Consider the following 72,089-nt stretch of genomic DNA (forward strand, 5'->3'; position numbering starts at 1 on the left):
TTGTATGGAGTGTAGCCTTGTATAGAATTGAAACATGGACGATAAATAGTTTGGACAAGAAGAGAATAGAAGCTTTCGAAATGTGGTGCTACAGAAGAATGCTGAAGATAAGGTGGGTAGATCACATAACTAATGAGGAGGTATTGAATAGGATTGGGGAGAAGAAGAGTTTGTGGCACAACTTGACTAGAAGAAGGGATTGGTTGGTAGGACATGTTTTGAGGCATCAAGGGATCACAAATTTAGCATTGGAGGGCAGCGTGGAGGGTAAAAATCGTAGAGGGAGACGAAGAGATCAATACACTAAGCAGATTCAGAAGAAGGTAGGTTGCAGTAGGTACTGGGATATGAAGAAGCTTGCACAGGATAGAGTAGCATGGAGAGCTTATAAAATAAATAAAAATAAAATGGAATAAAATATTAATGATTAATTATTCTGTATGTATGATGATTGGTTGTAATTGGTATTTGCTTATCTGGAACGTGGACGTTTAATTATTCGGTATCAGACGCTTGACAATGGCTATTTGGAAAAGGCAATGTAACTCGTAGTTGGCCGTGAAAGAAAACTGAAATAATCGGACTTCGTAATTAAATCGTTTCCAAAGACTGCTGCGGTAGGTACGGACTCATGATCTAATCTCAATATTACAATGATTTGCCAGCCATGCCAATACGTCGTACAGAGGTGATTGTCTACTAAACATAAAAAAGTTACACAGTTAGTTAAATCAGATATATTCAATGAAATAGCCTACAGTTCATAATCCTACTTACTTTTATAAATATAAATTCATTACAGAATCGAGTGCCTAGTGTGGTTGCAACTCGCAGTATTCTTCTATAACATGAAAATATGGCGGTGTGCCAGACAATAAAATAAAATACGTGCTTCTCGCACCACTTCTACCTGAGCTCACCCTTCTCTTAAACAGACATAAGAGTAACGTAATTATTCTTTTGTCTTTATCAGCGACACAGCGCTGCAGTTGTGTGCCATAGGCTTTATTTATTAGTCACTGATTATTTATTTAATTAATATTTCGCGTTTCCGCGGAAACTCACGCTCAGCATGCAAATGTGCCTTTATATTGCCCCCTGAATTGCGAGGCGAAAGGACACACCTGCAGGCGAGCAATTCACCTAAAGGCACAAGAAAATCTAAGTTATCTACAACTATTCACATGACTTACATTACACACATTATACACATTATATACAAAATTTGAATGACGCGGGTGCGCCGTAAAAGTTCTTATGTTGGCAGATAGAGTGCGCGCATGCGCAGAAGCGTCTGTGTGACACCGGCAGTGCCGTTATATCATACAGTTAGATCACGCGGCACAGTAATGCAGTTCATATTGTTCGTGTGCGCGCGTATCTTAGTCGTTGCAGAAAGAAAATATTCAACGAAGATTACATATGAAGACTACATTCTATAACAGGTAACTTAGTTTTAAATTTACAATATTTGTTATATCACAATACAACTCAGATTGTTGAATGTTCTTAGTTACATAGTATTGTTTTGAAATACTTCAAAGAAAAATGTCCGTATGTTTCAGGTGCGTCGACCTATTCACATCGTGTCGTTATTACAGTTCATATTCATGTGCTGCACAATAATTTTTTCACAGGTTAGTATCATCGTTGTATAATAACGCGATTAAAACATAACCGTGTCCATTTCCATTTCCATTATAGTCGTTGTGATGCTGTTCGTTGTGACAAAAAAAAAACATTGTTTATTACAGATTTGACGTGACCCGTTAGTAATTGGTCCACGTGCAGTTCGTTTTTTACATTCCATGGAAGCTTGGTTGCAGAACCTCGGACGGCACATAGCTGGCGTGGATCCTTGGACAGTCCAGGTAAGAGTGTCCGTCACGTTTCGAGAACATTTCATTCCCTGAAGTTCCAACCAAAATTCTTCCACCCGTCGTGTTGTTTTCTGGACAGGCACTTTGTGTCCGTTTAATCCAGTTAACATCTTGAAGTTAGGTACTGTAGTATTGTCACTAGACGATGCACGAATTATGCACTTCACATTTTCAGTTTTTTGCTGAATATAGCTCACCTAAATGTTCGTAGTTATTAATCAAAGAAATGGTTCATCGCGTTTACATAGGTACGATGCATAATGAATGTCATTAACAGTTTCTTTCACATAGGTTTCTGCGTAGTTGCAGAGTTAGTAATGTTCATTAATGTCCGTGAACAATGGTTCACTATGCAATGTCCTTTTGGCACTCGTTTTGTTCAAATTTCTTTTACATAGTAACAGTTACATTATACATCATTGAAAGAGAAGCAAAAAAAATATAAGTAATCATACATACACACGTCACATATTTTCTTAGCATAAATATAATACAGTTGCACATAAACATGTTTTCATCATCATTACATAGCTATAAATTATCTCATTGTGTCACATTTGATTACATGAATTGCAGATATTTACGTCCTCTTTATCGGTTTTGCTGGGATTTTATCGATGTTTATTTTGTGATGTCATCTGAAATTAAGATAGGTTAGACACAACATTCATTACATCAGTTGGCAAGACCAGGCATTTTCACTACTCAATAAATATTCAAAATAGTAAGAGAGAAAATGTTTGATTCCTCGCGTTTTGTGCGTGTGTGTATAGTGTCTGTGTGGCCTTGACTACTGATAGATGCTTTTCGTGTTGAGAGATGTGCGTCTAATCTATTTCTCAAAGTAAAAGTTCGCTTCACAGATGACGTCTGTCGGTTCGTCAGGTGTCACACCAAGTCAGTGATACCCACAGTCACAAATGTTCCGTGAAAAAATTAATATATCATTCACTGCTACGTAAACATAAATTTTATTTTAATATTCCGTCTTCCAGGTGGTGGCGCGCGCTGAAAGAAGAGTTCTTCTGCCTTCAACTGCGTCACTGGAACCGCTGAAATGAAAATTTCTATACTACTTACTATCTGTGTTGTAGCAACAGAGTTTTTTTTTTTTTTTGGAGTTGCTTAGCAATGTTTTGATGGATGTGACTTTGACATTATTCCGCATGAAATGCTCTAAGATCTCGGTGTGCGTATAGCCCAATAATTTTGTTAGTTCTACGATGTTGTAACAAATACGCACCAGGATGCGGTATGTTAACAATTATATAAGGTCCTTCATATAGCAGACGCCACTTAGCGTTGCGTCGTTTGAGTGCTACAGATTTATGATGAGTACGAAGTAGTACAAGCATTCCTACCTCGAATTTTTGTTTTCTTTTTATTATGTTTCTGTGATGTTTGTTTCGTATCTGTGCGTGATGTGTCAGCGTAGTCAAAACTTCTTTTATTTTCTGTTCAGGTGTGATTTCCTTGTCTGACAACTTAGGTAATGGTTCTATCCACTGATCGTTCTGTTTGCAATTGAACATGATCTCGTTAGGTGTGTAATTTGTATCGTAAATATTTAAGTTATTGTGTACGTCTTCGAAAAGACTTAGGTAGGACACCCAATTAGTATGTTTTGATGAAATATAGGTCCTCATGAATCGGTTTAATTCTCGGAAAAGTCTCTCAGTCGCGTTACATTGTGGACTAAACTTTGAAATAGATATACTTCTAATGTTATTGTCCTTCAAGAAATTTCTCCATTTGTACCCAGAGTAGTATGCTGCATTATCTGACAGAATTGCTTTTGGTTTTCCCACGTGCGTCAGGTAATCACTTGAGAATCTTCGTATTATAGCACTTGCAGTGGCGGATTTTAAAGCATAAAGTTTTACATGTTTTGCCAAGATATATTAGACGCCTCCAGAGCTTGCTGGATGCGGTCCACTGATGTCAGTACACAGAATTTCCAGGGGTTTACTGGGTAAAATAGAATGTAAATCTGTCTTTGTGGATAAATTCTGAGGTTCTGATTTTTGACATATGACACATGTTTTCAGTTCCCTGTAAATTTTCCTTCTCATATTGTTAAAATAACAGTATGTGCTGAGCTTTGCTAAACACTTCTTCGTCCCATAATGACCCCAAACTAAGTGTGTGTGCCAAATTAGATTACGTTCAGACTCTTTGGGAATGCATACACACCAGTTAGTAGCATTTGAATGTCGGCGATAAAATAACACATCATTGTGTAACTTGTAATACTTAGTCAAAGGATGATTGTGTTGTTCTACCAGTAATGTTATTATCTTATACCAGTGAGGATCAGATTTTTGTAATTTAGCCATGTTTCTGCACATATCAATATAATATTGGTGATACTGCTCGTCTTGCATTAAGAGAATCCTGTAGTCATTTATATTTTCTAAGTCACTGTTGGTTTCATTCATACCTTGTGGAAGTCTAGACAAAGCGTCACAAGTCATACAAAAATCTAAATTGAAATCTGGATGGCTCAATAAGTTTGCATTCACTAAAGCATGTTTAATTGTATTAAAGTCATTCTGGCACTGTTCCGACCAGATCCAAACTTGATTCTTTCTGAGTAGATTTAGCAGATGTTTACTGTTCAAAAGTGGTTGTGGCAAAAAACGTCTGAAAAATGAACATAGCCCAAGGAATGATTTTAACTAATTTTTAGTTCGAGGACTAGGAAAGTTTCTGATAGCATCTAATTTACTGGGATCAGGACGTATGCCCTGTGAATTAATGATATGTCCTAAATATTTTATCTCACTGCAACCAAACTTTGATTTTCTAAGATTGGCTGTAACTCCAGCTTGTGCAAATTTTTCTAAAATTCTTTGAAGTGTGTCAAGGTGTTCATTCCAAGACTGTGTAGCTATCAGTATATCATCAACATAGTGTGTGACTGTCTCAACTAAATCATCGCCAAGCACGGTATCCAGGGCTGTAATGAATACCCCAGAACTGACATTCAGTCCGAAAGGTAGAACACAAAACTGATAGGTTCGCCCCCCGAACATAAATGCAGTATATTTCCGAGAATCAGGAGTGATACTCACCTGCCAAAATGAATTAGCGAGATCTATTGTGGAAAAATACTTTGCATCTAGAAATTTCTGTAATTGCTCTTCTAAATTTTCGGGTTTTGTGTGAACTGGTAAAATTATTTCATTAATTGCTCGTGCGTCTAACACTAACCTGATGCTTCCATTTGATTTTTTGACAACAAGTAGAGGACTACAGTAAGGTGAGGTGGATGGTTCAATGACCTTCCAGTCTAACATTTGTTTTAATTCTTGCCACACAGCAGGTCGTTGAGATAACGGTACGTTATATGTCTTGTGGTAGAAGATCTTGTGAGGCTTAACTTCAATCTTGTACGCATACGTGTTGATAACACCTATTCGTTTGGCAAAAACTTGTAAACATTTGGATAACACTTCCTGTAGTTTTATACGTTCATGTGCACTGAGAGCTGTAGCTTCATTTATCTTATGATCAAGCAATGTTTTCAAGTCCATTAGCTCTGTATCGAATGAGTGTGTGTGCGTGTCTTGAATGTCATTGTCAAGTACTAACTGAACCTTGTACCCTGTACAGTGTTTGTCATGCTTTAGAGTTCTCCTGTCCAAATCAATAATAATTACACTGCCTTTATCATTTAAAATACATTTACCTTTGGAGAAGTCTATAATGCAGTCCTTCTCGCTCATAATATCTATTCCTAATATGCAATTTGTCACAAGGTTTTGTACAACCAGGAATGGCCATTGTACGGTTCCATTACCTATTTTAATGTTTACAAAAACTTGCTTCGTAACCCTACATGACTTATTACCTAGTGCAGTAGTTATTTTACAGTTTTGGGCAGGAAACTCAGGCACAGGTTCCAATTCACACATCTTTTTATAGAAATTAAAAGACAAAACGCTCACAGCTGCACCTGTATCTAGAATAATAGTAGTTGGAATCCCACCTACTACACCAGTGGTAGATGCTAAAACAATTTCATTTGTGTTTGAACGACATTGTGTACTGTCTTGTAAAAGTTCATCTGATATATTGTTATTGTGGTTGTATCTTATAAATAAAACAGGTAATTTTTGTTTAGAATTATTCGGCATATCATTATTCTGATGATTGAGGTTGTGTGTCAGGTGTCATTTCTATTATATTCACATTCGGATATTGCCTATTGTGATCTCCAAACTTTTGCGGTTGTTGTTGCTGTTGCGCATTATAACTTACCTGTCGGTCATAAGGTATGCTCCAATTTTGTCCTGGTGGCTGCTGTGGTAAAGCAGTGTTTGAATGAAAGTACTGATCGTTACGAGTCCAGCCTTGACGCTGTCTTGGCTCGTAGTTATTATTATTTCTGTTTCTGTTTGTGTTTTTGTTGTTGCCTATGTATCCGTGTTGTTACCGTTGTAGTTATTACCGCGGTGCCTTTTGTATGGATTGCCGCATGAAGTGTTATTACTGTTGTAACTATTGTTTGTATTGGAATACGCGTGTTGATTTTGATTTCCGTATTGAGACGGCATGTGAGTTTGCTGTTTTTGTTGTACCGCGTATCCAACTGTGGGCGCGCCAGAATTGAGTTGGCAAGCCTGCATGTTTTGCATTCCACTAGTGTAAACATTGTGGCTGCTGTTTTGCCGCGCGAAGCGCTGATCTTCAAGTAACATGTCAACCGAATCTAAAGCTGTTAGAAAATAATCTGAATCGTCATCCGGGATATGTAGGAGTTTTTCTTTAATGTTGAAAGGCAATTTGGCCTTCAACGCACGGAGTATATCGCGTGTTGCGACTGGTTCGTCTAAAAAGTGTCCCATGTTCAAGTATTTTTCAAAATATCTGCGTAAGTTGCCATTTTTACTGTTAAAAGTTTCAGGTTCTAGAATTTGTCTTCTGAGTCGCTCCTGGACGGATTGCGACCAGAATTTGTTCAGAAAAGCACGCTCAAACTCACTGTACGTGGTACATACGTCAGCTTGACTGTATGCCCAGACAGCTGCATCGCCTTGGATGTAACCGACAATATATGAAATCTTTTTCCGGTCACTCCAAGTGCGTGGAAATGCGTTACTAAAAGATTTAAGAAAAATCACCGGATGAATGGTTCGTTTTTCTGGGATAAAAATCTGAAATTGCCTGTGTTTCATTAAGCTTTCTTCTTCCTTTGCATTGTGATATGGATTTGTTCCACTGTAATTACTGCAATGTTCAGCTGGCGAGTAATTACGATAATGTTGCTGTGGTTTACCATGATAATAGCTTGTGTTTGTGTTTGCACCTCGTGGTATGTGTTGTAGTCGTGGTGTGTTTTGTTCTTGTCTGTTTGTCGTGTGCGGTATGTGTGTGTCATACTCGAATGTATATTGGTTCCTGAACTGTACATTTTGACTGATATTTTCGTTACATTCAGACTGTGGTCGATCGGTGAATTGTGTCATTGGTCCAGTGACGGATTGTACTGCGTCACTGATCAGCTGTTTGTTATTAGTAATGTATTGCGCTACGGAGTCGTGCACAATTGTTGGTAAATTTTCACGTAGGCATCTATCAAAATGTTTGTCTTTGTTCACTACCCAATCATGAAATTCTTTATTAATGTTTTGAAAATGAGCTGTAGCATCAGATTGTAAGATGTCAGTCAGGTGTTGTTCAACATTGTCAAATTTATTCTGTACGTCAGTAATTCGTTTTTCAAGGTTGTCGTGTACTGAAGGATATGTTTGAATTTGTTCAGCAAGAACTTCACACGTGACATTAAGATTTTTTACTTGTGTCTGTAAAAGTGCTACGTCAGTTGTAGTCTTTTCTTGTGTCGTATTAAGCTGGGAAAATTTAGTACTGAGTTCAGTCATCTGTTTGGTCAGTGTGGCGTCTATAAGTTCCACACGTTTACATAAAGTGTCATTACTCGTCTTGAGTGCTATGAGGTCAGATTTAATTTCGTCATTTTGTGTCTGTAAGGTTGCCATGTTTTCGGCGTTCTGTTTCATTATCATTTGTAACATGTCGGCAATGTTTACCGTTTGCAACGTCTGTGCCCCCGCCGCGTCATTAGACGTGACGTCATGCATTAACTTGGGCTCTGACTGTGGTGGACGGTCTATTGTCAAAATTTCCGTCAACACTTGCGTCAATGTTTGATAAATCGTCACTACCGGTTGCTGTCGTAAAGTCATTTTCTAACATTTGTCTCTCGTCCGAGTCGGATTGTGTCTGAATAGTACGTCTTTGCTGTTCCATTTTTGCGTATTGATTTCTAGTCATTACCATGCCACACGTGATTTATGTTTCAAGAAAATATTTGACACTGATTTTAAAATGAAATGCAGTTGAGCATGAATCGCTCGTAGCAACAATGGCTGTCCCGTTAATTTAAAAATATAAACTGAATTTGAGATTATTGGTAATGGCTGCTGGCCATGTTACATCATATCGTACAGAAGTCGGCCATATTGTACACTCGTGTATTGGTATTGTTGGATACGTTATTGTTTAGGGAAAAGTGCTAAGAATGAAATTTGTTACTGAAAACTGTTATGCGCGAAAGAAACACTACAGAATTTACTGAAAAGCTAATGCACAATGTAACAAATGACAAAATAACAAGTCCGACACGCAGTCGCCAATATAAAATAAATAAAAATAAAATGGAATAAAATATTAATGATTAATTATTCTGTATGTATGATGATTGGTTGTAATTGGTATTTGCTTATCTGGAACGTGGACGTTTAATTATTCGGTATCAGACGCTTGACAATGGCTATTTGGAAAAGGCAATGTAACTCGTAGTTGGCCGTCAAAGAAAACTGAAATAATCGGACTTCGTAATTAAATCGTTTCCAAAGACTGCTGCGGTAGGTACGGACTCATGATCTAATCTCAATATTACAATGATTTGCCAGCCATGCCAATACGTCGTACAGAGGTGATTGTCTACTAAACATAAAAAAGTTACACAGTTAGTTAAATCAGATATATTCAATGAAATAGCCTACAGTTCATAATCCTACTTACTTTTATAAATATAAATTCATTACAGAATCGAGTGCCTAGTGTGGTTGCAACTCGCAGTATTCTTCTATAACATGAAAATATGGCGGTGTGCCAGACAATAAAATAAAATACGTGCTTCTCGCACCACTTCTACCTGAGCTCACCCTTCTCTTAAACAGACATAAGAGTAACGTAATTATTCTTTTGTCTTTATCAGCGACACAGCGCTGCAGTTGTGTGCCATAGGCTTTATTTATTAGTCACTGATTATTTATTTAATTAATATTTCGCGTTTCCGCGGAAACTCACGCTCGGCATGCAAATGTGCCTTTATAAGCTGCATCAAACCAGTCTGAGGACTGAAGACCACAACAACAACAACTGCATTTTTATTTTTTTTGACTTTTAAGATTTCCTGTTTGGAGGCCCTCAGCCGTGAAATAATTGCCTTTTTGAAACTCGTAGTTTTAAAGCTTCCGCTATGTGCCGTTTTGGTTTAATGGTGTTATTAAGTTATAATAAGCTACAACTTTGAGTGAACCCGACCGACACCTTATTTGACCCTTTCCACAATCTTAATCACATGTTCTGCCCTGCGCGTTTAGCGGGCGTCTCAGCTACATTAAAGATAGCACCAATTCTTCCTTTATCCAACATGCACTAGTTGTTTTCCAAATGCAGTCCAGGCATTGGCTAAGAGCCGAAACTTCATCATCACTGAGTGCAGAGCTATACAGCTCGGCGGAGGTTCGAGTCCTCCCTTGGGCATGGGTGTGTGTGTGTGTGTTTGTCCTTAGGATACTTTAGGTTAAGTAGTGTGTAAGCATAGGGACCGATGACCTTAGCAGTCAAGTCCCATAGGATCTCACACACATTTGAAGAGATATACAGGAAATAGCTTGTAATTATTTTACTCTGTAGAGATAAAGACTTTAGCTTAACAGGCGTGGGTTTCAAACTTTTCTTATTGTGAAATGCCACTTCTGCCATCTGCACCCACAGTCCCTCAATTCTGTTAAGCCTACATGGGATGATTCTGTTAAGGGAGTTTTGGAAAATTTGATAGATTAGATACAAAAATTTAGAGTGACATCAAGTGCCGGGTTAAGACTGTTGTTTCTGCGAATGACAAGGCTAAGACCGCTAAAGTTTCCCATGAATGACCCTAGTTTTCACGGAAATATTCTTACTAACGAGACATGGAATACGTCATCGTCTTTGGGGAATAAGGCAACGGCCTTGCCACAGTGGATACACCGATTCCCGTGAGATCACCGAAGTTAAGCGCTGTCGGGTGTGGCCGGCACTTGGATGGGTGACCAGCCCGCTGCCATGCGCTGTTGCCATTTTTTGGGGTGCACTCAAACTCGTGATGTCAATTGAGGAGCTACTCGACCGAACAGTAGCGGCTCCGGTCAAAGAAAACCATCATAACAACCGGGAGAGCGGTGTACTGACCACACGCCCTCCTCTCCGCATCCTCAACTGAGGATGACACGGCGGTCGGATGGTCCCGATGGGCCACTTATGGCCTGAAGACGGAATGCTGCTGCCTGTGCTTTGGGGAATAGTGAAGCATGAAGGCATTGAGGTACACAGCAACAATATTCACTTAGTCCTTAGATTACTACCACAAATATCATGAAACCCCAAGTGAATTGCCGGTCGCGGTGGCCGAGCGTTTCTAGGCGCATCAATCCGGAACCGCGCGAATGCTACCGTCGCAGGTTCTAATCTTGCCTCGGGCATGGATGTATGTGATGTCCTGATGAGTTCTAAGTTCTAGGGGACTGATGACCTAAGATGTTAAGTCCCATAGTGGTCAGATCCATGTGAACCATTTTTGAACCTAGGCGAATTTCACCCATAGTACAGCCTTGCCCTCACCGGTGGGGTGCATGCTTCGAGCAGACATTCGTCTGTATAATGGCGTATCCAGATATGACCATTGACACAGTCGAATGTGTGATTCATGTGACTGATTCAACGTCCAGTCTCGAATATCCCATTAACACTACAATCGTATTGAACAGTTTCGTTTCTTCCACATGGAACACCCAAGCGTCGTCTGCTAGGGAGCCCCATGTTGAACAATATGTGCTGAATGGTGAACTCCGAAAGACTTGTGAGTACACCAGCATTATACTACGTCATCACATATGCCACAGATCGTTGCCTATCACTCTACAGAGCTGGCAAGCCTTCGGTCTCTACGCCGTGTAATGAGGCGTGGGCGTTCATCACCACGTTCATCACCACTTTCCATTGATGGTCTCTACAGTTGCACATGGACAGCAGACCAGCTTTGCCTTTCCCGAAATGATCTTTATCACGCACCAGGCCACAGCAGTCTACCCTTTGCGTAAATCCCTTTTGTTAGTGAATTTCCCCACTAGTGGCCCATTCCGTGCTAGAAAGACTTCCCATTCGTCTCTTCTCCGGTAGTATACTTCCCCTACTGTGTCATCTGGCCACAATTCCAACAGAGGGCATTAAATCTTCTGGTGGGCAGTGGTCATGACTATAGGAATCGGTGATATCTTCCCTTCCAGACTTGGGATCCACAGCTGTGGTACATATTAAGTAAACTGAAGGGAGAGGAGGGGAGGAAGGAAAGGAAAGACTACGAATTAATAATATCATCTTCATCGGGAGTTCGTGCGGAATCAGCGGTGACCAGAGAGAATGAGTGCCAGAGCGGGGCCCGAATCCGCTTACTAGACAGTTAACATCTATGCCATCCTGACAGTGTACATCGTAAATGCACGGACTATAACGGCATACTCCCAGGCCGATTCATCCTGCCCCCCTAACGCCACCTATCCACAGTCCCTTTCCATGCCCTCCATACCCACTAACTTTTAGATTCCCATAGGAAGTCGAACGTAAATGTGCATCGGCACTTACAGCCCATCGAGGCAAATCAGGTACATGGATGCGTGGTGTCTATTCTTTTGAACAGGCCAGAATCTAAAAATTAGCGAGCCTGGAGCGCATGGAGGGACTACGGATAGGTGGTGCTAGGTGGAATTGTGAGTCGACCGTGGAACGTGCAGAGGTAGTCCGAGCATTCGAGGTAAACAACGCGCCCGGGTGGCGCACTGGTTAACTGCCCAGTAAACAGGATTCCCTATTTTCGAATCCCGATTGAGCACAAAAACATGGTCAAATTTGTGTGAATTCCTAAGGGACCAAACTGCATAGGTCATCGGTCCCTAGACTTACACACTTCTTAAACTAAGTTAAACTAACATGCTGAGAACGACACACACACACACACACACACACACACACACACACACACACACACACACACACGCGCGCGCTCGAGGGAGGACTCGAACCTCCGGCGGGAGTGGCCGCGCAGCCCGTGACAGGTCGCTCAAAACCGCGCGGCCACACCGCGCGGACGATTCAGCACACATTTTCACTCGTCGTCACTGATTCTGCTTACAGTACTGATGCAGTTGGTGTCATTTACTGTGTACTGGTTCTTGGTGTACAGCTGTCCCATAGGCACAGAAATAATAATAATAAAAAACAGTATTTCGTGAACCATCTGCGTAAACCTAGGGCATACTAGTTAGACAAGAAGCCGCAGCCATTCATCCCAGGGCATAGCCATCTACACTGAAGTTACATTTGGATACTTTATTTTATGTCTAGTTTTGCTTGAATGCCCTGCAGTATGTGTGAGTGATATTTCGCGCGGCTGGCGTCTGTGCCTCTTTCTTGTAGCGTCATCTTTGACATCGATTTCGCTTTGGCAAACCGCGAGTAGGTTGTTCAAAATTGGTTCAAATGGCTCTGAGCACTATGGGACTTAACTTCTGAGGTCATCAGTCCCCTAGAACTCAGAACTACTTAAACCTAACTAACCTAAGTACATCACACACATCCATGCCCGAGGCAGCATTCGAACCTGCGACCGTAGCGGTCGCGCGGTTCCAGACTGTAGCGCCTAGAACCGCCCGGAGTCGGTTGTTTATCCCGGGTTCGGCTATTTAAGTCTGCAGCGTCGAGGCAGCAGGACAGTTTTTAAAAAGTCACCATTTTATGGCCTGTTTTTATTGTTTGTTCTCTTCTCATTATGTTTTTTAACTCTTCTGTAGCCTATAGAGCGGCATCTTAAGCTGCTGCCAGCCCCCCCCCCCCCCCCCCCTTATTTCAATAAAGGAAAAAATGAAGGCAGAAGGTCTCATTGTGTGATCGGTCAGTTGCCGTTACAACACGGTCGGGAGATTGACCCTCACTTGGTGCGCGTGCACATTGCGCGTCGTATTACTGGATTGCTGCGGCCGGAGACTGCGGAAATGTTTTGCGTTCCGGCACGAGGGGTTGTGTTTGGCTTTTTCCGCCACGTAGTGTACACTCCTGGAAATTGAAATAAGAACACCGTGAATTCATTGTCCCAGGAAGGGGAAACTTTATTGACACATTCCTGGGGTCAGATACATCACATGATCACACTGACAGAACCACAGGCACATAGACACAGGCAACAGAGCATGCACAATGTCGGCACTAGTACAGTGTATATCCACCTTTCGCAGCAATGCAGGCTGCTATTCTCCCATGGAGACGATCGTAGACATGCTGGATGTAGTCCTGTGGAACGGCTTGCCATGCCATTTCCACCTGGCGCCTCAGTTGGACCAGCGTTCGTGCTGGACGTGCAGACCGCGTGAGACGACGCTTCATCCAGTCCCAAACATGCTCAATGGGGGACAGATCCGGAGATCTTGCTGGCCAGGGTAGTTGACTTACACCTTCTAGAGCACGTTGGGTGGCACGGGATACATGCGGACGTGCATTGTCCTGTTGGAACAGCAAGTTCCCTTGCCGGTCTAGGAATGGTAGAACGATGGGTTCGATGACGGTTTGGATGTACCGTGCACTATTCAGTGTCCCCTCGACGATCACCAGTAGTGTACGGCCAGTGTAGGAGATCGCTCCCCACACCATGATGCCGGGTGTTGGCCCTGTGTGCCTCGGTCGTATGCAGTCCTGATTGTGGCGCTCACCTGCACGGCGCCAGACACGCATACGACCATCATTGGCACCAAGGCAGAAGCGACTCTCTTCGCTGAAGACGACACGTCTCCATTTGTCCCTCCATTCACGCCTGTCGCGACACCACTGGAGGCGGGCTGCACGATGTTGGGGCGTGAGCAGAAGACGGCCTAACGGTGTGCGGGACCGTAGCCCAGCTTCATGGAGACGGTTGCGAATGGTCCTCGCCGATACCCCAGGAGCAACAGTGTCCCTAATTTGCTGGGAAGTGGCGGTGCGGTCCCCTACGGCACTGCGTAGGATCCTACGGTCTTGGCGTGCATCCGTGCGTCGCTGCGGTCCGGTCCCAGGTCGACGGGCACGTGCACGTTCCGCCGACCACTGGCGACAACATCGATGTACTGTGGAGACCTCACGCCCCACGTGTTGAGCAATTCGGCGGTACGTCCACCCGGCCTCCCGCATGCCCACTATACGCCCTCGCTCAAAGTCCGTCAACTGCACATACGGTTCACGTCCACGCTGTCGCGGCATGCTACCAGTGTTAAAGACTGCGATGGAGCTCCGTATGCCACGGCAAACTGGCTGACACTGACGGCGGCGGTGCACAAATGCTGCGCAGCTAGCGCCATTCGACGGCCAACACCGCGGTTCCTGGTGTGTCCGCTGCGCCGTGCGTGTGATCATTGCTTGTACAGCCCTCTCGCAGTGTCCGGAGCAAGTATGGTGGGTCTGACACACCGGTGTCAATGTGTTCTTTTTTCCATTTCCAGGAGTGTATATTGAGAAGAAGAGCTCGCCGGAGTGTCGCCTAGTATTAACCGTTCGCCTGAGCATAAGGTGTGTGTTTGATTTAAAAAGGTGCAATTGTGTGCTTGTATATATTTGTTAATGGTTAAATAATGTTGTCTTCAGTGACGAGTCTGATATGTCAGAGTTATATCACACGGGACATGATAACGAGGCTTGGACTTTCCATCTTAGTTTCCTAGCACTTGATGACGGAACTGCAGCTATATGTAAGGATATCTGGTGAACTCCTCATTATTGAGTGATGGTATGTCTAAAATTGTTGTAACTTTGGTGATAAAGTACCAAAATTGCACCTTAACTAACGAGTAACTAAATACTATGTTGTCTCAAGAAACTACATCAGGTTCCATGTAAGTGTAGTTCTGGTGGACTCTATCCCCTCAGCTGTTGCTATTACGTTTCGAGGAACAATCTTATTTACGCGTGTATTGCAGTGTTTAAATGAACTGAGTTAAGAAAAAAATATCTTTGATCAGCCTTCGTGTTTTATTGTTACGTTTTATTCTTTTATGTAGTTTCAATGGGCAGTCGCAAGTGTGCTGTTGTAGTTGATTTATGTTTCAGTTGGGCGGAGCGCAGTGTCCTTAAGTTGAGTGTGGCACCGGGGCTTGACGATTTGGCCGTTGCCAGTGGAACTGTGTCATTAGACCAAGCTCCATGTTCCTGGACTTCTGTCTCGAACTCATCCTGCAGTTGGTGTTCTCTTTGTTCCTGTCTCTGTCAGGTCGTTAAGCTTTGTAGCTCGGCCGGCCGCGGTGGTCTCGCGGTTCTAGGCGCGCAGTCCGGAACCGTGCGACTGCTACGGTCGCAGGTTCGAATCCTGCCTCGGGCATGGATGTGTGTGATGTCCTTATGTTAGTTAGGTTTAAGTAGTTCTAAGTTCTAGGGGACTGATGACCACAGCAGTTGAGTCCCATAGTGCTCAGAGCCATTTTTGTAACTCTTTCCTCCGCCGCCTGGGCGGATGCACCTTTTGCTCAAAACATGAATTTAAACTTGTAAAACTGGGCCACTCTGTAATTAGTACCCGATCAGATTGGTGGAGGCCCCGCCTTATTAATTCTGTTTTCCCTTATTAGCCGTTTTTATCATATTTGTACCTCGTATGCTAATTGTGAAGTTTAATTCTTATAAAGGAGCTTTTAATGTGCGTATGTTATCGGGGAATGTATAGATGCCGAGGCGCTGTTTCTTTATTAATTGTTTGTTATTTAACTAACGCCTTCCTGTACAGGCATCAACTGGATTGTTCCTTAGCCAGAAATTAATGTGTCCGGTGTTTTCGATTCCGAGCGCTCAAGTTTTAGAAGTTGGCTTTTATTATTACTTGTGTACATTATGTTATGCCTTAATGTTACACCTTGGTATGAATTTATATTGCAAAAGGGAAGTCATTGTACGAGATAGTCTTGCGGGTTCAGACTTTGGAAAGTTTTGATTTACATGAACAGAAATTTTCTCAATGTTTTATGCGTTTGTTATGCAGATTTCAACAGGGGTTTCAGAACTTTTTTTATTCTGCTCGTTAAATTTATCGATTTTAGTGTATTTAAATTGTGATAACTAATAAACATTGCTTAACACAAGCTGTGTATGTTTGGTAATTATAGCCCTGCTGCTTCCTGTTGTATTATTGGACGCAAATAACACTTTCCAGTGAGGAAGAAGTAACAATCGGCAAAATGGTATAAAGGGTACACCATACCAATGGAAGAAAGAACAGCATGGTCTGGGCTTTTTGTTTCACTCGTTTAGTTATGGTGGTAGTACAGGTAATGCTCTTAATTTAAAAATTAACGAACATAGATGATATGGACTGGAACTGCTGATAGATCGTGTTAAATGGGGGTGTGACTGTGCTGGGAAGCTCGCCGAGATAGTCAGCGCATTACCAGTCGACACATTGCCAGGGTGGCACACTGGTTGACACAACTGCCCAGTAAACAGAAGATCTCCGGTTCGAGTCCCGGTTCAGCAAACATTTTCACTCGTCGCCGGTGATTCCGCATAAAGTCCCTATGCAGATAATGTCATTATTTCCTTTCCTTTCCACTCTCCTCTCTCCTCCTTCAGTGTACATAAGTAGTCATAATGTTTTGGCTCATCAGTGTATTGAAAATAACTGATAGTGCCAGAAACGTAATTACGGGCTCGATGTATCTCGATGTAGAAATACATTGCAACTGAGGTATTTATGGAGCAGAGAAGATTTTTTTTTCTTTATTGTGATTTTAAAACCTGTGGAACAGGTAGGCTGGCAGCAGCACAATACGCCGCTCTTCAGCCGAAGAGAGTACAATGATATAAACAGAGAAGATACATCACTTGGAAAACCGGCGGGAAAAAACAGTAGACACATGAACATAAAAAACATGAAGCCGGTCACACTCGATGACAATCCACACTACGAACTGTTGACACGACGCACAAACACTGAAGAAGACGATGGCACTGGTGAACGATGGAGTGCGACGGTGAACACTGAACACTGAACACTAAACATGACGGCACACACGAAACACTGATGGTGGTGATCTCCGGCGCGCGAATGTCCACTTAGTGTGTGCGAGTCCGGGGACTTGCCAAGAGGGGAACAGGGGTGTGGTGGGGGAGAGGGGAGAAAAAGGATGCCAATTGCTGAGGAGAAGGGGGCAGGAGGAGAGGGACAGGGGAGGGGAAGCCCGGGGGAGGAGGGGGGAGAAATGGAGGAGAGAGGGAAAAGGGAGAGAAGGGAGGGAGGGTGCCCAGAGGAGCAAGCACAGGAGGAGGGCGGGAGGATCAAAGTTGGTAGGAGGGGTAGATGGAGGGGAGGAGGGCATCATCAGGGAGGGGGAGCTGGCGGAAGCCATCTTGGGAGAGGGTAAGGAGGGTGGAGAGATGGAGACCGGGTGGGACGTGCGAATACAGGCGCGGCAGCGGGCGGAGGTGGGAGAGGATCGGGGAGACGAGCGGGTGAGGAGGATCGAGTTTGCGGGAGGTGTACAGGATCCGTATCCTTTCAAGGAAAAGGAGGAGGTGGGGGAAGGGGATGAGACCGTACAGGATCTGCGTTGGGGGAGGGGAGACGGATGCGATAGGCGAGGCGGAGAGCATGACGTTCAAAGATTTGGAGGGATTTATAAAAGGTAGGGGGGGCGGAGATCCAAGCCGGATGGGCATAACAAAGGATAGGGCGGATGAGGGATTTATAGGTGTGGAGGATGGTGGAGGGGCCCAGACCCCACGTACGGCCGGAGAGGAGCTTGAGGAGACTGAGTCGGGAGCGTGCATTGGCTTGGATTGTCTGGAGGTGGGGAGTCCAGGAGAGACGGCGGTCGAGGGTGACGCCAAGGTACTTAAGGGTGAGAGTGAGAGCGATAGGACGGCCACAGATGGTGAGATAGAAATCAAGGAGGCGGAAGGAAGGGGTGGTTTTGCCTACAATGATCGCCTGGGTTTTGGAGGGATTGACCTTGAGCAACCACTGGTTGCACCAAGCGGTGAACCGGTCAAGATGGGATTGGAGAAGGTGTTGGGAGAGCTGTAGGGTGGGGGCAAGGGCAAGGAAGGCGGTGTCATCGGCAAACTGGAGAAGGTGGACGGGGGCTGACGGCGGCGGCATGTCCGCCGTGTACAAAAGGTACAGAAGGGGGGAGAGGACGGAGCCTTGGGGCACACCGGCAGAGGGGAAAAAGGTGTAGGAATCTGTGTTATGGATGGTGACATAGGAAGGACGGCGGGAGAGAAAGGAGCCGATCAGACGTAGTTAATGGAAAGGGCGAAGGTTTGGAGCTTGAAGAGGAGACCGGAATGCAATACGCGGTCATAAGCACGTTCGAGGTCCAGGGAGAGGAAGACTGCGGAGCGACGGGAATTAAGCTGTTCGGAAAGGAGATGAGTGAGGTGAAGGAGAAGGTCGTCGGAAGAGAACGACGGCCGAAAGCCACACTGGGTAACTGGAAGGAGGCGGTGCTGGCGGAGATGCTGGTCGATGCGTCGGGTGAGGATAGATTCCAGGACCTTGCTGAAGACGGAGGTAAGGCTGATGGGACGGTAGGAGGAGACGGCGGACGGCGGTTTGCCAGGTTTAAGGAACATGAGGATACGGGAGGTTTTCCACAGGTCCAGAGAAGATTCCAGCAACTGGTCAAAATATAAGAGGGTGGATATTTCTACGTTTGATCCCTCCTTACTCCATGCCCTGCATCTCCCCTGCCATACTTATTAAGGAAGACCACTACACTGAAACTACTCAAGCAGTCATAGAATGCATTACCTCTCTGCAATTTTTCAGCGATATCCTGTCAGTAACCTATCTCTATGTTGTGTACATAGTTCTGCGTAGTCAGCGCGTACACAACTTTCCCAATAGAGCGCGCCCCGCTAATCACAACAACGCAGGCGGAGCGCTCGTCCGTCTCCGCACTACGAGATGGCGCTGTCTTAGAAACGGACCAAATTCTGCTTCCGCCGATCCGCGTATTAATATGTAACACAGCCAATGAGATTGCTGCTAACGTAGAACCTTTTCTCCTCGCGGATCACACTCGCGCAGTGATACCTGAACGCTCGAGGTATTATAACGAGTGTACAGACCTCCGATTAGTCAGTCTGCATTAGTCAGCATTTGTCTGTAGTCAAGTTTCAGTCTGCGCCTAATAAGGTTACCATATTCCTGTACATAGGCATGAAGATAAATGACTAGACACTTTGTCACGTATCAGAGATATGTGAGAATAAGATTAACGTACCAAGTCCAAAGGAACTTCAGATTGCCAATTGTAAACAGCATCCAGAATCAAGTTACGTAAAATCTATGTTTTTTATTATTTTAAAAAATGTGCGTGAAAACTAATCAAGTTCTATTTAAAGTAGGTCACCGTCAATCTGCTACTCTAAGCGTGCAAGTGGCATTTCTATCGTCTGACCTAACGGCAGAAGATAAACACGCCACGATAAGACCACGAGACATATTGCTGACAATCGCCTTCTTCGTTAGAGCGGCAAATCAAATAATCTGATGGTGTGTGTACCGAAGGTCTTACAGTACGCACACCACACTCTATGTAGCCTTTGAGCAGCTCATATTCCCGCAAAGAATTATATACAGCCGGCCGCTGTGGTCTAGCGGTTCTAGGCGCATCAGTCGGGAGGCGCGCGGCTGCTACGGTCGCAGGTTCGAATCCTGCCTCGGGTATGGTTGTGTGTGATGTCGTTCGGTTAGTTAGGTTTAAGTAGTTCTAAGTCTAGGGGACTGATGACCTCAGATGTTAAGTCCCATAGTGCTACGAGCCATTTGAACCTCTTGAATTATATACAGATACATGACAATTTTAATTTATCGGATCTAGTGCACTGTTGTCGCTGTTCACCGTAAAACATTTCACAAACGCGATTTTCGGTTTTAGAAACGGAACTACCTTACGTTAGACAATTAATGATGCATCTCGATGGTATCAAGGGTATTCAGTTCATCGAGTCATGGAATGTCGTATTTGAGTGATATTTGTCCATGCCTAGTGACGCCATCCAGTATTTTCCTATTTCTCTCCCTCTTTCTTATCGCTAAAGCAGCTGCATTGTTACACTATCGGTTGTTCAGAAAATTGACATAGCACTACGCTCACTTATAAGTAGATATATACGCAGGCAAATGAAGTATCTTTTCACAAAAATATGTATGTGTGGAAATAAGTAATACCAACAGCTGTACCTTTTATAAAATATGTTAATTAAACCACCAGTTTTGACACTACATTAGTGTTATCTTCAGGCCTGTATGCAAACTGACTGGTGATATTCAGCCCTTGGTGCATTGGGACAGGTACCATGTATATTCACTGGTCTCATGGATTTCAGTTTACACGATGTGTGCAGTCCACCCACCTAACAACAACTGATTATTATTGCAGTTACGGAAATTAGACATAGTTTTAAATGCATGGTCGAAATCACGAGCGTGAAGGTTGTTCACGTAAGTTTATTATGGCACATGGAAACGCATTGTCTATTCGTTTATAAAGGAAGACAGAAGTCTAAACAACATATTTGATTCTTTTAAATTCTAGTGCCGACCATGAATTCTGTCTTCATGTACTTAATGTCCAAAATCACGAGAAATTCCCAGTAAGGTAAGAAGAATTGAAGCTACAAGAGGTGAGTGAGTGACCCATTACAGTATGAAACATTAATATTTAAATTTATGGAATGAAGTTTTCCATACCAGGCTCGTCTTGATCATCTAAATATTCATTTTAAATCTTTCTGTGACATATTTGTTTTGTATCTCGCCTGGACGGGGTTCTGCACCTGTAAACTGAAAGGTAGGTCGAATGTAGGAAGCGAGTAGGAGCAGGAAAAGGTGAAGTACTTCGGTACTGCTTGTACATGTTACAAGTTTCCTATATTCAAAATTATGTATGATTACATAATGGTTACTTAACTTTAGCTGAGATGAGCACGTATAGGTATCAACGCTAACAGCTACTAGTGGTTGGAAAAACTATAATTGAAGTAACAACGGCAGATTCTGTAATGGCTAGCCCCCTATGAAGTGGAAGCTAAGTTGCTTGGTCGTCTGCCCTTGATCAAATGGGCAGAATCTGGAGCGGCGCTCGTAGAGCTGCACAGCGCCGGCTAGAGGGCGCTGTCGTTGGAATCGTTGTCGTAGTGCCAACCTAAGAACTTGAATCTACACTGTGGTATCGTAGCTATCGATACCACAATTTGGATGTCCAGAGACACATCACAGATCTTGTCGTCAAATTGACATTTATCCAAACCTAAATGGATAGCGCTTTGATGTCCCAAAGTATTCTTTCTTTTTGTTGGTTTACATTCTAGTGAAATATGTATCAGGACACTTCTAGGAAGTTCTTATATTGTACAGAATCATTGAAAGAATCCATTCCTTCCAATCTCTCTAATGGCTCAGTTTCGTGAAAAAGCAGGAGACACAGGCAGAAAGTCGATGTGCAATAAATGTAGGTTAATTCTTACAAAGAAGAAAACAGCAACCAGCCACTAGTGGCTGGTTGCTGTTTTCTTCTTTATATGAACTAACCTACATTAATTGTACACAGCCACGGTCTCACCATGTCAGTTTTAGACACAATAGCGATGTGCAATAGTCAGAATACGAAAGAATATTATAGCCTGACGAGACTACTACCATACCTCTTGCTGAACCCTTAGGTTATTAATCGATTATGTTGCTGTACCTTAGTCTCAATAGCTCCAGTCAGTATTACAAGGACAGTGAGTCTATGCTCACAATGTACTGAATGTTTCACTGCGCTTGTGAATGAATGTGACTGCTGACGAACAGAAAATTACGTTGCTCGGTCGTATTCTGCCAGAAGGCCTAAACGTTCTGCACATGTGGCTGCATAGGACTTCGGCTGAAAAAATGATATAATCAATTTTTCTAGGTGTTTAGTTCTCTTGCAGCTAGCCTCTGACATGGGTTTCCAGTGAGCTCCACACAACAAGAGTGGCAGGGTATCACCTGTGGCGGCCGCCACGTTCTGCACACAGCACGGCTGACATCGGTCACGTGTCCCGTGAGCACACTCTCACTGGGGCCCGGTGTCCGTGTTACTGCCACCCATCGATCGACACACGGAAGTGTCGCGTGCAGAGGCAAGCACACAGGTTCCTACTCTGTGGATAGTTCGAGAAATTTACTTGTACGTCAGCTGCGTGCTAAGTAAAACATTTCTCCAGCTTCCTTACAAGCTTTCTGATTTAAAAATATCTTGACTTTCAATCCACGCCTGCACGTAATCTTTTTTCCTACTTTTCGTCAGTCGATAGTCAAAGTTTGTAGGCTGAAGTAAAACAGTCACTGTAAAGTTAAATAACTGTATCTACGTTAAAGTGAGCTCAGCTCTTAAAAAAAGATAAAACGCACTCAATACTAATGCACTTTCGATTGTTTCACAGTAATTAGCATAACTCATTACTAGTCAAAACGTACTGGTCCCTACTAAGTATACTGTCAATAATATGTAATAACCGTTCTACTGCCATAAGTGAACTCTTTTGAGACAGAAGACCGTCTGTTGACAACAGCCTACCACCAGTGAGGGGCAGACACGGTCAGATATTGAGGATACACAGTTTTATAGTGAAAAACTGCCCTTAACTAGGATGAACTAATTAGTTATACTTATCCTCAATCAAACCACCGAGAAGTGAACATTTTGTTTTGCCACACTTTAAAGATTCGCAATTTGAGTATTTAGTAGAGCATTTAGTTTCACAAATCAGTGTCTTAAAGTGCAGGTTTAACGATCCAATAGACAGTGTAAGATAGCACGCCTATGGCAATCCTGCTACATCTTACACTTAAAAGGTGCAAGTGTTAGTGCAGGTTGCCTGAATGACAGGAGAAATGACGTCATAAAGGACCTAAAATAAATATCAACAACATGGCAGCAGTGGAAAAGTTAAAAATCATAGATGCCATGAAACTTAGAAATTAAAGATGGCAACCGGTTGGGAAAATTAAAAATTAATGCTGATGATTACGTGGGTAGATCACATAACTAATGAGGTAAAGAATAGAATTGGGGAGAAGAAGAGTTTGTGGCACAACTTGACAAGAAGAAGGGATCGGTTGGTAGGACATGTTCTGAGGCATCAAGGGATCACAAATTTACCATTGGAGGGCAGCGTGGAGGGTAAAAATCGTAGAGGGAGACCAAGAGATGAATACAATAAGCAGATTCAGAAGGATGTTGGTTGCAGTAAGTACTAGGAGATGAACAAGCTTCTACAGGATAGGGTAGCATGGAGAGCTGCATCAAACCAGTCTCAGGACTGAAGACCACAACAACAACACAACAAAGATGACAAATTACAGGAAATTTAAAAGAAATTCAACAGGGATGTGGCAGGTAAAAATTGTCTGCAACCTATGATGATAGTGATGAAACTGATGGATATAGTTCTATAGCCGATGACAATGCAACACATACTTTTTGCCAAAGCCCACAACATTCAAAATTAACCACAGCAATTTCTCACGGCGCTATTTATAAAAAAAGTAAACTATAAGCAAATGCACCCCTCCCCTCTCCTATAATCGTCCATGGTTGGCCTATTAACAGAAAACTGTTGTATACCACTTGCTCTCAGCACCATGCATCCAGACTTGATCTCTATTGCATAACATTTGCCCCTTAGACCGACAATTCTATAATAGGTACACCATTCAGTTAATAATTCATTAACCCAACCTCTTTCTTATTTATCAAAAGGCTGTCGTGATTGGTATTCGCAGGGAAACCTGATGTATCTAACATTGTACGGACATCATTCCCGGTATCCTCAAAGCTGATTTGAGGTGTAATATGTTGATTAAGCCATCGATATCTGTATAGGACAATTTTACATATTTACTGGAAACTTGCTTAATGTGTATTCATAACGATAGGCGAAAATAATCGTTTTCGAAGTGCCCATATTCCCTTTCATATTGCAATGGGTTTATCAAGGAACACATCAAACCTTTCCTGTTCAATAGTAATTAAATTTTCGTTAAAAGTAGCACTGCTTTCAATATCTGGTTTGTTACTTAATACAGTTGCATCATATCTGTCTTCTCACAAAATCGCTAGTCTTACGTCATGCATGTATCACACGTGGGTTTTGCTCAGAAACACTATTTTATTATTTATCAGCTTGGGAACTGAAAAGGACCTTGTAAATATCTTTGCTTGTATTCATGCTTTTTTTGTGCATTAATTTCAATGTGTGGCTTCATGCAAGGAGATGACCTAATTGATAAAATTCGAGGGATCGTTCTAAATACGAATTTATGTTGTAAAAATTGTTTGATAGTTCTTTAACGAACAACGTAGTTCTTCTTATCATATGAGGTGAAAATCAGTTTCTTCAGTTTCTTAATATCAGATGATGGTGAAATTTGTTTTGAATATAAAGACAAATTGGAATGAAAATTATGAATACACCGTCTGGTACTCGTATGTTTTAAACATGAATATTTTCAACAATCTCTGCACAACGCTATACAAAATTGGTCACCAAAATGTACTACAGAGTCACCCAGTTCCTTAGGCCATTAACAAAAGATATATAACGTAAGACTTGCCAATTTTGTGATTGTAGCTGGTCATGAATCTGTTATTGGCAAGTTCATGCCTGCAAGAATAATAAGCCACATCACCTTTAATGCTTCTTTCAACATACTGGAACTGAGATGGAAAACGTGGTCCAAGTAGGCTGTTCTGTGTCTATTATTCGCTCAGTTGGTCCATTTCAACTGTGGGTCACTTTTCAAAAAATGTTCAAATGTGTGTGAAATCTTGCGGGACTTAACTTCTAAGGTCATCAGTCCCTAAGCTTACAGACTACTTAACCTAAATTATCCTAAGGACAAACACACACACCCATGCCCGAGGGAGGACTCGAACCTCCGCCGGGACCAGCCGCACAATCCATGACTGGTCATTTTTAAGCACATATTTTGAATTGTACGATGTTTTTAGAGTCAATGTCTTTATATTTATCACGCATTCACTATCCAAGCAAATATGTGCTTGAGGGTGATACATGGCTGAAATCGACCAATTGCAAGGATAATAAACAGAATACTACATACTTGGCCCACGCTTCCGTTCTTAAAACTTGTTGAGGCTGTGAATACCCTCCAAAATAAAACAAAACCGAAAAATACTGAAATTGTTCCATATCGATAATAAGCTGAAATTTTAATTCAGTTACTTTCAGCGAAGTATCCCACGCCAAGCCAGCCAAAGTAATGTAATGTGAAGGATCCAGTTCATATACCTTAAGGAAAAGGCGCTGAAAGTATTCTAACCCATCAGCAAAGAGTAGCACGTCAGTTTTTAACTGTTTCTCGTAATGGAGCTTTTTTGTGTGTAGCAATACAAACCGAAAAATGAAGTCATGTTCAGAGTAAACAAAACACCCTGAACGAGTAGAGGTAAAACGTTCATATTCACAGGGCATGTACATTAGTACATTCTGCAGAAATAAGTAGCCTATCAGTCACCTCCGTTCAGCATGTGCCCCGTTGCCTAGTAGGCATAGGGCCGGTCATGAGCCCTGATAACCTGTTCCATGCGTGATGGCATCCACGTGTATTAGGCTCAAATGCAGCCCTGTGATATTGCCATCCATGCTGCATTCACCTGGCTCCAAAGTTAATCTATGGTGATTGGCTTAGGCTCACAATGCTGTACCTGTCGTTTCATCGTACAAGACACATTTTAGATTGGCAACAGATCTGGCCACCTGACGAGCCAGGCCAAAAGAATGATATCGTATGATACGAAGAAAACGAGTGTTCTTGCAGCAACATTTGGTCGTGCATTGTCTTGTTGAAAAATGGTGTATGAGGTGTTCTGCAGAAAGAGTATGGCTACGGCTCGCAGGATGTCATTCACGTAGGTCACAATCATCACAGTGCCCTGGACACACTCCAGCTGTGATTTGTGGTTGTACCCAGTAGCACCCCTCACCATAAGGCCTTCAGGTGGCGCTGTGTGTCTTGTGCGAATGCAGTCACTGTGACGCCGCTTCCCCTGTCACGCAACCTAAATGCGGCCATCATTTTCAAACAAACAGAACCTGGGTTCGTCCGAAAACACTAGCTGATGACATTTCTGTCCCAGTGAGATCATTTCATACATCACTTCCATGTAGCATGTTTCCACACATTCGTCAAAGGTATCTGGAGAAGTGGAAGACGCGCACTTAACCCATGCTGTAACAAACGGAGGATTGTCACCCCTGGTATTTTGCGATGTGTTCCACTGTTCCACTTTTGGGTCAAGGAGGACGCAGATCTCTCCTGCTGTACCATTTGCATGAGGTATCGAACTTGTCTGTGTGGTGCGCCCCGACCCATCTCGTCGTATTCTACCACTTTCTGAAAAACCATTCTGCACACGCCAGTTGCACTGCCGAAACACTTCGTCCCACACGAGCAGCAATTTCCCTGGGTGGAAGCACCATATTGTCTCATGCCAATAAGACGCCGGCCGCGGTGGTCTCGCGGTTCTAGGCGCGCAGTCCGGAACCGTGCGACTGCTACGGTCGCAGGTTCGAATCCTGCCTCGGGCATGGATGTGTGTGATGTCCTTAGGTTAGTTAGGTTTAAGTAGTTCTAAGTTGTAGGGGACTGATAACCACAGCAGTTGAGTCCCATAGTGCTCAGAGCCATTTGAACCAATAAGACGCCCTCTTTCAAATTTCCTGATTTGGCAGTACGCTTCTTGCATACGTCTGCGAGACCTCCAGCATGTCCAGTCAAGTCACAATGATCCATTATCTTCGGTTTATAGCCACAGTGAGTGGCGCAGGCACATTTTATCGGTATGTAGTGCTGCGCTGCGATATCGATGTTGACCTTGAACCGGCGAGCCGATAAGGTTCAAATGTTAATTATTTTTGCCGAACATACTAATGTACATGTCCTGTGAATATGCACGTTATATATATCTAGTCCCTCAAGATTCTGTGTTTTTTCTTAACATGAGCATGCCTTGTGACTCCGTCGACTTTCCCGGCGTAAAAAGTGTAGAAAGTCTCTTCGGGTTTGCTGCTGGATACTAAAATTACTTTTAGTATGCGGCAGTAAACCCGAAGAGACTTTCATGAGATTATCTTCTCATCTTTCTTGTCTTCCACAATCATTCATTTACAGTGTGGTGACAAAAGTCATAAGATGCCTCCTAATATCGTGACGGGCCTCCTTTTTCCGGCCTATAGCAACAACTCGACGTTGCGTAGACTCAAAAAGTCTGTGAAAATCCGCTGCAGAAGTATTGATCCATGCTGTTTCTATAGCCGCCCATAACTACGAAAGTGTTTCCAGTGCAGGATTTTACGCACGAACAGACCTCCCGATTGTGTCCCACAAATCGATGCGATTTATGTCGGGCTATCTAGATTGCCAAATCATTCGGTTGTAAGGTCCAGCACACCGATCGCGAACAGTTGTGGTCCGGTGACATGACACATTGTCGTCCATAAAATATCCATCATTGTTTGGGAACATGAAGCCCGTGAATGGCTGCAAATGGTCTCCATGTAGGCATACATAACCATACATTGAAGACTGCTACGGTCGCAGGTTCGAATCCTGCCTCGGGCATGGGTGTGTGTGATGTCCTTAGGTTAGTTAGGTTTAAGTAGTTCTAAGTTCTCGGGGACTTATGACCTAAGATGTTGAGTCCCATAGTGCTCAGAGCCATTTGAACCATTTGAACCATACATTGAACTGGACTAGAGGACGCAATCTATTCCACGTGAACACGGTCCACATCACTATGAAACCACCACCACCTTGCACAGTGCCTGGCTGACAACTTGGACCCTTGGCTTCGTGGGATCTGCACCACGTTCGTACCCTACCAACAGTTCTTACTAACTGAAACAAGGAACTCATTTGGCCAGACCATGATTTTCCAATCGTCAGGTGTCCAACAGATATGATTACAAGCGCAGGAGAGGCACTGCAAGTAAATGTTGTGATTAGAAAAGGTAGTTGGGTCGGTCGTTTGATGCCATTAACGCCGAATTTCACCGCACTGTCCTAACGGATATGTTCTTCGTACGTGCCACATTGATTTCTGCTGCTATTTCACGCAGTGTTGCTTCTCTCTTAGCACTGCCAACTCTAGGCAAACGCCGCTGATCTCGATCGTTATGTGGAGGACATCGGGCACAGCAGTGTCCGTGGTGAGGGGTTATAACTATAGATTGATGTTCTCCGCACATTCTTGACACTGTGGATCTCAGAATATTGCATCTTCCAACGATTTCTGAAACAGAGTGCCCCGTGTGTCTAGCTTCAACTTCCATTTCGCATTCGAAGTCTGTTAATTCCCGTTGTGCAGCCTCGATCACGCGGCAATCTTTTCACATTTATCACCTGAGTAAGAATGGCAGCTCGGTCAATGCAGTGCCGTTTTATACGTTATGTTAATGATATTATAGCTAACTGTATATCTGCACATCGCTATCCCATTATTTTCGTCACATCAGTGTATAATCTGAATACCGGACGCCGTAGGCGTTTACAGAGGTATCTTCTTCAGTCTGTTTTTCGAAAATGTGAAAATTCAGGTTTATGGGAAATTCTATATTGCCGAAGTTGTTCGCATTTTGAATATATTCAGATTCACAACATGTAGTCTTGTTCGTATAACTCACCAAAATTGACCATTTAAAGCAGTCACGGTCCTTTGATTTAACGCTTATTACTGTGTGCCTATTTCCTATCAATTTGATCAGTTTTGTGAGTAGTATTGCATAAAACCACTTACTTTATTAGCAGTAGCATGCAGTTGAAGTATTTCCATCAGTGTCCACCTCTAAGCCCTCTCTTGAAACGCCTCAAGTTTCTTTAATACACTGTCAACAACGTTAGTGTGGAAGTCATCACTAAGTTCAGCTGGCGTAAAATTTGTGTTGTCATTGACATACGTTTCTTTTTCTTTGACTGACTTGGGCCTGAGAAACTAGCGGGCTAGCGAAGAACTGATTCTAAGAGATTGGCTAATAAGATGATCTCCTTTCTCGAAAATGTTAAAACAGGCATCCAAGATATGTGTGGCTCCTTAAACCCAATAATATTGTCTATCATGCTAGTACGTACTTGACATTTAAATGCAGACTTGACAGCAATCCATTCAAGATAATACAGTTTAATGTGTTTTGCTGCTGATTCACTTATCTTTGCTTGTACAATAATAATGCTAGTTTGGTACAGCTGCTCGCAGGCTCTCAGCTGTTCGGTTACGGTAGTAGATGATCGCTCGGTTGTAAGTTTGACTATCAGTCCTTCTCAAGCTAACTGGATATTCCACAAAGTTGAATGAGAAAAAGCATACCTTAAGAGAGACAACGCTGAAGCATTAATAGATATTGCTAAGTCTGAATAGACTGGAAACAGGAACATGCATAACGAACTCCTGCGGAAGAAAAGAGGAGACTGGAGGAGGCTCTGTATGCAATCTGCATAAGCTTCTGGAAGAAGCAGAAGAAGCAGTAAATGGAAGATGAAAGATTTTTCATGTAATATGTATGCCAGGCTTATATTTTTTTGCAGAGTAGTTGCATGGTTCGAATTTTCCTGACGACCAGGTACTTTGACCTCTGTTCCGATCGGGTACTATAGACGCCATCTTGTGCAGATTCTGTTACACTGAATGAAAAAGAAACAAGCCCGAGTGGCAGCACATAATCAGTAGGTGAAGAACCGTAAGTTTGTGCCTTAATTTTTTTTTTTTTTTTTTTTTTTTTTTTTGGACTGATGCATAAATGTTTATGCACAACAATTCGCTGCTCCCACTTTTGTAACTCCCTTTCAGCTGTGTCAGCAATTTCTGGCATCTGTTCAAATGCTTTGATGCAATTTCTCAGCGTATCATACTTCACCAACTCAACAATTCCAGGAATGTTTAGGGTTGTTAATCTTGTGATTGTATCTGCAAATCCATGTCGTATAATTTCGAAATATTGCTCGAATGGCGTATTGGCGATGTGCTTGATCTATTATTCAGACAATATCTTGTGCATTGGAGCCTTACAGTGCATTTAGCATTAGCTCCGTGACATCCATTTCCTATCTTTCAAAGCTTCGCGGCAAATTTTCTCGTTACCAGACGTAAAATACAACACACTGAAACCGGTATGTCAACATTAACAGCGTTACTACGACATGTAAGGTCCCCAAATACCTTAATGCAACGCAATCAGAGTTTCTCGCACTTTCCCTGGAAACTATCTAGGAAAATTGTGTAACTTCCCACTGAGAATTTGTTTCCCCGTTTTACGAAATGAATTCCAGGGAAATTATCTGTATCAGCCTCTGCCATGCCTCTACTAGCATTCTCTCCGGAGACCCAACAGTGAAAAGTTTTTTGATCGCAATAATCTGCTGCTGTTGGTGGAGATTTTTAAGCTGAATTAATACGTACAAAGGTTGTTTAAGGTGTTACACTAGTTTCATCAACATGTTCACTTTGTTTCTGTTCGTGCAATACCTTAAAACGTTAACAAGTAATTCGGATTATGTGAGGAGACGCCACAAATTAAAAATTTCTTCAGAGTTTCGCTTTCGCTATGTATGTGACATACAATAAAATATAACAGTAATAGTAGTTGCCTGAGGCGAAGGATCTTAAGGAATATTTTTTTTTATTTGAACTACTGTAGTGAGGACCGATGACCGATGACCGTAGCAGTCTGGTCCCTTTAATCCCCCATACCAACCAACCAACCTACTGTAGTGATTTCCGTTGTTGTTACTGATGACGATGAAATGCAGGCAGAATATTAGATATTTTAGATGCTTAAGTAATTTTGGTAAATAACTATGATGTGTGTGTGTGTGTGTGTGTGTGTGTGTGTGTTCTTAATTTTTTTTTATAATCTGCGCTGTGTTAAATTATTGTGGATAATTTTGCATGTGGTAGGCTTTGGCAAAAAAATATATACTGCACTTTCATTCACTGTAAAATTTTACCGACGACCGTCATTTTGCATTGTGACCGACTGAAAAAGTTTTCCTGCGAGCTTCATCTTGTATCTTTTTAAATTTCCCGCGATCTGTCATCTTTTTATTTTTTAAATTTTCCAGGCATCCGTCGTGGTCGTTGGTGACGTCTTTCCTCCTGGCAGGCACGCACTAACCCTTGAGCAAAGTAATTTAAGAGCAAATTGGATCATGGTCCTCATAGATACAGTACTTGTAGAAATTAGTGAAATGAATTTAGAAAGAAGAAGTATTATGGCCGGGAGACTATGTGGTAATAAAAAAATTTTACGTTCACCTCTGTTACTATTAAATAAAACGTTTCGGCTGATTCTGTTTTAGAAGCTACACAAGACCAACACCAACTACCATTCTACTTCTCTACTTGTCCATAAGACAGCTTTGTCATAGCAAACATAAAAAATTGTATGTAACTACTAAAAATATATAAATGCGGATAGATGTTTATTTTGATTTGAATACTTGCAAACAGTGTCAGAACAGGGATGAATGATATACACTCCTGGAAATGGAAAGAAGAACACATTGACACCTGTGTGTCAGACCCACCATACTTGCTCCGGACACTGCGAGAGGGCTGTACAAGCAATGATCACACGCACGGCACAGCGGACACACCAGGAACCGCGGTGTTGGCCGTCGAATGGCGCTAGCTGCGCAGCATTTGTGCACCGCCGCCGTCAGTGTCAGCCAGTTTGCCGTGGCATACGGAGCTCCATCGCAGTCTTTAACACTGGTAGCATGCCGCGACAGCGTGGACGTGAACCGTATGTGCAGTTGACGGACTTTGAGCGAGGGCGTATAGTGGGCATGCGGGAGGCCGGGTGGACGTACCGCCGAATTGCTCAACACGTGGGGCGTGAGGTCTCCACAGTACATCGATGTTGTCGCCAGTGGTCGGCGGAAGGTGCACGTGCCCGTCGACCTGGGACCGGACCGCAGCGACGCACGGATGCACGCCAAGACCGTAGGATCCTACGCAGTGCCGTAGGGGACCGCACCGCCACTTCCCAGCAAATTAGGGACACTGTTGCTCCTGGGGTATCGGCGAGGACCATTCGCAACCGTCTCCATGAAGCTGGGCTACGGTCCCGCACACCGTTAGGCCGTCTTCCGCTCACGCCCCAACATCGTGCAGCCCGCCTCCAGTGGTGTCGCGACAGGCGTGAATGGAGGGACGAATGGAGACGTGTCGTCTTCAGCGATGAGAGTCGCTTCTGCCTTGGTGCCAATGATGGTCGTATGCGTGTTTGGCGCCGTGCAGGTGAGCGCCACAATCAGGACTGCATACGACCGAGGCACACAGGGCCAACACCCGGCATCATGGTGTGGGGAGCGATCTCCTACACTGGCCGTACACCACTGGTGAGCGTCGAGGGGACACCGAATAGTGCGCGGTACATCCAAACCGTCATCGAACCCATCGTTCTACCATTCCTAGACCGGCAAGGGAACTTGCTGTTCCAACAGGACAATGCACGTCCGCATGTATCCCGTGCCACCCAACGTGCTCTAGAAGGTGTAAGTCAACTACCCTGGCCAGCAAGATCTCCGGATCTGTCCCCCATTGAGCATGTTTGGGACTGGATGAAGCGTCGTCTCACGCGGTCTGCACGTCCAGCACGAACGCTGGTCCAACTGAGGCGCCAGGTGGAAATGGCATGGCAAGCCGTTCCACAGGACTACATCCAGCATCTCTACGATCGTCTCCATGGGAGAATAGCAGCCTGCATTGCTGCGAAAGGTGGATATACACAGTACTAGTGCCGACATTGTGCATGCTCTGTTGCCTGTGTCTATGTGCCTGTGGTTCTGTCAGTGTGATCATGTGATGTATCTGACCCCAGGAATGTGTCAATAAAGTTTCCCCTTCCTGGAACGATGAATTCACGGTGTTCTTATTTCAATTTCCAGGAGTGTAGTTGTCACAGCGCATCTGACATTATAATGTCGACAGAAGGATCGAGACGCAAGAAAACATATGTGATTTATACTCTACTTATAACAAACACTCTCGTGAAATATTTCAATAAATCAGGAGACACGTGAAGAGATCATCATGGAATCACAAATATTACTAAATGTAGTTACAGGCAGTGAATTCTAACATAGAGCACATTCACAGCAGGCTCAGATAAAATAATTGGAAGTATGATTCATAATGGGAATTCTAGACCGACAAATGAAGAAATGTCGAGAGACATTCGAAATTTCCATAGAATGAAATTACTAGGCTAGAAACAGAAGGTGACAATAATTCCATTCAAGAGAACTTATATGTACAGAAGGAACGATTCAGTCTAGAAGACCAGTTGTACGTATAAACAAATAGACGAAAAAGCTGCGGGTGATTCAAGATGCGTTCAGAAGAAAACTAGAAATGACGGTATTAGTTTAGCTACTTCAGCTTTAAAACCGTTACGAAGTGAAACTCAAGCGAAAGGTTGTCATTACACACAGAATTTTTTTTCTTTATTGATTTTCAATTCCCCCCGAAGGGGGCGGGCTGGCAGCAGCTTACTACGCTGCTCTACAGCCTACAGACTTTTTTTAAATAAAGGAAGAAGAAAGAAACAAGGTAAAACAGGCGATAAAATGGTGAGTTATAGTGTAAAATGGCGTAAAAATGCGGAAAGTTAAAACAGAAAGCAAAAGGGGTTGGCAATGTAGATAAAATACACAGGAATCAGACAAGTAACATAGTAGACACACAATTAAAAAACACGGCGACAGTCTGGTTTCTGTTCGCAAGAGATAAAAGGCACACCCAGCGATAGTATGATGGCCTTTCGCAACAAGTCCCAAAAAACACAACACGGAACACTCACTGTAAAACACGCACTGTAGAACACCCACTGGAGAACACTGCACGATAGTGGCAGCACAAAGATGACACTCCCGAGCCAAAGGCAGATGGGGGGGGGGGGGGGGGGTGTACACACAGAAGAAATGAGTGGGTCTAGAAGAAGACACAATGCTCTACCAGGTCTGATAACAACACTAAACACGAGCAACGCAAATGCTGTGTTGCGACGTTTCTACCTGTCACAGGGAACTGCAACTCCATTCATTTACGTGCCTCCCGAAGATGTGAAGATGTACGGAGTTACATGGACAGCCGATCGTGTCTTCTGAGTGCTTCTGCTTATTTGGCAAGCGCTATGAAGCAGCATTCGTCACTTGTAAGATGCAATTATGCCTAATAGATGGCGTTACGGAGACAGTGGATTCATTGTGCTAGACCCATAAAATTCGGCTCAAGGATAAACAGAAATCAAAAACTCCAGCATTGATAAGTATGGAAACTTGCTGATACAAAGCTGAAGGCATTGGACCGTTGCTTTATGTAGTAAGCACGATTATAGAACATTGTAATTGAATAGAATTAATGAAAATCACAGCGACGTGGTTAACTGAAAAAGAGGTTACCGGTAATATTAATTTCAAGTACAGCACCAGCAAACTGAAACCTATGTACTAAGGAAATATTAGAAGAAGCCGTTTTAACCACATGACTGCTGTCCTGTAAATTAAGCAAAATTTTAAGGAGACGGTGAGAAATCCAGTCATTAACTGACAGATACAATCTAGGCAAGTATAAATAGAGTACGGTACCACATAAACGAAGAACCAGGAGTAACGTACGTTTTGAGACAACCAGAATCAGGCACAAGAAATAGCAGGAAATTTGTTTTGACATGTTATAATATAAGGGAGATTAGAGGCGGCAGAGCGGACCTTGTGCGCTAACAAGGAAACGAATTACTGTTCAGACAGATTGCATGGTACTAAATCTTGGTTCAAATGGCTCTGAGCACTATGCGACTTAACTTCTGAGGTCATCAGTCGCCTAGAACTTAGAACTAATTAAATCTAACTAACCTAAGGACATCACACACATCCATGCCCGAGGCAGGATTCGAAACTGCGACCGTAGTGGTCGCTCGGTTCCAGACTGTAGCGCCTAGAACCGCACGGCCACTCCGGCCGGCTACTAAATCTTGGTTACTCCTAAGACGAGTATGTACTTGTCGGATAAGTTCAAGGGACAGTTTTCACATTTTAAATCGCTGTAAAAAAAATCGTCTCTAAGGAAATAAACATCCAAGTGTCGTAAGTTCTTCATAGACGTGGAAATACCTTATAATTATTACATCATCAGTAACTCCTCATAGCTCTTTCAGAGAAGTGTATGTGAAACTACCGTCTTGCAAAAGATTGTCCATTAGACAGCAACTAATTTTTAATTTTGCCAGCATATAATTACTGTTCTAACATACATGTTATTCAACTGCATGTGTCAATTAAGAAATGGTGTGCAGCACTATAGGTCAGACAGTAACCTTTTCTCCTCCGACATACACCAAGATTAAACCAGCATCTGTCTCTCCTGCAATCCCTTCAGTTTCAACAAAGTCCTTTCAGTGACGCTTTGAAGTTAGAACATGTGTGTGCACAGAGTTTGCATGTGCATTGTATATTGAACCGGGGACCTAGAAACGACGGAGAAGTTTCGTCCCACCGTATATCTCAGTGGTTCACAACCCCACAACAGGCCGCAGCAGTCCACCCACCTCAACGCCTTCCACACCGAAAAATGGTTCAAATGGCTCTAAGCACTATGGGACTTACCTGAGGTCATCAGTCCCCTAGAACTTACAACTACTTAAACCAAACTAACCTAAGGACATTATACACATCCATTCGCGAGGCAGGAATCGAACCTGCAGCCGTAGCAGTCGCGCGGTTCCGAACTGAACCGCCTAGAGCCGCTCGGCCACAACGGCCGGCCCCCACACCGAACCCAGGGTAATTGTACCGTTCGGCCCCCAGTGGACTCCGCCCGGGAACATTTCATACCAGACGAGTGTAACTCCAAATGTTTGCGTGGTAGAGTAATTATGGTGTGTGCATACGTGGAGACAGTGTTCGCGCAGCAATCGCCGACATAGTCTAACTGAGCAGAATAAGGGGAACGAGCCTGCATTCGCCGAGGCAGATGGAAAACCCCTTAAAAACCATCTATAGGATGGCCGGCGCACCAGACCTCGATACTAATCCGCCGGGCGGATTCGTGCCAGGGGCCGGCACGCCTTCCCGTTCGGGAACCAGCGCGTTAGACCGTGCGGCTAGCCGGGCGGGCTCACACTCACACACACACACACACACACACACACACACACACACACACACACACACACTTTACTTTAACCTCCGTTACGTTTTCACCCTTGGCAGCATATAGGCCGTATTGATTACATGTGAGTGGTTAGTATTTTCTTGCCAGACCGAGACGAAAACCCCGTCAGTCCCCTTTCATTGGTACTTTTGATATGATCTGAGAATTTTGCTAACATGAGTCTGAGTTTTAGAGCAGAGCTCGCGAATTTTAGAAGGTGCGGCGTACGGCATTGAATTGTCCAACGGGCTCAAAACGTCGTATTCACACTCCAATGTCTTCCTTCTCTCATGCCACGGTATTTCCCACGCTTCTACTGCAAACCATTGTATCCGACATTTAATGATCAGTCAAACTATAGAGAAGCTCTAGACTATCTGTTCAAGGTCTCTGGGCATTGCTGTGAGTCGCAAAGAACAGCGTATATTGCGACGAGCGGATCTGTTTCATTTACCTGGGACATAATACATTTTAAACAGGAGCTGAGAGCGGTGATTTTACAGGTCGCTGGGGCACACTAAAGTTTAAAGCCGCTTTGCACTCTGCAACAGGGCAAACTTTAATTGCCACGTACCGACATGGTCGATTTAAACTTACCGGGGCTGCATTTCCAGGCGGAACGAGCCAACTTTAAGCGCCGCTCCCGAGACTAACGGTAAGCTAGCGGGGCGGCCACCAGCCAACCGCCGAGCGCCCAGCTACCGCCTGCTGCTCGTTATCCGGCCACACAGAGCATTACTCCCTCCACACGATCTCTGTAAAGACAAGGACTTTATGGTTAGGTAATATATTCGGAGAAACAGGCGAAGGACCACAGAAGGGCGCGGCATCGCGACTGTAAGGATTTTATTGAAACTGACGACTGCGGAGGGGCAACTACGCACTTATAACGGTACTGTACATTTTGTAGTGCAGGATTTCCTGTGGAACGGTACTTGGTTGGGGATTGTGGAAGCAGGGCTTGTGACGATTTTTTTTTATTAATATGAGATTACAATGCCACTGTGCGAACATAAATGAAAAGCAAACACTTTTGCACGCTCTTAAAATTCAATACACACGATATAAAAACTTTAAAGAAGAACAAATACTCGCGCTATAGTAATCAAGTAATATAAGCTTCAAATGCGGCACTATAAACGTACAGTTTTACTTAACCCATCATAAATGAATAAATACGCTCCAAAAGATTATGGCTTTGGCCCACAGAGACTAGCGTTACAAGGGGCACGGAAATAACTGTGAACAACAACGCTAGCTTATCAGAAAATGTAACACCCTGCTATAACCAACACCTTAACCACACACTGAACGTAGAACAGACGCTGAACATACAACACATACTGAACATACAACACATGTGAACAACCCAATGGCCGGCCAGAGTGGCCGAGCGGTTCTAGACGCTACAGTCTGGAACCGCGCGATCGCTGCGGTTGCAGGTTAGAATCCTGCCTCGGACATGGATGTGTGTGAGGTCCTTAGGTTAGGTTTAAGTAGTTCTAAGTTCTAGGGCACTGATGACCTCAGAAGTTAAGTCCCATAGTGCTCAGAGCCATTTGAACCATTTTTGAACAACCTAATGTACACTGATGCAACAAACTAACATCCAGTCAAGCGAAAACTGATGATTAAAAGACTATCTCTAATACATAACAAGAAACACCACAGGCTAACTGGGAATTTTCGATTAAATTTATAGCTACAATACAATCAGAGTACACCACGGTCTCGCTGTCTTTTCAGTTCAATACCGGTTTATAGCTACAGTTCAACCAGAAACGTCACCACACGGCCACTTTGTGTCCTGACTTTTCGCATCCTTGTCCTTCACTACTACCAGCACAAGTGTAGTTGCGGGCACACTGAGCGGCCAAATCCAAGGCTTCTTCGTCGCTGTCCGCTGCGAACACAGCGCTGGCACTGGTAGATGCGGCTGCCTCCGTTCCCGTACTGCCGCCTCCAAGAACAACTGCCCTTAGCTGCCCAGGCTCCATTGTTTGGTGACTAAATTTCTGAGCCAGCGACTCCGGGAGGCAAAGAAGACACGTCGGCACGCCATGCATGGTGCGACGGTATACGGACATTCGCCACGCCAGACTTTTGCCACGATTTTATCTGCTCCGAAGGGTTTGGTCCCTTGTCTCCCCCTCCTCCTCCTCCTCCTCCTCCTCGCTTACTGAGCCTTTACGCTGGTTTACTTAACATAGAACCAGAATCTCTTTGGATTTTCCGCCACATTTCTAGAGATAGTTTCATTGTGGAAACTATTAAATGCATCTCCCATTGAAATCTGCACCAAATTTCGAGCCTCAGTAAAACTTCGCCAATTTTGGAGATTTTGCGTTAGTCTAAATTATATGTGCCTTTTTCGGTGCTCCTGCAGCAGCTTTCTGTCGTGTTTTGTGTGCCATTAGAGATGAGTTCCGTTTCTTATTAATTTATTTGGTATGAATACCTCGAGTGCTGTTGATACTATTTCTTTAAACTTAAGCTATATATGGTCTTCACTTACATAGTTTGGAAGAATCAGAGGCTGTCTATTACAAAGTAGTCAAACGAATTTTTAGCTGTTTTTATAAATAGATATTTTTCGTGTTTAGTTTAGGTGAATTTTTTTGTTACGGAATTGAGCCTCGCTATGACTGTGTGTTCACTAATCTCCGTATTCGTCGTGATGCCCAGGATTATTTGTGACTAAGAGATTGGTTCAGATGACTCTGAGCACTGTGGGACTTAACAACTAGGGTCATCAGTCCCCTAGAACTTAGAACTACTTAAACCTAACTACCCTAAGGACATCACACACATCCATGCCCGAGGCATGATTCGAACTTGCGACCGTAGCGGTCGCGCGGTTCCATACTGAAGCGCCTAGAACCGCTCGGCCACACCGGTCGGCTTGTGCCTAAGAGGTCAAGTGTGTTTTCGTAACCATTTACAATTTGAATGGCCTCGTGCCCTAATTGTTCAAAATAATTATAAAAAAGGCATTTAGAACAATTACGGAAGTTGTTTTCTATCTACAATAGGGTCTGAAAATTTATTTTTGTCAACATACAGAATGTAGATGGAAGTCACTGCCAACTACACTCCTGGAAATGGAAAAAAGATCACATTGACACCGGTGTGTCAGACCCACCATACTTGCTCCGGACAATGCGAGAGAGCTGTACAAGCAATGATCACACGCACGGCACAGCGGACACACCAGGAACCGCGGTGTTGGCCGTCGAATGGCGCTAGCTGCGCAGCATTTGTGCACCGCCGCCGTCAGTGTCAGCCAGTTTGCCGTGGCATACGGAGCTCCATCGCAGTCTTTAACACTGGTAGCATGCCGTGACAGCGTGGACGTGAACCGTATGTGCAGTTGACGGACTTTGAGCGAGGGCGTATAGTGGGCATGCGGGAGGCCGGGTGGACGTACCGCCGAATTGCTCAACACGTGGGGCGTGAGGTCTCCACAGTACATCGATGTTGTCGCCAGTGGTCGGCGGAAGGTGCACGTGCCCGTCGACCTGGGACCGGACCGCAGCGACGCACGGATGCACGCCAAGATCGTAGGATCCTACACAGTGCCGTAGGGGACCGCACCGCCACTTCCCAGCAAATTAGGGACACTGTTGCTCCTGGGGTATCGGCGAGGACCATTCGCAACCGTCTCCATGAAGCTGGGCTACGGTCCCGCACACCGTTAGGCCGTCTTCCGCTCACGCCCCAACATCGTGCAGCCCGCCTCCAGTGGTGTCGCGACAGGCGTGAATGGAGGGACGAATGGAGACGTGTCGTCTTCAGCGATGAGGGTCGCTTCTGCCTTGGTGCCAATGATGGTCGTATGCGTGTTTGGCGCCGTGCAGGTGAGCGCCACAATCAGGACTGCATACGACCGAGGCACACAGGGCCAACACCCGGCATCATGGTGTGGGGAGCGATCTCCTACACTGGCCGTACACCACTGGTGAGCGTCGAGGGGACACTGAATAGTGCACGGTACATCCAAACCGTCATCGAACCCATCGTTCTACCATTCCTAGACCGGCAAGGGAACTTGCTGTTCCAACAGGACAATGCACGTCCGCATGTATCCCGTGCCACCCAACGTGCTCTAGAAGGTGTAAGTCAACTACCCTGGCCAGCAAGATCTCCGGATCTGTCCCCCATTGAGCATGTTTGGGACTGGATGAAGCGTCGTCTCACGCGGTCTGCACGTCCAGCACGAACGCTGGTCCAACTGAGGCGCCAGGTGGAAATGGCATGGCAAGCCGTTCCACAGGACTACATCCAGCATCTCTACGATCGTCTCTATGGGAGAATAGCAGCCTGCATTGCTGCGAAAGGTGGATATACACTGTACTAGTGCCGACATTGTGCATGCTCTGTTGCCTGTGTCTATGTGCCTGTGGTTCTGTCAGTGTGATCATGTGATGTATCTGACCCCAGGAATGTGTCAATAAAGTTTCCCCTTCCTGGGACAATGAATTCACGGTGTTCTTATTTCAATTTCCAGGAGTGTATAATTGTATGTTATGGTACCTATTTGTGATGAGACTCAAGTTTTCTTTGAACTGTTCAACAACTGTTTCATCTGAGACCGGGGGTCGGTAAAAGGAGCCAGTTATTAATTTATTCCGGTTGTCGAATATAATCTCTGCCCATACTAAGTCACAGGAACTATCTGCTTCAATGTCGCTTGTGAGCTGGAGCACACATTACATTATTTTTCCTTAAGTTTTGCTTCTTGTTTCTGTTGTAGTGCAGACCATTAGAATTACGGCTTTTCCCTCCAAAACCTAGGATGCTTTCTCTGTGACCCTGTAAATACCACAGCTAAACAATGTAGTACAACAACGTACGTTACAAGCATAGAATTCTGTATTACTTCATTTTCTTATTTCTAACATTTTAAAATTGTACGTCGACTTTAGATGACATGTCAATAATAGATGTTCTCATCAATATTTAGTGAACGTATTTGCAGTCATGTATTGAACATTGTCCCGCTACACTTTATTAACTAATGTTTCGTCGCAAGAGATATCGCATTTTAGAGAGTAAATTAATATGGAGTATGTCGTTCTTCTTTTCAGACATTCACACACCCATTTCTTCTTTCCTTATTGTCTTTTGGGCATGCAGTTGTAGTAATTAAAGTAGGCACAAATGCAGTGACCAAAAAGAAATGATTAGCGTATATTCGCATTCTCTTTACAGTGTTCCTTCCTTGTTGCTCACATGGCTATGGACTGTTTCTATCGCAATCAGTAAGCGTGAAGGGAAGCTACCGTGCAGACAGATGGATCTATATTTATACTTTGCACAACTAACTACATACTGACATAATCATCGGTATTGGTTTCGTTTCCCAAAAGTTACAAATATTTCCATTTCGGAAAAGAAGCTGTGTATTTGGGCAAGATTTCGAAGAATAAGGTCCCTTGCGTACTGGTTGAATCGAGTAAGATGTAGAGACCGCGGTTTGAAAGCGGACATGAGTAGTACGAGGAAGGGCGTCCATTACCTGAGGGATCGCTACCTAGCGAAGGGGCAAGTGTGGCAAATGTCCGGCGTGGCAAATGTCCGGCATTCTGGTCCGACACCGGCTGCGGGATCTTGTCCCCCGCTGCTGCTCGTCGGACCCGGAGCTGCTTTAGGTAGTTGCTACTATCAAGTCGTACTGCCGCCGTCACAGCAAGTATCAGCATAGCGCTGTCCCAGCCGATGTCTTGACACGAGGGCCCAGTCTGGAGACTAAAGCGCCTGAATCTTGCTGGCGCGACCAGCTGGGCGAGCCGGAATACAAAAGTTGTGCGAGGTTTCAATGTCACAGCACGAGGTTAGAGGGATAACAGGACATAGAACCATTCTAGTACTGGAACTTCCTGGCAGATTAAAACTTTGTGCCGGCCTGAGACTCGAAATCGGAACCTTTGCCTTTCGCGCGCAAGTGCTCTACCAACTGAGCTACCCAAGCACGACTCACGCCCGTCCTCACAGCTTTATTTCTGCCATTACCTCGTCTCATACCTTCCAAACTTCACAGAAGCTCTCCTGCGAAGTGGAATGAGCATATAAAATTAATTGTTGGTAAGGCGGGTACCAGGCTGAGATTCATTGGGAGAGTCCTTAGAAAATGGAGTTCATCAGCAATGGAGGTAGCTTAAAAAACACTCGTTCGACCTATACTTGAGTATTGCTCATCAGTGTGGGATCCGTACCAGATCGGGTTGACGGAGGAGATAGAGAAGATCCAAAGAAGAGCGGCGCGTTTCGTCACAGGGTTATTTGGTAACCGTGATAGCGTTACGGAGATGTTTAGCAAACTCAAGTGGCAGACTCCGCAAGAGAGGCGCTCTGCATCGCGGTGTAGCTTGCCCGCCAGGTTTCGAGAGGGTGCGTTTCTGGATGAGGTATCGAATATATTGCTTCCCCCTACTTATACCTCCCGAGGAGATCACGAATGTGAAATTAGAGAGATTCGAGCGCGCACGGAGGCTTTCAGACAGTCGTTCTTCCCGCGAACCGTACGCGACTGGAACAGAAAAGGGAGGTAATGACAGTGGCACGTAAAGTCCCCTCTGCCATACACCGTTGGGTGGCTTGCGGAGTATAAATGTAGATGTAGATGAACCTGGAGAAGTAGCACTCCTGAAAGAAAGGATATTGCGGAGACATGGCTTAGCCACAGCCTGGGGGATGTTTCCAGAATGAGATTTTCACTCTGCAGCGGAGTGTACGCTGATATGAATCTTCGTGGCAGATTAAAACTGTGTTGGACGGAGACTCGAATATCCTTTCTTTCAAGAGTGCTAGTTCTGCAGGTTCGCAGGAGAGCTTCAGTAAAGTTTGGAAGGTAGGAGACAAGGTACTGGCAGAAGTAAAGCTGTGAGGACGGGGTGTGAGTCGTGCTTGGGTAGCTCAGTTGGTAGAGCACTTGCCCGCGAAAGGCAAAGGTCCCGAGTTCGAGTCTCGGTCCGACACAGAGTTTCATTCTGCCAGGAGGTTTCATATCAGCGCACACTCCGCTGCAGAGTGAAAATCTCATTCTGGATACTTTCTAGTACTGTCACGATAATATACGAACGTCATATCGAATTGCGTAATGCACCAATGACGTCTCGCCTCCTTCAGCGTTTGATTTCCACTTCAGATAACGGTTCTTTCTACTGCACTTGATTTCATCACGCTTACACGCAGAAAACTGTGGTTATTCAGAGGGACAAGTACCATTAGACAGTGAATTTAAAGAATCACCAGCACAACTTGGTGATAATACATTTTCGCACAAAACATATGGGCAAAGGTCACTCAGACTAGAGTGGCTGCATAAAATTTACGGTCTTGACCCTGTTCGTGTATAACAGATTTTCGTCTATAAATATTCATGCTAGGGGCAGTTAAATGGCTCACATTCAAAACACAGATACATTATGCTTGAATGATGATTTATTTTCACAGATTTTGAGCGGCAGGTAGCATCTAGATAGTTCACTACCAATCTTTCGACGTCAGCTATTCATTAGAACAACTGAATGTGGATGGGAGCTATGGAAAGGTATATGGTGCCCCGTGTCTAATATTCTACCATATTTCACATTCAGATTGTAAGAGAGTGAGTTCATAACAGTTGGAAACGTTTGTTGACCTTAGCGTTGTTTACAGCAAAGTAAGCTGTGGTCGGTCGTGGGCGTAAGTCACTGGTCAGACTTGATGCGTTAGACGCGCCGGTCGAGGGTTTTTCGTAGTAATTTATGCTACCATTAAAAGTGGGTGTGTGTGGGGGGGGCGGATTACGCTACACGTGCAGCCACGGAACACGCTATATCGCGGCTGAACTGCCGCGCACGCTATCCCGGGCGGAAGTGACACGTGCGAGTATGTGAGAGTGCGCCGCGTGTGTGTTCGTGTGTGGAGTGACCCTGCCGAGCCGGGCGCAGCCCAGCAACAGGTACGGCGTCGCCGGCTACTGTGTGTTATCGTAAACATAATCACCTTCATGAATGTTCCACCCGTAGCGGTATCGGCCATTAGGCGGCAAGAATGGCGCCGCTTTATTTGTGTAGTTCGCGTTAACGATCTCCTATAAAACAGCAGCGGCAGCAGAGGCGGGGTCCCCGCGCTACGCGCTGCGCTGCGGTCCGGCTAACGGCTTCATTCGGACACGGCACGGCACGCATGCCATCCGCCCCCATTGAGCTCGCTTTCGCCGTGCGCTGTGCCTGCGCTGATGATGTCCAGTCCGGCGTAAGAGCCGTTACCCGACCTGTTGTTGTTCTAGCGGCCTCTTTTACGGTACGCGTTATCCTTATCCCACCGCTCATATCGGGATTACGCTTCTCAGCAATTGTCACCAGGGGGCAGGGCTCGTAAACTCTGCCTCATCATGCCACTACTTTTGCGAAGGTCCCCAGGGACCCTTCCATCACAAGTTAGCGTCGACGCTCAGTAAGTGGAAACTGTAACCATGTTACTGAAGCCAATCAACGTAAAACGTATTCTGAAGCAGACATACACGTCTGTATCCCGTCTACATTACTAAACGACTGCCGGCCAAAGTGGCCGAGCGGTTGTAGGCGCTACAGTCTGGAACCGCGCGACCGCTACGGTCGCAGGTTCGAATCCTGCCTCGGCCATGGATGTGTGTGATGTCCTTAGGTTAGTTAGGTTTAAGTAGTTCTAAGTTCCAGGGGACAGATGACCTCAGAAGTGAAGTCCCATAGTGCTCAGAGCCATTTCGGAGCCACTTAATAAAGTTATTGAATGAAATTAAAAATTTAAGATGCTGCGACAATCTACTCATTAAGAGGTTGGACCTTATGATAAAGTTTTGACAGAATAAGACAAGTGTTGCAACTAGAAGCTGTACCTATGTCTACAGATAGCACAATCTACAGCTGGCGCAAATCACTCTAACTGTAGGGGTGAACAAAAATACGGACACACCAAAAACTCTGCACATTTCCGTGCCTAATATCTCTCTTCTACTCTCTAACTCCGTCTTCAGGCCACGAGTGGCCTACCGGGACCATCCGACCGCCGTGTCATCCTCAGTGGAGGATGCGGATAGGAGGGGCGTGGGGTCAGCGCACCGCTCTCCCGGTCGTTATGATGGTATTCTTGACCGAAGCCGCTACTATTCGGTCGAGTAGCTCCTCAATTGGCATCGTGCGGCTGAGTGCAACCCGAAAAATGGCAGCAGCGCATGGTGGCCTGGATGGTCACACATCCAAGTGCTGACCACGCCCGACAGCGCTTAACTTCGGTGATCTCAAGGGAACCAGTGTATCCGCTGCGGCAAGGCCGATGTCATCCCGTGCCTAATATGGTGTATGTTAAATGTGGACATTCAAAACAGCTTCCAGTCGCACCGGAATCCAGGTCTTGTATAGTTTTCACGAGAATCATACACAATTCTTGCGAGTTCAGGTAGCGATTATGGAGGTGGACAGTAGTTACGCGGACTTCTCTCCATTGTAGACTACAAAGGCTCTATAATATTGAGATCTGGTAACTCTGGTGGCCAGAAAAAAAGGCGACAATTCATCCTTGTGCTCACATCTGGGACGATGCAAGCTGCGTGAGTAGGGGACCTATTGTCTTCCCCACTGGGGAACAAACATTGTACCATGGGATACAACTGATAACCCAAAATGGTCATGTGATACTTGACAGTAATGCGTTCTTGCAGAGTAACGATGGGAACCATGAAATACCACGATATGGCTGTCCGAACGCTTGCCATAGTCACTCTTGAGAAGTAAACTCGCCCAGAAGTTGGAAATGTTCACAACTCTCTGCAGAAGTTAGCTGGGAATCTCACGTTATTGGTTTAAATAATCGTGTGTGAGGAACACAGATCACTTTTGTGGGCACTGGAGGGTTCTACAGAGCAAACACAATTGCTATTCTCTTATCCAGACCTCAATTAAAACAGATTTATTTCACGGGAGGCAGCGCCTCGGGCTCTGCGCCCCATGACCTGCCACCAACAGAACTTAACAAACTTAACATGAACCACCTCCCTTCCCGCCGCCCACTTTATTTAGTTTGGTCGACCCCCTAGACTGGGCTAATCCTGGTAACTTCCTTGTAATATATTCTCTTTATATGACCTAATTTCCTGTTCAATCATTTAACGTCAGCTCTGGACGCACACCTGTTGAGTCCTGACCGCTCCACCACCTGTACATTGCCGTCAGCAGTGGGATGCAACAACCTGTACAGGTTAGTTTTGTGCGGTATCAAACCATTATTAGGACTGAAAACCATACGATCAACAATAGGTATCTTTCTCTGGTTAACACTAATTGTAGAGTATTTCTGGATAGTCTTTGTGGCATTTTTAGTCTGAATTTTGCTCGTGTGCTGTTGTGCTATTCAGCTAACCGTCCAGCAGGAGTTACCTTAGAGCCTATGCGCCATGGTAGAGCTGGCCGGAGTGGCTGAGCGGTTCTAGATGCTACAGTCTGGAACTGCGCGAGCGCTACGGTCGCAGGTTCGAATCCTGCCTCGGGCATGGATGTGTGTGATGTCCTTAGGTTAGTTAGGTTTAAGTAGTTGTAAGTTCTAGGGGACCGATGACCTCAGAAATTAAGTCCCATAGTGCTCAGAGCCATTTGAACCATTTTTTGTCTGCGTAAACGAATGGACGTAAAATAAATACATCAGCTGTTGAAGGAGAACGGAGATACTCGCTGGACTTATCGATGTCTTGAACAGCGAACTAGTGGTTCAGGAACACTACAGAAGGCTGTACGACCTGAAACTCGCACTAGTGTAAATTATTCCTTAACTCAAATGAATCTTTATCCCATTTTCGGTTTAAAATTGAACATAGTTAAAGTGTTAATGTCAGTAAGCGCATGCGTAATATCTGTATTCTCTATGTTGCATAGACCAGCATTACTCTGAAGTAACGTACTTCATCACGTAGATTTCGAGGTCGAGATTAGTTTCGCAAATTTCATTTGAATGGAAAAGGAGATTTTTTTTTTCGAAGCTTCTCATCATGACTGAAAAAGATACATATCGGAAAGTTACAAACTTGAGACAGTCCTTAAAACGAAGATATAAGTATATGCACTTTACACACAGATTCATAAAAGCAGAAGCTTCCGGTGTGCAATTTGCGTTTATTTTATGACATAGACCGCCAGTCACGTTAAGATTTATGACCACTGGGGAAACACTCCAGTTGTTGGACGTTGCAATAATAATTGCAAACAAAGATATTATTTATAATAAGTATCATCCATTATTGTAGATTATACTTCTATTGAATAAATAAGAAAACCGCACAATCATTTAGAAAACTAAAAGTGACGAAAAAGAAAAAACTGGAAGGAGGTGGACGTTAACATATTACCTTCCTACTCACAGCTCACTATACAATCCACTACACTACAAACTTTACACGGCAATCATCCCTCCGTACATAATTACACTATCTATGGACTGTGTCTACAAGTGTCATTATTAGATGTTCAACTATGAAAAACTGTATCAAAACAACGCGTTTTTGATGCACCGTCACTGTCTAGCAGTACTGAAACGCTATACTTCCAGAGCACACAAGTTATAGCACAAAATATCAAATAATAGAAAAACTTCAAACGAAGAGATAAGTATTTAAACCTTACACACAGCAGCCGACGTGTGGATTCCTGTTATTTTGTTACAAAAAACTATAGCTAAAACAACACGTTTTTGGGAGATCCCCAATTTTCTGGTGCTTTCGAACAGCTAATACTCACACCACGTACTCTATGCTAGAGAAACCCATCAGTTATCAAGTTTAATCGATACAATATGGCAGTTCCTAAGCTGAGTTTGTGACGTAAAAACGATGTCACATCTCATTGGCCAGTATCTCTCCACGAAGCAAAAGTCTGTAATGTCAGATTTTTCATTTCACGCTCCGCGTTATAGCGTAACGTGGAAGTCCACGCTGTGACGTCGCCAGCTCGTCGCCTATGTGCGTTTCCATGACCCATGAAAGGACGGGTGTAGCCCTGCGTGAGAAGACTCTCGAACAGTTGTTGGAGTGCAGAGTACCATCTTGTTGCTCTCTTGTGCTCCAGCTCTGATAATATACACTCCTGGAAATTGAAATAAGAACACCGTGAATTCATTGTCCCAGGAAGGGGAAACTTTATTGACACATTCCTGGGGTCAGATACATCACATGATCACACTGACAGAACCACAGGCACATAGACACAGGCAACAGAGCATGCACAATGTCGGCACTAGTACAGTGTATATCCACCTTTCGCAGCAATGCAGGCTGCTATTCTCCCATGGAGACGATCGTAGAGATGCTGGATGTAGTCCTGGGGAACGGCTTGCCATGCCATTTCCACCTGGCGCCTCAGTTGGACCAGCGTTCGTGCTGGACGTGCAGACCGCGTGAGGCGACGCTTCATCCAGTCCCAAACATGCTCAATGGGGGACAGATCCGGAGATCTTGCTGGCCAGGGTAGTTGACTTACACCTTCTAGAGCACGTTCGGTGGCACGGGATACATGCGGACGTGCATTGTCCTGTTGGAAGAGCAAGTTCCCTTGCCGGTCTAGGAATGGTAGAACGATGGGTTCGATGACGGTTTGGATGTACCGTGCACTATTCAGTGTCCCCTCGACGATCACCAGTGGTGTACGGCCAGTGTAGGGGATCGCTCCCCACACCACGATGCCGGGTGTTGGCCCTGTGTGCCTCGGTCGTATGCAGTCCTGATTGTGGCGCTCACCTGCACGGCGCCAAACACGCATACGACCATCATTGGCACCAAGGCAGAAGCGACTCTCATCGCTGAAGACGACACGTCTCCATTCGTCCCTCCATTCACGCCTGTCGCGACACCACTGGAGGCAGGCTGCACGATGTTGGGGCGTGAGCGGAAGACGGCCCAACGGTGTGTGGGACCGTAGCCCAGCTTCATGGAGACGGTTGCGAATGGTCCTCGCCGATACCCCAGGAGCAACAGTGTCCCTAATTTGCTGGGAAGTGGCGGTGCGGTCCCCTACGGCACTGTGTAGGATCCTACGGTCTTGGCGTGCATCCGTGCGTCGCTGCGGTCCGGTCCCAGGTCGACGGGCACGTGCACCTTCCGCCGACCACTGGCGACAACATCGATGTACTGTGGAGACCTCACGCTCCACGTGTTGAGCAATTCGGCGGTACGTCCACCCGGCCTCCCGCGTGCCCACTATACGCCCTCGCTCAAAGTCCGTCAACTGCACATACGGTTCACGTCCACGCTGTCGCGGCATGCTACCAGTGTTAAAGACTGCGATGGAGCTCCGTATGCCACGGCAAACTGGCTGACACTGACGGCGGCGGTGCACAAATGCTGCGCAGCTAGCGCCATTCGACGGCCAACACCGCGGTTCCTGGTGTGTCCGCTGTGCCGTGCGTGTGATCATTGCTTGTACAGCCCTCTCGCAGTGTCCGGAGCAAGTATGGTGGGTCTGACACACCGGTGTCAATGTGTTCTTTTTTCCATTTCCAGGAGTGTAGCTTAGCCCATCTGCCCCGGCTCTGTTCCTCTCGACCGTCCCCCAGCTAATTCAATCGTGAACTGTTTCCTCTCTCGTCCTATTCCTCTATACAGTACGATCATCTAGACCGGCAAAGGTTCTCACCCTCCGACCTGGACGAGACCTTATTACACTGTATAGTCACATTACACTGAAGCGCCAAAGAAACTGGTATAGGCATGCGTATTCACATACAGAGATATGTAAACAGGCAGAACGCGGTGCTGCGATCGGCAAAGCCAATATTAGACAACAAGCGTCTGGGTCAGTTCTTAGATCGGTTACAATGCCATGTCACCAAGCTTTAAGTGCGTTAGAACCTGATGATATAGTCGGCGCACGGGTGACGGGACACAGCATCTCCGAGGTAGCTATGAAGTGGGGATTTCGCCGTACGATCATTTCACGAGTATATTGTGAATATTAGGAATCCGGTAAAACATCAAATCTCCGATGTCGCTGCGGATGGAAAAAGATCCTGCAAGACCGGGACCAGCGATGACTGAAGAGAATGGTTCAAAGTAACAAAAGTGCAACCCTTCCCCAAAATGCTGAAGATTTCAGTGATGGGTCATCAACAAGTGTCAGCGTGAGAACCGTTTAAAGGAACATAATCGATTTCCTCTTTCGGAGCAGTAAGTGCACTCGTGTATCCTTGATGACTGCACGACACAAAGCTTTACGCATCGCCTGGGCACATTAACACCGAATTTGGACTGTCTGGTCGGACGAGACTCCTTTCAATTTGTATTGAGCGGATGGACGTGTATGGGTACGGTGACAGCCTCATGAATCCATGGACTCTGCCTGTTCAGTGGCACTATGGGAGTTAATATCTGAGGTCATCAGTCCCCTAGACTTAGAACTACTTACCTAACTAACCTAAGGAAACCACACACATCGATGTCCGAGGCAGAATTCGAACCTGCGACCCTAGCGGTCGCGCGGTTCCGGACTGAAGCGCCTAGAACCGCTCGGCCAAAGCGGCTGGCAGGAACTTGTCTGTCAGCAGGGGATTGTTCAGGCTGATCGAGTCTCTGTAATGGTGTAGGGCGTGTGCAGTTGAAGTGATATGGCGCCCCGGATACGTCTAGATACGATTCTGACAGGTGACACGCACGTATGCATCCTTTCATGTGCATCGTGCATTCCGACGGACTAGGACAATTCCAGAATTGCTACAGACTGGTTCCAGGAACACTCCTTTGAGTTTAAACACTTCCGTTGGCCACCAACTACCCAGACGTGAACGCTATTGAGCATATTTGGGATACCTTGCAACGTGGTGTTCGGAAGAGATCTCCACCCCCTCGTTGCCTTAGAGATTTATGGTCAGCCATGCAGGATTCATTGTTTCATTCAGTTCCCTCCAGCACTACTTCAGTCATTAGTCGAATCTTTGGCAAGTCGTGTTGTGGAACTTCTGCGTGCTCGTGGGGGCCTTACACGATATAAGGATGGTGTAGCAGTTTCTTTGGATCTTCAGAGTACAAAAACTAGTTCACTGACAGAGAAAAATCGGAACATCAAGAATGAGATGTCCGACTTAAGCAAAAGTTGGTAGGCGTTTTTGTATTTCTGAAAAATGATGTCTATTGAAATTTCGCACCAGTCGGATAGGAGTGACGCTAGTGGCGCCACTATGAGTACGTAATTCAGGTTTGTTGTAAATACACGCTGTAACGGTCGTGAGCGTTAGTTACCTTTGAGGTTGGACATGGTGAGTTAATGTTAGTCAAGAATGGCTTTAAGGCGACAAAGACGCCATTATCAACACCTCACTGAGTCTGAACGAGATCAGGAAAATATAAGGTCACTAGAAGACCGGGCTGTGGACGACCACGTGGCCACCATCGAGACGGAAGGCCATCGTGTTCGGTGTATGAGTCTCATGCATTGTACTGCAACTGCAACAGCAATTTGGGCACCAGCTGGCATCTCAGTGATACAAAGAACTGTTAAGAATCTGTTACTTGCAAGGACAGCTGCGAGCCATGTAGCGTGTATTGCACTGACCCCAAACAACCTCTATGTATGACAACAGTGGTGTCAAGCAAGAGCTCATTGGAGGGCAGGGTGAGGTCTGTTGTGTTCGCTAATGAAAGCTGGTTCTGTCTCGTTGACAGTGGAGGCCATGTGTTGGTTTTAAGCACGTCAGCTGAGATCCTGCGCGACCAACCTGTCTGTGCGCTAGACAGACTGGACATACAGCTCGGATTATGATCTGGGGTACGGTATGGTATGACAGCAGGAGCACTCTCGTGGCTATCACTTTCACCCTGATTGCAAATTTGTTCGTCAGTCTGGTGATTCTAAATGTTGTGCTACCACTCATGAATAGCATTCCAAGGGTGCTTCACGACAGGATAAAGGTCGGCCACATATGGCTGTTGAACACTACGTGTTCTACAGAGTGTCGGCATGTTGCCTTTACTCGCGCGATCACCAGATCTATCTCGAATCGAGCACATACGGGACATCATCGGACGATAACTCCAATGTCATCCACAAACAAAATTAAACAACATTAACCGTACCGTATGGACCGACCAAGCGCAACAGGCATGGATCTGCATCCCACAAATTAACTTCCTTCACGTACAAAAGTGTACAATACAATGCATCTATGTTTTGATACATACACTCACAGTTCTGGTGCTTACCCCGGTTATTTATGTACCAGCATTTCATATTTGTAATGGATCATCTCGCGCCAACATTAACCGGTGATCTTGCAATGATAATCACTAGAATGTTACCTAGACAAACGAATTCCGGAAATTTCGTTACTCTACATTAGTTACTTTTTGTTGTTACGATTGTTTCAATCAGCTTATGCTATATTACGTAGCTCATTATGTGCAATGGTAAAGTGGCTGCATCAGAAAACTGATTGTCAGCACGCGTTCCGATCACTTGTATAATTGGCAACCGTTTATCACCTGTAGGATGACTGGAATTCCTACCGACATCGATCATCGATGACTTGAGTGCCCCCCTCTCAAGAGACAATATGCAGCAAGTGGCTTATGGTATTTTTGACGAACCTGTGGAGCCTGTTGGACTATGAACGTCGATGTCAGGGCAATTATACTATTTTCGGGAACCAGATTCATTTACCTGTATGTTGAAACCTTTTCGATGGAATGAAACACTCCATCATATCCGCAATATAAACGCTCCGAATTATTGTAATTGCTTGCCGTGTATTTTATACTACTCACACCTGAACAATATCTTACAGTTGTTAGGGTCTTTAGTAGGAACACGCGTTTGATGCAGTTATCCACGCTTGTTAATCTGTGCAAGTCTCTTCGTATCTCCATAACTACTACAACATATGTCATTTTCTTTTCAGTCACCCTTTGGTCTCTCTTAAACATTTCGATTCCTTCCCGTGCATATCCTCGATTACGAAATTGAATATTGCGTGATGCCTTAGGATGTGTCCTGCGAACCGATACCCATTTTAGTCAAACTACGCCCTAAATTCCTTTTTTCCCCAGTAATTTACAAACTTTGATGACAAAAAATGGTTAAAATGGCTCTGAGCACTATGGGACTTAACATATGAGATCATCAGTCCCCTAGAACTTAGAACTACTTAAACCTAACTAACCTAACGGACATCACACACATCCATGCCCGAGGCTGGATTAGAACCTGCGACCATAGCAGCAGCGAGGCTCCAGACTGAAGCGCCTAGAACCGCTCGTCCATTCCGGCCGGCTTCATGACAAAAGAAGAATCTTCAAGTTATATCATTATTTTATAAATGAGCCCAGAAACAAATTTAATAATTTCGCCTTAGAATGTGCAATTAATAATATTAATTTTAAGTATACCAGAAATTTCGTAGTTTCAAATATTTTTAAAAGAACAGTAATTTTAAATGTACGTACACGAATACTAACAAATTTATATCTTTCTATACAATTTAGCCTGAAATACAATTCGTTGTGTACAAAATCATATGAAATTCTTTTGGTGAAACAGCCGAGATAATATACCTATACGAGACTCGGGATTAATACTGGTATCAGCTACTTCCATTCAAAATAGGTAATTCTAGAGGAAAGTGTCCCATTACAAAGTCAAAATACTATATGAATATAGGCTCAGTAATCTGCGCACCCTGAATTACGCTGCCTCAAGACGTATACTCAGTTTCCAAGTTTAATACTTAATGTGTTAAGCCTTGATAAACAAATGATGACAATATTTCAATTTCTTCTCAAATTTTGTCAATAATGATATGAAATATTAAGAACCAAATTTTTGTTGCCCGTAGAAGCTGTTAAATGTGGAACCAGCCACTGGGACCCGCCCACTAGGTTATCGTTGTAGGCGTTTGGTAACAGATACTTCTATAGTGCCACATTACATAAACAAGAACTTAAGTGAAAACGAGACTTCCTGGCAGATTAAAACTGTGTGCCCGACCGAGATTCGAACTCAGGACCTTTGCCTTTCGCGGGAAAGTGCTCTACCATCTTTTTTTTCTTTTTTTAAATTTTTATGTTTTCTTTGTTTTTAGACCGCTTTTTATTTTTTTATATTTTTGTTTTTTATTTTTGTGCTCTACCAATTTTCCTTTTTTACTTTTTTAGATGCAGGCAAGGAGAAAACAAATAAAAACCTCTTGTGTATGAAAATAAAAGACGACGTTCTTCATAAAATAACACAATATCCTTTGAAAACGTAAAACAGAAAAGGTAGCTATACTGCCGCAACGGCCTTCGTTTTTTATTTTTTTATTTTACTTTTTTTTATTTTTATTGTTAACATAAATGAGTATAGAGTCTCACCATCAGCAGCAATCCAAATTTTTTGTATGTTTTTTTTTTGGGGGGGGGGGGAACACAGGATAAAGAAAACAAATAGGCTGCGGATAAAGAGCTATGCGTGATAAGCATAAACATGTGTAAGGAAAAAAAACTTAGAAGAGGAGGAGAAAAGAGAAGTGAAATAAAATAGGAATACTTTCCGCGCCTTGCTCCACTTTGGCGCGCCATCAGAACAAAATGCATTCTATCATTGACCATTAAAGGGGAATTGGCCCGATAGTGTCGATGTCGGCGAAGGGTGTGGTGATGTACTTGGAGCCGTGTCCAAAAGTCCGCCGGATCGACGATGTCGTCCCGGAAGAGGTAGTTGACAGACATGCCACTGATCCATGTGATGGCGTGCCACTTAGCCGATGGACAGTAGGTCGTGTCGGGATATATCCTAATGGTAGGAGATACGTGATGTGGTGGTACTCGGAGGTAAAAAGCCACAATCTTCTGTACGAGGGTCCAGACGGCTGCTGCCGGCCCACACTCAAAACGATGTAAATCTGTATCTTCGACTGAGTCAACCAGTGCGATGTGGTGCAGTTTCTGTTTTGTAGTATACTTGCCGTTGACGAGAAGGTACCACATAGAGGTGGTGTCAGTGGTGTGATATGGTTGGTGGATCGTTTTCCAAACGGTGAGCCATGAAACCTGGGGGTGACGTGTTTCGACGGGGTTGCGGGGTGGGGGATTTCGGAGAAGGCAATAGATGTCGCGGGTGGTCGTCTTCCTGGTCCTCTGTAGCTCGGTGCATATGTAGCTGTACTCCAAAAAGAAACGGCCAATATGTGACATCGGAGGTGGGATGTGTGCCAGAGACGTCGGTGGGCGTCTCGAAACAGGTGCGAGCTCGGTGGTCAACATTCCAGTAAAATTAGCATTTTGGCTTTACCATAACCGGAGCATAGTATTGGCGTAAAGTGCCGTAGTCCTGGCTCTCACATTAACCAGATCGAGGCCACCGTCCCGCTTCGGTAAGGTGAGAGCTTCATACTGGACTTTGAAGATGTGTCCAGAACAAATAAAATAGGCGAAAGCCGCCTGATATCTGGCCGCCATTGTCGCAGTGATGGGCAGAATCTGCGCTATATCGGGTATCCGGGCTGCCAGATGGGTATTGACGAAGGTGACTCTCTGGCACATATTCCGCGGGCGTAGTTTGTGATTTTGTATGTTAGCCCAGATGCGTTGCAGAAGCGCCCGAAAATTGATCGCCGAGGTGCGGCGAATGTCTCGCGTGTACACTAATCCGAGACAACGAAGGGTGTCCACCAGTTGAAATGGGACTACGCTGTCTGCGGGAAGGCCGCGGCCGATCTTCATGGCGCATGATTTTGCCACGTTCATAGCGTTCCCTGCCCCTGCACTGTAACGGGTAATCTACTGGATCACGGCTTGTACGGCGGCCGCTGAACGTACGACGAGGGCCAAGTCGTCCGCGTAAGCTCGGCAGCGGAAAATATGATCCCGGAGTGGAATACCTGTCAAACGTCGCCGTAATCCGCAAATGAGTTTGTTCCATCGCAATGGCATAAAGCACCGTCGACAAAGGGCAACCCTGCCGTACTGAGCGTTCAATCCGTATAGGTTCTGTAAGTCTGCCGTTGACGATAAGTCTGGACGTTGCTCCACGAAGGAGCCGCATAGTCACTTGCGTGAACGTCGGAGGAATTGCCATGCGGTCATCACTGCATGGAGGAATGCATGATTGACGCGGTCAAACGCTTGTTTGAAGTCGTTGGAGATTAAAGCGCCTGGGAGTCGCGAGTGTGTTGCCACAGCGATCACATCTCGATATTCACTGAGGGCTGTCTGTATATTACGATCGCCGCCTAAGGATGTTTGTTCGTGGGAAACAATGTCTCGTAAGACATGTTTGAGTCTCACTGCTAGAAGGCGTGTGAAAATCTTGAAGTCGGAATTGAGTAACGTGATCGGCCGATAACTGTCGAGTCGTGTTCCTCCTGCTGGTTTCGGGACTGGTACAAGTAAGCCTTCCATGAACATTGGTGGCGGGTTCGCCGCGCCGGACAAAACTTCCCAGTACATGTCCCTCCATCGTGGCAACATTAAATCTTGGAAGGTTCTGTAAAATTCGAGAGGTAAACCATCCGGGCCAGGAGATCGATTCAGAGACCCTTTGGCTACAGCGCCTTGGACGTCGTCGGTGGTCACTTCAGAAGTCAGGAGGGTTGCACCTGCTGCGTTTAGAGTGCCAAGTGTCTCCTGGGCAACCTCAGCAATGGCCTCTGCACCGGTAGGTACTTCTTGGTTCAAATGGCTCTGAGCACTATGGGACTTAACATCTGTGGTCATCAGTCCCCTAGAACTTAGAACTACTTAAACCTAACTAACCTAAGGACATCACACACATCCATGCCCGAGGCAGGATTCGAACCTGCGACCGTAGCGGTCGCGCCGTTCCAGACTGAAGCGCCTAGAACCGCATGGCCACTGCGGCCGGCGGTACTTCTTGATAGAAAAGTCAATAGTGCGTTGTGAATGCATCCGCAATGGTAGCTAGCGAAGTCAGCTGTCTTCCATCAGGTAGGTCTAAAGTTGTCATTAAAGCCTGTCGGCGTCGACGAACATTTTGAACAATATGATGCATAGAAGGTTCTTCACCTTTAATCCTATCTTGGCTGCGTGCTCGTACAATGCCTCCGTCTAGACGGCATCTGGTATAGGTTAAAATCTTTGCCTTGATGCGTTGAGCTTCTTTTAGACGATCCGGGGATGGAGGACGATCCATGAGTTCATGTAGACCGCGGTAGTAGAAATCAGTTGTGCGGTGATTCCACCTGGCTTTGGCTTTGCCATAGTGTGTCAATGTGCGTCGGATGGCCGGTTTGGCGCACAGCAACCACCACTGCAGTGTGGTCTCGTAACGCATAATGCGTTGAACACAGGTGTGTCACGTGTCGGTGACCTGTTGTCGACATTCAGGGTCCCGCAGTAACGTGACATCGAGTTTCCAAGGTACTGCACTGCGCCATATAGATTGTCGACGTAGGTTCATGGTACAGATGTAGGTGTCATGATCCGAAAAGCCAGACGGCCAACGTTCCGCGTCGACAAGAACTGATTTTAGAGCGTCAGAGATGTATATTCTATCAAGTCGGCTGGCGGAGTGGCTCGTGATGTGTGTATACCCCGGGCGGTCGCCGTGTACCACTCGCCAAGTGTCGAGGAGATGAAGGCGGCGGACGAGGAAGCTGAGTTCCGGACATGTGGTGAAATGGGGGCATTGGTCTGTGCGCTCGAGAACGCAGTTGAAATCTCCATCTACGATGAGATGATCGTATCGGCCGAGGAATAAAGGCGTGATATCTTCTGCGTAGAACTGGGAGCGATCCCTCCGTTTATCAGTGGCCGATGGGGCGTAGAGATTGATTCCTTCAACTGTTATGGCCACCCCTCGCGCCGTTGGGAGGTATGTGACATCGGAAACTGCAATCCCTTCTCATAGGAGGATGGCTGCGCCTGTGTGTTCCAAAGCTGCAGGGCCGGCGTACGTCTCATATCCATAACACCCAGTCGAAGTCGCTGTCCTCAGTTCTTGTAACAGGGCGATGTCGATGTCCGCTGCTCGTAGCGTGTCACGGAGCAGTTGAAGTTTAACGTGGGAGCCGATATTATTAGTATTGATAGTAGCTATTCGGTACGCCTGATGGGAGATCCGTGCTGCCGATAGGTTCGGAGCTGGTGAAGATTGTCGTGGTGGATGCTGGATGTCCATAGAAGTCGCAGGAGTCGACGTAGAAACTTCCCCCATTTTTATGTTGACCTAACGGAGGAACAGATCTCATTTCCGCATCAGATGGCGGTGGGAAATCCGTGTCATCCGCCCATGAAAAATGTCCGACAGGTTTGACATCGGCGAGAGGTGGCAGCGCTGGCCGAGTCGGCTCAATTGCGTCGGTGACAACAGGCGTGCTATGTTCCATGGCTTCTGAGTGCGGGGCTTGCGCACGATCTCTGTTGGACGGTTCACCGTCTTGTGGATGACGCGGCAGAGGAGAAAGTGTTATCGTGTTCTCCGTCAGAGTGGTGCGCCATCTCATCGTCCTGCGGAGGTGGCTCAATGGTCGATTCTGACGTCTTGCGGCGTTTTTTTTTTTTTCGTCGTTTGGGCGACTTCTGCTTTCGGCAATGAGTTTCGGTGTCTGAGGAAGGAAGAGAGTCACGTCGTTCCGGTAAAAAGCCGCGGGTGCTATGATGCGGTCGTCATTCTCCAGAACACTCTCATTGGTATCCTTGTGGTCTTCTAGCATGGGTGTGTCCGGCTGTTGGACATGTTCACGGGCGGCATCGCTGGTGTGAAGGTGCTGGGACTCCTCCGGGTGTATCGGACCAGAGAGACGCTCATGAACGGCGTCTTGTGAGGGCTGGACGTGCAGTGCCGCCGCATAGGTGACTGGAAGGGTGGTTGTGGTTCTGTCGGTGTTCGTATCGTCGTGCCTTAGTTGTGTGATGCGGCGTTGCAGGCGTTCATTACGGACGTAGCCTTCTTTGCCACAACCGGAACATGTTCGAGGTTGTCCGTCGTAAATGACCACCGCACGGCAGCCTCCGATAGAAATGTACGATGGAACGTGCCGTTTGAGATCGATTCTGACTTGTCTCACACCATTAAGCACCGGATACGTCGTAAACTGTGCCCATGTCTCGGCTACGTGGCTCTTGACTTTTCCGAACGGGCTTTGCGCCGCGATGACTTCATCTTCATTCACCTCGAAAGGCAGTTCGAATACACGGATCGTCCGAAGGCCGAGTCCTGCATGGTCGACATCCACAGGCCCAACGTTTCCGTCTGAGTGCCGAAATTTTAGTCCATGTCGCGTCCTTTGAATAATCTCGTTGCAGGTAGCGTCGGAAGTCATCTTAACATAAACGACGCTGCTAATGATCGATAGGTGTATGCCGATGAGTTCGTCACGGGGGATCTTCACGTCTTCGCGTAGGAAGCGCTCGACGGCCAGTGCTTTGGGTCGTGCGTATTCATTTGAGAAGGTGAACTTAAGAGTGTTCTTCCTGTAAGAGTTGGCCATTAGAGGTTGTTCGACTGAGAAGCGCTGTGACGAGGAAGTGAACAAAACACTCTGCGCGCGCAGCGGCGTGGACGGCCGAGCGCGGTGCGCACTGCTGCCCTGACCATCTGAGCTACCGAAGCACGACTCACGCCCGGCCCTCACAGCTTTACTTCTGCCAGTATCGCGTCTCCTACCTTCCAAACTTTACAGAAGCTCTCCTGCGAACCATGCAGAACTTCCTGAAAGAAAGGATACTGTGGAGACATGGCCTAGCCACAGCCTGGGGGATGTTCCAGATTACTGGAATCTCGGTCGGGCACACAGTTTTAATCTGCCAGGAAGTTTCATATCAGCGCATACTCCGCTGCAGAATGAAAATCTCATTCTAAGAACTTAAGTGTTCCCCTCTGGACTATCTATCGACCACGTTTCACTTTCATATAGAGCAACACGCCTTACAATTACATTGAGAAAAACACTTTATACCCTTAAATTTAAATTCGACAATACCAATTTCTTGCTGTTGAGGCTCTGCTTATTATACCCTCTCTCCTGTGCCCACCGACAGTTATTTTGCTGCCCAGGTATCAAAACGTTCAGTGGCTCAATCAGTAATCTTATTCCGTCAGGGTCGAATAATTACATTGACGACACTACACTATGCTTGTTTCATTTCGATTGACGTTAATCATATACCCCTTTTCGAGACACTACCCATTCCGTCCAAGTGATGGCTACATTACCATGTCTGATAGAATTATAATGTCGTCGGAAAACCTTCACTTTTGGCTTCCTCTCCTTGAATTTTATTTCCGTTTTCAAATATTCCCTTGTCTCCCCTTACTGCTTGCTCTATGTACAGACTGTATAACATTGGGGACAGGTTGTAAGTGTGTCTGATTTCTTCTCAGCTTTTGTCTCCCTTTCATATTTCTCGGCTCTCATAACTGCGGTCTGGTTTCTACAGAAGTTCTAACAAAGTTTCGTTCAATTTTTTTCTCTCCTCGTTATCCACAGAGTTTCAAAGACTATATTCATTAACATTTTCAAATCTTACATTTCTCTATGTTCCTTCAAGACATTATGTCTCATTATTTGGCAACGTATTAAATAGAAGGTTCAGTAATATTAACACCAGTCAGCATCTACCTTCTTTGTTACTGGGCTTGTAACATTCTTCTTGAACTAGGAGGATGTTTCGCCTGTTCCGTATAATCCCTACCTCAGATGGAACAGGCTTTATATTTCAATTGGCTCAACCAATCTCAGTAATTCAAGGGAGTGTCGTCTACACTAGGCGCTATATTTCCACTTACTCCGATTTCGTTTTTATACCTTTCTTCTTTTCATTACAACGTAGGGGAGGCGCGAGCCCATTCGCCATAGGGGCACAATGGTCAGTTGCTAGTCTGTGTTATCAAAAGTATCTGGATACCCCCAAAATATACGTTATTCATATTAGGTGCATTGTGCTGCCACCTAATATCAGGTATTCCATATCAGTGACTCACGGACTTCGAACGTGGTCTGGTGACTGGCTGTCACTTGTGTCATACGTCTGTACGCGAGGTTTCCACACTCCTAAACATCCCCATGTCCACTGTTTCCGATGTGATAGTTAAGTGGAAACGTGAGGGGACACGTACAGCACAAAAGCGTACAGAACGACATCGTCTGTTGACTGACAGACCGCCGACACTTGAAGAGGGTCGTAATGTTAATAGGCAGACGACTACCCAGACCATCACACGGGAATTCCAATCTGCATCAAGACCCACTGCAAGTACTATCACAGTTAGACGGGAGGTGAGAGTCCGCAGCTCGTGGTCGTGTGGTAGCGTTCTCGCTTCCCGCGCCCGGGTTCCCGGGTTCGATTCCCGGCGGGGCCAGGGATTTTCTCTGCCTCGTGATGACTGGGTGTTGTGTGCTGTCCTTAGGTTAGTTAGATTTAAATAGTTCTAAGTTCTAGGCGACTGATGACCATAGATGTTAAGTCCCATAGTGCTCAGAGCCATTTCAACCATTTTGAACGGGAAGTGAGAAAACTGGGATTTCATGGTCGAGGGGCTGCTCATTAGCCACACATCACGCCGGTAAATGCCCAACGACGCCTCGCTTGGTGTAAGCAGAGTAAACATTGGACTGTTGAACAGTGAAAAAACGTTGTGTGGAGTGACTAATCACGGTACACAATGTGGCGATCCGATGGCAGGGTGTGGGTATGGCGAATGCCTGGTGAACGTCATATGCCAGCGTGTTTTGTGCCAACAGTAAACTTCGGAGGCGGTAGTGTTATGGTGTGGTCGTGTTTGTCACGGAGGGGGCTTGCAGTCATTGTTGTTGTGCGTGGCACTATCACAGCACAGGCCTACACTGATGGTTTAAGCACCTTCTTGCCCTCCAGTTGAAGAACAGTTCGGGTATGACAATCGCATCTTTCAACACGATCGAGCACCTGTTCTAATTCACGGCCTGTGGCGGAGTGGTTAAACGACAATAGCATCCTTGTAATGGACTGGCCTGCACAGAGTCATGACCTGAATCCTTCACCTACAGATCACCTTTGGGATGTTTTGGAATGCCGACGTCTTGCCAGGCCTCAATGAACGACATCGGTATCTCTCCTCAGTGCAGCACTCCGTGAAGAATGAGCTGCCGTTCCACAAGAAACCTTCGATCACCTGATTAAACGTGTTCCTGCGAGAGTGGTAGCTGTCATCAAGGCTAAGGGTGGGCCAACACCATACTGAATTCCAGCATTACCGCTGCAGGATGCCACGAACTTGTAAGTCATTTTCAGCCAGGTGTCCGGATCCTTTTGATCACATAGTGTATTCCACTGTCCGGTCAGATTAATTTCACCACCTGCAAAAGCATAAATAACCACGTTTTCTAGGGCGATCCTCTTCGAGACGTACAGGTAAACTGTCAATTACTTTCTGGAAGACACCGACAAGGACGTGGAACCACGCCGATTCCAGTCCCGTGGCAAGCTGCGCTACGTGTCTCGGTAGAGCATCCATGGAGTGGTTAGTCCGACCAGGGTGGTCCCACAGATTCTCGACTGTGTTTTAATTCAGCGGCTTTGGTGGCCAGGGATATACGGTAAACCCATTCTTCTGGTCTTCGAACCACGCAGGTAAGCTGCAAGCTATGCGACACGTTGTGGTGTCCTGCTGGTAGATCCCGTAGTGACGAGAAAAACAAACTGCATGTCGGGGTGGACGCGGAGCCCAAGTAAAGTTGCGTACTTGTGAGTTCCAGATTGTCGAGATGACTCAGGAGATACCTCGAAAATATTCCCCAGATCATAGCGCGCCCTCCTCCTGTCTGGGCGTTTCCGATGATCGCTGCTGGTGTTTACTTTCAAACGTTACACGCCGTACACGCCGACGACCATCTGTCGAATGGAGAATAAAACGTGATTCATCTGAAAAGACTAGATGTCACCATTCAGTTGTCGTCCAGTTGAAGTAATGGCTTACAAATTCCAGCTCTCGTCATCGATGACCAGCAGTCGACATGAGTGTAAGAACCAGCCTCCTGCTATGGAAGCCCTTATGCTGCAACATTCGATGAACGACACTGTTGATAACCCTCGGTTCATGTGGGTGATCAGTTGCTCAACAGTGGCCCCCCTATTCACCTGTAAACATTTACGCAGCTGTCGTTCACCGCTGTCATCTACGTCTCGTGATACACCATAGTTAACTCGGCGCCAGTTTTCGATAGCGCCGTTTTGCCAAGCAAACAGTTTACGAATATAGCCGTTTTGGAACTGATTACACCCTTGGCCCGGCCCAAAATCCAGTGTTAGATAAATCGCTCTGTTCCCGCACTACAACGAATGCGCCGTTTTCCGAGTCTCTACGACACGCTATGGGGTGTTCGGAAATTCCCGTTACAAACTTCTATGAGTTATAAACGTAAGTGAATAAATAACATTTTGAATAGGAACCTATGTCCGAAAACTGTACAGATGATTAACTCGTCCACTTCTGCTTGAGGAACTGAATTAGGCGTGACGCGGTACAGTTATTACGTAACAATTCGCAACGAAATGCAACGAAACATCCATTCATCACTTTGTATTGACTCTGAAAATTTGCGTGTTTACATTATTCGAAAACAAAAAAGTGCGCAGCATACTTTACGTACAGAGCAGTACTAATACATTTCTACATCAGGTGGTCGTCTGACATAGTACACTCATCGTGTCTACCCTATTGCATACCAGGACAAGAGACTCTGAGACCTTTCTCTTTCCTTCAGGTGTCATAGGACAGAAACGGTACGTTTGCGGACATGGGTTCCTATTCAAAATATTATGTACTTATTCCCCTCCACAAGTCCTAGAAGTTCGTAACGGGAATTTTCGAATACCTTGTACACGCACTTTGTGAGTGGTTATTGGACGTTAACGTCGAATATAGGCGGTGGTCACATCAATGTGACTGAACCGTGTATTTCGTTAAAATGCCTTTAGAATACGACACCGACCAGTGAGGTTTGTAACAACGGTTCCTTCGTGTTTCCACAGACGCGTCAGTGCAGTTATCTTGTCGAGCGAGACTGAACGTAAACTTTGGTTACTCAAGATATTTTATTGTGTACTCCAAGATACCACCCTTACTAAAGAAGCATGTATAAAAATTATAGTATATAAATTAATAATTATTTTTACACTGTATATGGCGACAAAAGTTTTAAAAAATTTCTTAAACGAACTAAAATAATTCCAATATGGCGATAGACACAATGACCCTTACATAGGGGCATGTTGGCCCACACCGTTTATCAACCTCGCTGTCGTTATGTAAGTAAGCACTATTATTAACTTTAATAGATTCAACGTTTTCAAAGTCTAGTATATCATATCCAGCAGGCCGGAGTGGCCGTGCGGTTCCAGGCGCTACAGTCTGGAGCCGATCGACCGCTCCGGTCGCAGGTTCGAATCCTGCCTCGCGCATGGATATGTATGATGTCCTTAGGTTAGTTAGGTTTAAGTAGTTCTAAGTTCTAGGCCACTGATGACCTCAGAAGTTAAGTTGGTTGGTTGTTTGGGACAAGAGACCAAACAGCGAGGTTATTGGTCTCATAGGATTAGGGAAGGATGGGGAAGGAAGTCGGCCGTGCCCTTTCAAAGGAACCATCCCGGCATTTGCCTGGAGCGATTTAGGGAAATCACGGAAAACCTAAATCGGGATGGCCGGACGCGGGATTGAACCGTCGTCCTTCCGAATGCGAGTCCAGTAGAAGTTAAGTAGCATAGTGCTCAGAGCCATTTGAACCATATCATATGCAAAGCAGGAAAATATGCTTGAAAAATACCTTACTAAAATTAGGGACATATACCGGTACTTCGGCCTTTCACAAAAAGAAGTAGGCGGTTTCCCTACACCTAGGTGACTGTCAGCGTAAAATACCCTAGTTTTGAACCGACTTTGGATTGGCGAGACCTGATTGCTTCCCATGCTTTCTGAAACGGCATCCGGCACCCTCCGCTCGAAGTCCTCACCCAAATAATTCGGCACATGGTATTAGCTTCAACAAGCACAATACACCGTTGTTTTCTGACTACCTGAACAATATTTTCAAGATTGGATATGACCACTGGATCCATTTGGAAGTTAAGTGAAATGGAAACCATTGCAGTCCAAAGACTTGACAGAATAGTCTCTCGAAGGGAATTACGTCAAATATGACGGAAAACCTCTGCTGAGAAAAGTCCGCTCATCACAATAGCTTCAGCTGATATTGCAATTCAGAATAGCGCGCCTCCATTTCTCATATGCCCTGCTATTAGAGTCTGGTCTCAAAATCAAATGTGTGTGAAATCTTATGGGACTTAACTGCTAATGTAATCAGTCCCTAAGCTGACACACTACTTAACCTAAATTATCCTAAGGCCAAACACACACACCCATGCCCGAGGGAAGACTCGAACCTCCGCCGGGACAAGCCGCAATTTCCATGACTGCAGCGCCCTAGAGCGCTCGGGTAAATCCGCGCGGTGAAGTCTGGTCTCATTTCATCAGAGACTGTCAAGCTTGGAGCAAATTTAATGCCCATTACTCAAGTGGATAACGGAAACTAGCTTCTTGAAAACACATGTATCACATGTTCGATATTCCGCAGGCCATTCTTGATTCGTACTAATCGACAGCCATAGGTACCATTTATCCGATGAAGACTTAGATCTCTGCAAGGAGAATCGTATCGCACTTTTGTCTCTATGCTGTTAATTTTTGGAACACACCCTACGACCATCTTAGAGACAGAATTGATGACGCTTTTGCAGGACCTGACCATCATTTTGCAGGACAATGATCAAGCACGTACAGTGGCAGCTGTTACTGAGTTGTTTGTCTGATGGGGCTGCTAAGTGCTATATCACTTACTGCACTCCCCTGACTTAAGCCCTCATGAGTTCAACTCGATTTCTAAATTGAAGGAAACATTTCACGGCATTCGCTTCAGAACTGCTACTAATTCGTCGGGCAATAGACCGCGCCGCTCGAACTATCGACACAACTGGCACTGCTAAGAGTAACCTGCGACTTCCACATCGCTGGCAACGGGTTATACACGATGCCTGTGACTACTCTGAAGGTCAGTAAGGCTTTGAAACACGTATCTATATTGTACGAACTGTAAATAAATAGTTGCCACTATTAAAGTACCGACCCTCATACATATTTTAAGTAAGAAACTTTTCTTCGGTAAAGCTTTTCTTCTACTGCAAATCAGCCTCTTACTCATCCTATGTACATCAGTCATTTTGCTGTCCCACTAGTCTACTACTTTTATGCATCATTTTATAACCTACTTCCCTCAGCATCGCCTCATTTAATCCTGCTATCTTCCATTAAACTGAAATTACTTGTGTTGATATTCTTCTTGTAACAATTTTGAACATACAGTGCACCCCGTTCATCTAATTTCCCAAGTCCTTTGCCGTCTCTGACAAAATTACAATGCAATCAGTAAACCTCAAAGTCTTTATTCCAACTACCTGAACTTTCATTTCGTCTCCAAATTCCTCTGTGGTTTCTTTTACTACTTGTCCAACATACAGATTAAATAACATCTGAGAAAGCCGATAGTCTTGTCTTATGATCATCTCAACTACTATTTCCCTTTCGTGGCTTTCAACACTTAAAACTTGAGTCTGATTTCTGCACAGATTGTAAGTAACCTTTTGCTCCTTGTATTTTATCCCTGCTGACACCAAAATTTCAAAAAGCTGTTATTGGTAAACTTTTTCTGTGAATCTACAAGTGCGATAACCGTATGTTTCCATTTCTTTAACCAAATTTATAAGACTAATAATATGCTTATTATTCCATCGCGTGTTCCTGCATTACCCATTAACCCAAACTGATACTCCTCGGAGTCGGCTGTTGCAAATGTTTCGTCTTCTGCCTATAATTCACACAAGGATTTTTCAGCGACAGACACTGTGGTCTTGTACTTATCGAAAATTCGTGATTCATGTTGAACAAAAAACCAGGTTTACCACGAAAATACCACTTAATAACCATCTTTCGTGCGGACACCGCACATTACTTCTCTTGGAACTCTTTCGTATAATGATTCTAGGTAATAGAATTTACGAGTAGTACTTAACGTATCAGATAATACATGTCTGTTTTGTTTCAATAGTTTTCTCATTATCATTACTATTATTACTATTATCTGCGACTAAATGTGATTAAATTCGCCGGTGACCATTCAAATAACAATAGCATGATGGTGATATGCAGCGAACGCAAAATAAGTATGAAGTGTACTGCACACTTGGAGGTGGAAATGATTGCAAAAAGTAGATACCAATAACGCCATCTACATTCTGTATATAAGAAACGACTAAGCAGCGGATTTCTCAGTCAGGAATCACATTTTAAAGTTCCTTACGAAAGGTTTTTTGCTATGCCTCGTGTTAGAAGGAGACACGTTTACCGGCATTCGTTGTAAGGGAACTTATTTCCAGCAGGACGTGGATCGTGTGACTACATCAGGAGCACCACGGACTGTCGTCACGAAGGCCATTGTTGCGGCTTCCCTTGATGTGGCAACAGAGAGAGGGACGACGGCACAGAGGTGTTGCAAAGTCGTCTTTCCAGATATTACGGTTCCGCGTACAGCATCTCTACGGATGTAGCCGTGTGTAGACGTCCAAGGAGAATAAACGCTGCCGAATTACATCGTCATACGGGCGCAGCACCTAGTGTGTCGTTAGAAGGTTCCATTCACACACAACAATGTATGATCGAATGTTGTCCGTGGCGCCTTGAGCAGCCCACGTGCAGAAGGTCTTCGACTGATACCCTGGCCAGGACGTTCTGCAGATATCTCATCCACTAAAAACGGATAGCTACGGGCGAGACACTGACACGCGTGGAACGAGGTATCCGGTGTTCATCGTCCCAGCTCAGCTAGACGCGATGCACCTCTCAGTTAGAAGCGTTGTTGCTGGCAGAGATGACATCTCCGTGTACAGCATCGCACCAAGTGTACCCTACAAAATTAATCTTGTGTTCCTCCTACTGTACTACAAATGCACAACAAGTAAAATTTCATTACTTGCTATCCCTCCTGGTATTATAATTTCGATGGGCAGGGTGTAGTTGTTCTAGTGCATGTCTGACAGCCCAGTAGTACCATATTGCATATCGAAGTGTTCTTTATACTTCAGTCTTGAACGCATATTCGAAACACATTTGATCGTCAAAATAACGCAGAATACAATCCACGATTAGTCCACGTATGTCTCTCGAAAGCGGTATCGTGTTTTAAACCCACGGCCACGCAAGATACGGTGTTGGCTCACGGCCTCTGCGAGTTCTGCGTTGTATGGTGGTCAGTGTGTGCTCACGTCGCACCGGTGGGGTGGGGCAGCTGAGGCGGTGGCGGCTCGATGCCGCGGCTTATCGTGACTGATGCCGGCTTCGCAGAGCCACACGTCTAGCTTGTGTGCCAGCACCCTCCATTTGTTTCACGCTGGCACCGGTCAACTTACAGTGTACAGCTCACGCCACCAAACAACACTGGCTGGAACGGATAGGGCGAGAGCTTACGGAAATCCTTACATTCATTCTGCAGGTCTTCTCAGTAAAACGCGGCTGTGTACTTCCCTTCTATGGCCTTTCAGATACTCTTGCTGAATACATGGAGAGACATACAAATCCCTATATGTGGGAAAACGCTAGAGATATTGCATATTCAGATAAGCGGTAGACTCAATAACTTCTACAGTTTGAGAGAGTTGTATGATAGCAACGCACCTACATCAGCTGCATTCATTTAGTACATAATGCTCAAATTCTGCAGTCGGTTGCAGGCCCTCAACTCGTATTTGGTCTCTCGTAGTCCCTAGAAATCTTTCCAAGAAAATGCCAGGATGATTTATGGCTGACATGGCGGTAGAAATCACATACTTAAGCTGTGAAATATTTTGTACTGGAAAACAAAGGCTATTCTCTTACCACTTCAATTCCGCTCTGTTTCCTTTATTGTTTTAACCTACGTGTTATCGATTTCAGAGTAACTATAACTCCACCTTCGGGCCGTTTAGCACTGTCGTAGAGCCCTATTTTTACCACACTAGATGATGCGGACGTAAACTAGATCACAATATTAATATACCTGAAGAATAAGCGATAGTTGTTTCGAAATCGATTAGGCATAGTGAGTTGAAAAAAAAAATTGTGGGAGAATACTCCTTGATATCCACACTAAAATGTCAGGACAGTACTTTGAACATGACCTCTTGCGTGTTATCCAGTTCAGCTAGTTCTCCATGTACAACGAATTCGGCGTCAGTGGAATGATTCATTTCTGAATTTCGTCTCCTTGTCCTTCTAATGTTTTTGTTACTAAGTTTCAGTACATCACTAGAAGTGCTCTGCGATATCATAAGCTTTACGCTGGAGTATTAGTTTTGGCAACTGATACTATCAGCTATAAAATACGAAAAGACGGACGAAAGTGGAAGAAAGTTAACAGAATATCTACAAAGAATAGATTCTTAAGGAATATCAGTACGAAAATAAGAAGTTCCAAACAAAAGGAAACTTGTGCTTTGGAACACCGAGGAAAAGACGGCAGCAATAGCCGCCAGCAAATAGCCGAGAACGTAAATTGAGGAAGAAACAAAATTTACTACACTAGATCGTTTGAAATTTGGTTTCGTCTATCACTGCTATGATTCATAGCGTAAAAACCCTGACACTTCTTTGTTGTTCAACAACCAACGAAACCAAAACAGGTCGACACGTTGTAGCAAGTGGAGGTTGCAGCTAATCAGCTGATTCAATTTGGGATAAAAGGTAGTATGAGTTCAGTTATGGGGCGTGATCTACAGAAAATACACTTTTTCACAAAAAATGAGGCCCCTCCAAGCCCACACCAACGTGGTGACCAAACCAAAAGTTCTACTGTTACCTCCGTATAACATGTTAGTTTTTGAATCAGGAGTCACAGGATGCGGTCTGTGATGTTATCCATGCGTCTGGGTAAGATTACTCATTAACATGGTCCATCAGGAGATAGAAAGTTGACGAAAGCGATCGAAGGGTAGCGGTTGTATGGGCAGAGGAAAAAAAGTGCCAAGGCAAGCGCCAAGGGAAAAAAACCTCTGCGACAGTAGGACGGGTAGTAAGGGCAGTAGCGGCTTGCTATTTGCGACAGTGCATGCAAGGTGTGGTTATGATAGTGCGAGGTGTCGTGCATCGTTACCTTTGTCGTTGCGGGAGCTCGTTGTGGGGCTTGCGGCAGTTGCTGCGTTCCTGCAACAGTTCAAGGTCGTTATACAGTAGTGGGCGATCGGTCATAGATCGGCTCACAGACAGTGTAGGGGGTGTGCGTGGCTGGTTTGCGTGCTGTGTACAGTACGGTTTCCCTGCGGTTGCCTGGTTTTCGGCGGCTCGAGCATCTGGGGTTACCAGTAGTAGATGTGTTGCAGGGGCTTGCCAGTACTGTCGTGTTAGCGTGCTATGGACCATAGATGTCCAGTTCCTAGCCAATAGTGTCTGTGGTCTGTTATGCTTCCATCTATTGTTGTGGTCGTAGTTACCCAGAGGAAGGATAAACAGGTTGCGCGAGTGTCTCGTGTTATTGTACAGTCGTGTGGAGAGTTTTTTGAATACCTGCAAGATGGTAGCCGATATTCTCGGTGAAGGTCCACGATGCGTGTGTAGCGCGGAGCTTTGCTTCTGATTTTGAGTACTTTGTACTGTGTGAGCTGCAGACGGTGCAGGCGAGTGGGCGCAGCGTATCCCGAGACAGGGGCTGCGTGCGTCATCACCATGTGCCCATCTTATATACTAAACTGTCATGAGCGTACTCTAACGGGTGAATGAATGCGGAAATACACGAGGGACATTCAGAGAGTAAAGTTTGATCAACCTCGAAAAGGAAACCACAGAGAAAGCCTGAAGAAACTTTGCACAGACGTGTTGGGCAGTGTTTCTAGTACGTCTGTCTATCTTGTGTCCTCACTCTTTACGGTTCAGAGCGCACAGTGAGCACGTAAAGATGTCTAAATAAGTATTATCTCCCGCCAAGTATGAGTGCCTGTGAGAGATTTCGCCTCATGTCTGCAGCCCACATAACATAACTGTCATGAGTTTCCTTCTTCGTGACAATTCTCGGTCACACACTTCAGGGACAATGCGGACGCTCCCGCAGCTTTTTCGTTGGAAAGTGTTTAGTCACTCACAAATCAAGCCGGACGTGGCTCTCTCTTATTGTCATCTCTGCTCCCATCAACCGACGGCAATTAAAACAACTTTTTGGCAAAGGCAACGGACTGCGGACAAGCGTAGGGAATTGGCGAAAAGCACAGGCGGCTGCCTTCTACGACGAGGGTATCGGAAAGTTGGTGCAATGCTACGACAAGCGTCCACGTCGGAGCGGCGACTATGTAGAGAAGTAGCTGGAACGTGTAGCTGGCTGTCGCTACTAAAATATTGTTAACTATATATGACGGTGTCCGCAGCTCGTGGTCTTGCGGTAGCGTTCTCGCTTCCTGCGCCCTGGGTCCCGGGTTCGATTCCCGGTGGGGTCAGGGATTTTTCCTGCCTCGTGATGACTGGATGTTCTTGTGTCGTCTTCACCAACATCATTCATCCCCATTACGGTCGGAGGAAGGCAATGGCAAACCACCTCCACTAGGACCTTGCCTAGTAAGGCGGTGCGGGTCTCCCGCATCGTTCCCCTGCGCTCTGTAAAGAAG

This window comes from Schistocerca nitens, chromosome 1, assembly GCF_023898315.1.
Source record: "Schistocerca nitens isolate TAMUIC-IGC-003100 chromosome 1, iqSchNite1.1, whole genome shotgun sequence".
Taxonomy (NCBI): domain Eukaryota; kingdom Metazoa; phylum Arthropoda; class Insecta; order Orthoptera; family Acrididae; genus Schistocerca; species Schistocerca nitens.